Here is a 72,089-nt window from a genome sequence, read left to right as displayed (position 1 = left end):
ATTACACCTTCAATTTCGTCAACCCCACACACACACAAAATCAAATCACACAAAGCACCCGCAATAAAGAATAAAAATCGAATTTGTTCAAAGTCCATAAAAGCAAATATCCACATGTGACACACTCACGCAATTCGTACGACCACCGCCAGTGGGGGACTATGCCTGCATATGATAAGCCTGATCCCAGGGCAATTGAAGACGGAGGAAGCACAGTGAAGATGAAAAGCAGCACCATTTGCCACTGGGGACACTCCAAGAGTTAACAACGTATCGACGACACAAAACAACCGCGATGACACTCGGCTACAGTTAGGCGTTTGGGGATGTGGTGGGCACACGTGTGTTCGTACGGGGCGTCGGACTTGCTGTGTTGTGGTCGCGTACGGACTTTCTATGCATAGAAGATGAGCTTGGATGCTGCCAGTCTACGGTCCGGTGGAGGTGGGTATTCCCCAGGGGATGTCACGTCCTCACGACCAGTGCGAGGTAGTGGAATGTTGTGGAATGTGTGTGTGGAAAAGAAATCAAACAGAACTGGTACCATTGAATGGCGGGAAAATCGATGAAACTCTATTTACCCATTCGAAATCCGGTCATCTTTGGCCCAGTAAAGATCCAATTCAATTGAATGGTAATGAGTTTGAAAAGTTCATTTAAATTGTAACTTTTGGTATTTTAGCAAGCATAGCTATACAATATCGAAGAAAATAGGACATAGGTTTAAGAACGGCTTAGGCCTCCGAGACCCTATTCCAAGCACAAGGATTTTATTTCAAGAAAATTAGTCGGGAACTTCTGCAAAGGATGCTCTAAGATGTGATAGGGTAGTGCGCTACATCGTCGTAATCGCTGATCTACCAGGAACCAACAATAATATCAAAGATTTCACTGTCCACAAACCAATAATAGGTTTTTTGTCGATGTAATTGTACATAAGCTGTAAAACAAAGCCTATACGAGTGCGTTGTATGAATATTTACGCTATTGTTTGTTTGTTTTTTTGATTAAAGGGTGATACGGTCAAAATTTGGTCAAGGGAAAACGCGTGTAAATCGGTGAAATCGTTTATTTAAAAAATCAAATTAAATTTCTTTTTCAAGTTCAATTAGTATAAAATTCAGGAAAAATATTCAGTTAGGCTTCCGCTTTTCCAAATCCGAATTGCCGGGCCTAACGCTTGACCCCTGCCATCAGATTTTGTACAGCCACCTTGTCCACCTTCTTCGCCGCAGAAAGCCAGTTTGCCTTGAACTGCTGCTCGCCCTTAGCAGTTTTTTGGTCTTCTTTAGGTTCCGCTTGACAATCGCCCAGTATTTCTCAATTGGGCGGAGCTCTGGCGTGTTGCGAGGGTTCTTGTCCTTGGGAACCACCTGCACGTTGTTGGCGGCGTACCACTCCATGGCCTTTTTACCGTAATGGCAAGATGCCAAATCCGGCCAAAACAGTACGGAACAACCGTGTTTCTTCAGGAAAGGCAGCAGACGTTTATTCAAACACTCTTTCACGTAAATTTCTTGGTTGACAGTCCCGGAAGCTATGAAAATGCTGCTTTTCAAGCCACAGGTACAGATGGCTTGCCAAACCAGATATTTCTTTGCGAACTTTGACAGTTTCATGTGCTTGAAAACATCTGCTACCTTTCCCCTTCCTTTTGCCGTATAAAACTCCTGTCCCGGAAGCTGCTTGTAGTCGGCTTTGACGTAGGTTTCGTCGTCCATTACCACGCAGTCAAACTTCGTCAGCATCGTCGTGTACAGCCTCCGGGATCGCGCTTTGGCCGTCGTATTTTGTTTATCATCGCGATTTGGAGTCACTACCTTCTTGTAAGTCGATAGTCCGGCTCGTTTTTTGGCTCGATGCACGGTTGTAGACGATACACCCAGCTTATTTGCGGCATCTCGGAGAGAGAGGTTAGGGTTTCGCTTGAAACTACCGGCAACTCTCTTTGTCGTCTCAGCGGCTTCCGGTTTTCGATTTCCCCCCGATCCAGACTTCCTGGCTGTCGACAAACGTTCCCCAAACACTTTAATTACATTTGTAACGGTTGATTTGGCAACTTTTAGCGATTTTGCCAACTTTGCGTGCGAGTAGCTCGGATTTTCGCGATGCGCGAGCAAAATTTTGATACGCTGCTCCTCTTGCTTGGACGGCATTTTGACAACTGAAGAGTGAATCCCAAAATCAAAATAGGAGCACAGAGATGCCAGATTGTTTTCTATGCAATTCCGTAGACTTATACAAATCTACGGATTTCTACGGATTTTTTTTTAGCCGAAGGAGATATTTTTTTTTTAGTTCTATGGTGATATTTTACGTTACATGATAAATCGATGAAAATACTTTTGAAAAACTACTAGGGACAGCCCTCTGGGGTTGTACGCAATGGTGACGTCGGACTTCGTGGTCTTATTTAATAAATGTTATTTGTTAACTACAGCAGGACTTGTGTTTTGTGTAGGAATAGGAATTTAAGCAGGGTTCTCTCTGTTTATACTCTTTAGTATGACTATGATTGCCCTGAAAAGAAGCTTTGATATGAATTTTAGTTGGGACATGTTCAGAAATTTAACTCTTTCGGAAAAGCTTGGTGGCCCTGAAAAGGGCATGAATACCATGATACTGTTGCACCTGTAGTTTTTGGCATACTTTCACTGATTGCTTCCCGGGGATCCTTGTTCAGCCATAGCAAGATGTGTGCGTGAGGACTTCCACGGTGCTTTAAACTCAATCGTATCAACCAGCTTGTTCAAGTACACACAGAACGTGACTGGATCATCATTGACCAGAGTTGCTCTTTGTAGTGCAGTCAATTCCTGGATAGGATCTGTTAAGTCATTGCCATTGTGTCCTTCTGACAATGTAGGAGATTCAACAAATGGGGCCACTTCATCTCATTTGCACTAAGTGTGAGGAACATCGTAGGCTTTCTTAATTGTCGCATCATGGTGAACAAATTTATCTTCCTTTGTTACCAATACTGTACTCAATTCGGTATTGATTTGAGGAAGGATAGATTTCGCTCAAAAGTGCATTGCAAGCCTTCGGAAACTCTAAGGCGTAGAACTTTCATTTTCATGTACAACGAATGTTGTGGTTTGCCCACACGCCTGTCTTGACGACGAGTTTCACTACATACCATCATGAAATATGTCATCCGAATCCCTGGCTTGAATTTCCGTAGATGGTCAAAACATATGGCAGGAAAAGCTATCTCTTCGCCGTGCTCGTCATATATTAATAACAGATGAACCCTGTTTTGCGCGGGTGTGATCTCCAGGCATTTGTTCTTATTCCAAAGGAGCGTTTCCTGTTGCCCAAGCAGCAATTCTGTCTCATTATCCACGGCAATGGTTTGCAGCTCAATGTGAGGATCCACTGCAGGGATTTCAAGACCATCTATGGCGATCTGATCAATTGTGATCCCGTAGCGGCGATATAGTGGTGTCCTAATCTAATAAGAAAGCCACGTTTTAACCGTAGTTTCCTAGAACAACATTCGAGCAAAAAGAAATTTATCAAATAACTTTCATATGACACATGTGATTTCGTTCTGATTCCTCAATTTGGTGTCAATTAAACCATTTCTGATCAGAAATGTTATAACTAGGACATCGTTGCTTGCTATTTTCAGAATTCACACAAGCACACATCAGCAGCTCTTATTATGAGAAAAACACAAATACATACATTCGTTACGGCCTTCGGTGACAGTGTCGTATGACAGGGCCTGTCGTATAACAATGGTACTGTTACTTGAAAGCTTGTTTTGCAAGTGTCGGAAGCAAAGGCAGTCGATTATCACAGAAAATGTGTCGACTACGGTCGACCGACACGACTTTGATTCGCCTTCACACGGCACCGTCAAAAATTTTTCTCTTCCAGCAAAGATTTACAGTATATTATGGGAACTTTCTCCGGAGTGAAGAGTTTCACGCACAGTCTGACGTTTGCTTACCGGATATTTCATAGGAGATAAAAGCTACAGAGTCGCCGTCAACGCCAATTCTATCAAAAAGCGGATAAGTGAGCAAGAAAACGGTGGTATATTACTTTATGCTTCTTTCCCTTCAGAATCAGATTATACTCTAGATTGTAAAATTCGATTCTGAAGGGAGACGGATACTGAAGAAAAAATCCGTAGAAACTGTACCGAATTCCGTAGATTTTGCCTACGGATCCGTATTTCCGTAAAAAATTGTAAAATCCGTAGATCTACGGAGATTTCCGTAGATCTGGCATCTCTGTGGAGCAACATTCTACACACACACACCTTCAAAATGAGGGGTGTTCAGGTTTTTTAAATGCAAAATTGAAAGAAATACGTCAAGTTGATATTGACCAAATATTGACCGTATCACTCTTTATTGTCCAGTAGCGAAAGATACATATCTTTTCAAATTACTACCTCCGGTTTAGCAATGGATACAAATATCAAAATTATTACTAATTAAATTAATCATTACTACCTAGCCTATTCAATTTATAAAACTCTCTAATTCATTTGGGACTTTAAATTGATGCAGCCACTCTTGAAAATTGCTTCCGAAGAAGAGCGCTTTACTGCGGGTGGTAACGAGTTGTAGTTTACCACACCTCAGTTCTCTCAGAAAAATGCAGGAAGCAGCTTGCACTAGGACGGATATGTAGAACATCGCCGAACAAGAAATGTGGTAGGATCAAGGATTTGAAGAGTTTCAATCTGGTCTCAGTCGGCACGGTGGAGGTACAGCAGTATAGCGAGCAAAGACAAGCATAGATCTTTCCACACTGTTGCGTTATCAGGCCATCCCACTGCAGATCACTTTGGAAGATGAACCATAGGTTGCACGCACTTTCCGACCATCCGATGCTTTGACCGTCCATCACAATTCCCGGTACTGGTGGAACAAAGCCGCTGGCTCTGCGGCGCCGACTTGAGATGAACATCGCCTTACTCTTTGCTGGATTCACGTGAAGGTCGTTTCGCCGCGACCAATCCGCAACTCGTTCGAGATCTGCATTCACCATCCTGACGAGCACAAGGACCGAGCCGGCTGACGTAAAGTTCCACATCATCGGCAAAAATCTGAATAGAACAGAACTGCAGTAGAGGACCAAGGACTGAGCCTTGAGGTACGCCGGACGGCACTTCGGCGCTGCTGGAGCAGCGATCACCTCCATCAGGTTTACAGCACCAAAGGAAAAGTTGAACTGTACTTCCAGCTTTGCTAATAGTTTGCTATGAGGGATAGTATCGAAAGCCTTGGAGAAGTCCAGAAGTAGCAGTATACCAGCACCTTTTTTTATCAACGATGGCTCCTAAGTCGTCGGGCACTCGAAGAACCGCAGTTTTGATACTCTGGCCTCCATGGTAACCAGCCCGACAGTCAGTCAGCAGGTTGTTACCTTCGATGTACAAGGACATTGGCTGTTTGAGAAGCTTCTCAAAAGCCTTCGACAACGCGCAATGTATGCTGATTTGGGAGCAGATTGGTAATATCGTTTAAATGCGCTTTTTTTTCAGAGGCTTTTTTTTTGCGTGCTTCCAGCAATCGGGAAAAGTAGATGTTTCTATGAACATGTTGAACAGATGAGTAATGTGTTGCAGGACAAACGGTAGGATGATCTTAACGAAGGTAATCGGTAAACCATCCATCCCAATAGCGTTTGATTTAATATCTCAGATAGCATTGACAACTTCCCAGTACCGCACAGGTTGGAAAGAGAAACTATACGGTGAAGGAGGTACTGATCTCGAAGCTCTTGCTACTCGGGTGCTGTTTGTAAAGTTGGCTGCGAAAGTTTGATTCACTTCGTCCGGATCAAACTCACATGGAGGTGACGATTTATCCTTGCCGACTCCAAGGCTCTTTACCCGTTTCCAAAGAGTTTTCGACGGGGTTCTGCTGTCCAAGAAACGGTCTAAATACTGCTGTTTGGCTTGAACAATTTTCATGTTAGCACGGTTCCTCCGCACCTTATACCGCTGTCGCTGTACGTCCTTAAATTGCGTTGTAGCTTGCAACCAGCCCTTGTACGCCAAGTCTCGTTCGAGCAGGGACTGACGTACGGGTTATGCCGCCGGTGATTGGTACTGCTACTGAAGAATTCCATAGAGTCACTCGGGTTTTCAATCTCGTAAAAGTGGTTCCATGGAATAGACAGTAAAGCATTTTCCAGAGCATGCGGATCGTAATTCACATAGTCACGATAAGTGCATCGGCTGGAGGGCCGTGAGATGTCGAGATCTACCGACGCAAAGATAAGATCATGATGGGACAACCCAGGAGAACTGACCTGACCGAACCGCATAACTTTTTCGTTACTATTTGTTAGGAAGAGATCAAGTTGTGAACATCCGCCTCCATGGAAAAATGTTGTTTCTTCACTTACGGATGACAACGAATGGCTGCGGAGCATCGATTCAAATTGCGTGCGCTTGTAGCTAGGGCGGAGCATGTCAGTATTAAAGTCTCCCACAAGAAAGATGTGTTCATAGTGAACAGCGAAATAGGTCATCTTCTCTGCCAAGAAAGATGAGCAGTCGTTATCGGGAGGGTTGTAGATGGTCATCTGCAGAATCTTTCTGCCGTCCACTCGAAACTCTAACGCCAAACATTCAGTTTTGTCCGTCGATTCTGCTGTAAGTACCGTGCCGAAAACCTTGGAGCAGGCAAGATGTTCCTTGAGTAAACAGCGATTCCTCCGCCGCGTCTACACGCCCTGTCGTTCCTTACAAAAGAGTATTATTATTATTTAACTTTATTAATGAGGCTTTCAGCCTTGGGCTGGTTCGCCTCCAGTTACAACAGAGTAGCCGGAGATGCCGATGCTGCGATCATTGTTCTTCGAAGTTAGCCATGATTCGGTGAAACACGCTACCTCGACCTTGGAGTCCGACAAGACGTTCCGAACTTCATCGAGCTTAATGGAATTACGAGCGCAAAGACTCTGGGCATTTCCGTGGCAGATATTAAGCTTTCCAGCGAAAAGGACAGCATTCAGCACTGCTCCTGGAATGTTCGTAGAGGTATGGTTATGTGTCGGAAGCATTAAGTATAGTGGGGGAGCAATTTCTAGAGGGCTGCATTTTTACGGAGGAAAATAAAACAAATATCTCTGTCACACAATCTTCAACACAAAAATACATAAATTGAAACACTACTACATAGACATAACTTCGAAAGTGAACGAAAAACATAGCTACGAATATTTGTCCAGCTCATCTCCAGCCTGTAACATGATTGCTACAGGCTTCACATGGACGACTCCTTGCTTGCTGTACACCGATGCCAGCTTACCCGCCTTCTTCAGGTGTAGTGCCGTCGACTTCAATTTCCGCGCTTCGATGGTCAGGCTTTCGTTGATGTACACCCGGCGGTCAGAATCCAATCCGATGTGTCTCAGCTTGAGGTCTCACTTTCGTAAATATGCACTGTACAACTCGTCTCGCGTTGTCTTCAGTGCAAACTCCACAACGATAAGGCCGTCATTGTCCGAGTTGCTACTGGATTTTATCCGTCTGGTTTTTGCCATCGAGGTGGTCGTGTCCTTCACGGATAGGTGCCTTCCGATTGCCTTGAGCGTTGAGCTCGTTCCGGTTTTGTAGGGCCCCGATTTTCTGGGACACACTGTCCACTCTCTCATTCAGCGAGTCCAAGGCGGCGTCGTGATGTTGAAATATCGCTGCACATTCGTCTTTAACCGATTTGATGTCATTCTTCAACTCGGTTTTAACGGAATCAATTTTGTTCTTGACATCTTTGATTTCGCTCCGCACTGTATCAGTCAGCTGCCTGATTTCCGTGAACTGCTGCATCATCGTCTTCATGATACCTCCCAGCGTGATCGAATTCACACTCGCATCACTTTCCGCCGAATCCGTCTTATGCTCGTCCTGGTCATCGATCCGCAGTCGCTTGTTCGAGCTGGTGGAGCGCGCTGCAAGTTCGGAATAATCGGCACAGACCTACGCGACGAAATAAGGACTACGATTGGAAACTCGGAACATGGAACTGCAAATCGCTAAGCTTCCCGGGTTGCGATAGGTTAATCTATGACGAACTTCAACCACGCAACTTCGAGTAATCGGTAATCTCGGTAAACTGCAGGAACTTTGCTGGACGGGAAAAAAGGTATGGAAAAGCGGGAATCGAGCGGCTACTTTCTACCAGAGCTGTGGCACCACCAACGAGCTGGGAACCGGCTTTGTAGTGCTGGGTAAGATGCGCCAACGCGTGATTGGTTGGCAGCCGATCAACGCGAGGATGTGCAAGTTGAGGATTAAGGGCCGTTTCTTCAACTTCAGTATCATCAACATGCACTGCCCACACGAAGGGAGACCCGACGACGAGAAAGAAGCGTTCTATGCACAACTGGAGCAGGTGTACGACGCAACGCTCAGGTAGGACGGGAGGCAATGTATAGACCGGCAATCGGGCCAAACAGCCTGCATGCCGTATCGAACGACAACGGCCAACGATGCGTGAACTTTACAGCCTCTCGGGGTATGGTAGTTCGAAGTACCTTTTTCCCCGCAAGGAGATTGATCGGTCGGCTGAAGAACAACAAAGCAACTGGTGTAGATCTACTACCAAGTGAGCTATTAAAATACGGTGGTGAAGCACTGGCTAATTGCCAAGATTTGGGAGGAGGAGATATTACCGGAGGAGTGGATGGAAGGTGTCGTATGCCCAATCTACAAAAAGGGCGACAAATTGGATTGCAGCAACTACCGCGCGATCACACTGCTGAGCGCCGCCTACAAGGTACTCTCCCAAATTCTATGCCACCGCCTGTCACCATTTGCAAGAGAGTTCGTGGGCCAATACCAGGCGGGATTCAAAGGTGCCAACGCTACCACGGACCAAATTTTCGCGATTCGGCAGGTTCTGCAGAAATGCCGCGAATACAATGTGCCCACACATCATTTGTTCATCGATTTCAAATCCACATACGACCCAATCGATCGAGATCAGCTATGGCAGATTATGCTCGAGTACGAATTTCCGTATAAACTGACGCGATTGGTCAATGCGGCGATGGATCGAGTGATGTGCGTTGTTCGAGTATCGGGGACACTCTCGAGTCCCTTTGAATCTCGAAGGGGGTTACTGCAAGGTGATGGACTTTCGTGTCTGCTGTTCAACATCGCGTCAGAAGGTCTGATCAGAAGAGCTGGGATAGACATGAGTGGCACGATATTCAGGAAGTCCATCCAGCTCCTTGGCTTCGCCGATGACATTGACATTATGGCACGGAACTTTGAGATGATGGCAGAAATGTACATCAGACTGAAGGCTGAAGCTAGACGGATTGGACTTGCTATCAATGCATCAAAGACAAAATACATGAAAGGAAGAGGTTCTGTTATTCTCCCACCTCGAGTTCAGATTGACGGTGACGAAATCGAGGTGGTCGATGAGTTCGTGTATTTGGACTCACTAGTGACCGCCAAAAATGATACCAGCAGAGAAATTCAAAGTCGCATTATGGCAGGGAATCGTGCCTACTTTGGACTCCGGAGGACGCTCCGGTCGAATAAAATTCGCCGCCGCACGAAGTTGACTGTCTACAAGACGCTGATTAGACCGGTGGTCCTCTACAGCCACGAGACCTGGACTATGCTCGTGGAGGACCCTTGGTGTTTTCGAACGGAAGGTGTTGCGTACCATCTACGAATTGCACCAGCTGCTGGGAGCAGGGCTTCTGTCTGTCCTTTTTTTCATGCGCAGTCAACATAACCATTCATTCAATTTCATGTAGTCTTTTGTGTGCGGTACTTCGTATACCATCCGTTGCTCCACGCTACTTTTCGCATTCATTCTTCCAAATGCACAGCTTTACGAATAGGTAGAAAAATCAGTTTTTGCATTTATATATTTTGGATATCGCTGTTTGTCTTCATTATTTTTGACGCGTATAACGGAAACTTTTACAATATTCCGAAGTAGTGCTTCACTCTACAACCTTGTTTCTAAGAGCATTCGTTCTTAAGCTATGTTTTCTTATAGCAAGTGATGTTCTGAAAACCTCGAAAAGTTGAACTGTAATTCGCTGAGATAAACTCTATTTTTTCCTTCCATCTAATATAAACTCTACCCAAGGGCAACATTTTATTAAATTTGGATACTCTGATACCCTTTAGCCCACTCGCAAATAAAATAAACGTAACATTTCCCTAACCACCCGTTATTAGGACAAACCTGTAAGATAATAAAGAAATGACCCCAGTTCGAATGCTTTACCGTTTTTTCCCTAAAATTCGATACATTTTTTACGCTAGAGATTGCTAGGTTGCTAAAACAACAGGCTGAAAAAGTTCATAAATTATCTTTAGCATATCCATGACTAACCTCTATACAAGGGTGTTTAAAAATATAGATTTTGCTCTACCCTGCTCAATCGATTATAATTTCTGACTATTCTCCAGAAATTTTAACCCATTTGGTTGCGATCTTATACTGCTCTTTGATTTTTATAAGGAAATTATTACGAGAAAATTTGAGAAAGTTCTTTCAAAAAGTGGTCTCCAAATTTTACATAAGAAAAGATAGTAGGCATACCCGTATATCATTTTGGAAAAAGGCTAAAACGAAGAAAATAAAACAAAATATTTTTTTTCCCTTGTAATTGCCATTTAAACCTCGAAAGGCTATTGTGGTATGAAATAACAAGCAAATTACAACTCAAACGCAAAAGAATAATCTGGACGGACCTACTTTGGCGGAGGTGGAGCAAAATCTGAAAAATCATTGCAGGGGTTTCTTTCCAAACACTTCTATGGCCACTAGAGGCGCTACGGGAACCAACTCCGGGACAATCCATCGGATGATCACAAAATTATGATAAACAGTCTCCTGCTGTAAATTCATGAATTTTGATACCCATATTGTAGGGGTTTCTTCCAAAACTCTTCCATGGCCATTAGAGGCCCTACGGGAACCTGCGCCGGAATGGCCGTTCCGGGGAGAAACCTTAAACTGGTCCTCAAGTAAGCTGAAATTGTTTCTTGAAGGAGATTCTACTTTGATATCGATTCCTTCAATATTCTAGCGAGAGGCAAGAAAATGCTTACTTATGGAACATTATACAAGAAATCCGGATTTCTGGGAACCAGACTATTTCGAATGGACATTGTTGGCAATGTCCAGAAAGAAGACAAGTTTCTGAATCCTATGGTGCCAAAAGATTCAAAATCGATCAAATTTGGCCGTAGTAGCAAGTATTTCAATTTGTGGAAGTACCTTGTCGAGCTCCTAAAGGTGTTTTTTTTTGTCGATCACATAACGGTTAATTACTTGGCTACAAAACCGTTGCTGATAATACCTTCTTTTATCAAACTGTGATTTGAAAATAGCTGGAAATTAATATTTATGGCCATGCAAAGATAAAATCGACAAAGAGAATCTGTCAATGTTACAAAGGATCTGATTCATTGTTCGGCTCGGTAGGAAGAAAGAAGTCGATTTCATTTTTGTACGTAAAAAGTATTAACCAGAGACTTCAAATATTAAAAAATTAGATCGATTGGTTTGAAAACAGCCGAGTTATAGCGGTGAATATAACATATTTCCTACCGCGTTTATCGGGAGACTCGTACAGCATAGCTCACCATTGGAAAAGAGAAATGAAAACAAAATACGCAGAGTACTCCCGGTCATTCTGCAGCTTCAACTTTCAACATGCACGATAAGCGGGAGAATGAATGAATTGAAAAATCGGCTTCCACCGAGTTGCTGCGGCAAACACCACACAAGCAATCGAGAAAAGGCAGAACGACTGCGCCATTTTGCCAGTCAAACCGACGTGCTTGCTTCGCACATTGAATGCAGAAAACGTACGCGATCACGCAGTCACAGTCGATATGCGATCCCCTTTCAAGCCCTGGCCTGGGAGAACCATCCGTCGTCCACATTGCAAAAATTGGGCGACTACGGTGGGCTGGGCACGTCGTAAGAATGCCGTACGACGACCAAGTGAAAATTGTTCCAGAAAGTGACCCAACAGGAACAAGAAGAAGAGGCACGCAGCGGGCAAGGTGGATCGACCAAGTACAAGGTGACCTGCGGACCCTTCGCAGACTACAAGGCTGGTGAACTGTGGCCATGGATCGAGTAGAGTGGAGACGACTTATTTGGACAGCAGAGGACAACAAGGCCGTAGCCTGATTGGTAAGAAGTAAGGATAACGCGAGTTAGCACCGAAGCCACCCGGCTGGAATGCTGATGCTGAACATGCACTTTGGAACTTGGCAACGACGGCACACCGGACGGGCAGCTACGAATATGCAAGGCAAGGCAAATTGATCGACGATGGCAACGGACGGAATTTGGACGATGGCACCAGCGGAGGAAATGCAGAGTAGGCAATATGAACTGTAGTTAGGTTTAATTGAAAAATAAAGAGGAGTTCGTTTTAGGCTAGCGTGTAGTTAAGTTGTATTTTTTAAAAAGGTTATCACGTCCGTGAAATCTTAACTGGAGGCTCCGGCGAGATCCTCTCAGACGGGAACTGTATAAAGTGATAGTGAAAGAGTAAAACTCGTAGTAAAAAGTGCAACAAAAATCTTTAAAAAAAAGTGAAAGTGGTTGGTTCAAAGAGCCAAGTTGTAGTGGTTCTGGTTCAACGAGCCAGGCCTTCATATCACAAAGCGAGCTGCGAGACACTGAGGACATCGACACCCGATCGGCACCGCTGGCCCGGAGTAGCTGCAGCAAAACGGACAATCCAAAAGTGCCTGCTCGTAGATCCCCCGTTTCGAGAGGACAGCCACCAAAAGACCAACGATCGATGTTGGCCGTACCCAGGACACGGTCCTTTATGTAAGTAAGCAGTAATTTTTTCCCCTATTAAGTTCTAAGTAACAAAAGTGAAAAAGTGAATAAGTTCTAAGCAAAAAATTGAAAAAGTAAATAATAAGTGTAGTAACAGCTACCAGGCGAAACAAAATTTCACACAAAAAAAGCAGACTAAATTTTTACTTTGGTAGGATTATGGCAAACCCTAATCCCGAGCCAGAGGTTGCACCTCTAACGATGCAACAATTCATAGAACTGGGAAGGTTACCGGATTTTATCCGGGACGTCCAACAATACGACGGCAAACCGACCGAGCTTTTAGCCTGGTTAACTGATGTAGAGGGAATTTTCCACATGTATAAGGAAGCAGGAGCGACAGAGGCGCAAATTGCATTAATCGAACGTTGCATACGTAGGAAAATAAGAGGCGAAGCCGCCGATATTCTAAATGCCAACAACGTGATACACGATTGGGCGAAAATTAAACAAACCTTGCTTATCTATTATAGGGATAAGCGTGATCTGAAAACTCTGGATTATGAGTTAACATCAATTAAAAAATCCACCAACGAGAGCTTTGGGAGCTATTATTCCAGAGTTAACGAATTACTGTCCTCAATGATAGCACAGATACAAACGGAGGAAAAATATGCATTGCACGTCGATTCTCATATCGACTATTTCAGAGACAAAGCGGTGGATGCTTTTATCCGGGGTCTAGAAAAACCTCTATGCCAACTTCTAAGAACGTATAATCCGAAGACTCTTAACCACGCTTACCAATTTTGTCTGGACTACTACAACATGGATGCAAGATCAGCACAATTTCGTAGTGAGCACTCAATACAAAATCATAAACCTAGAGATCTCGAAATTTCTAGGAACCCTCCAAGACCACTACCTAGAAAATTTCCTCCTCCTCCAACCCCAGTACCAAGAAATTTTTTCTCACAGCAACCTCTTTTTCATAGACCACAATTTCTACAAAATAACTTTCCGCAAAATAGGCAACAATTTCAGCCAAATCCTTTCGCCCAAAACCAATTTCAACCGCCTCCAAGACCTTTTTTCCCAAAACCCCAACCGAGACCAGAACCCATGGATATCGATCCAAGTATTCGTTCCCGCATCGTTAATTACGGTAACCGACCTCAGATGGACCTTAAAAGGCCAGCCCCACTTTCATCCCAAGTACCTCAATTTAAAAGACATGCGCATCCGATCGATACTTTCGACGAAGAAACAGATGATTTTTACGAATATGACTACAACCATTCGTCTGATCCTTACCAAAATTTCGAAAATTATCAACATTTTCAACCAAATGAACAACCAGAAGAATTAGAAATTCCCACAAATTCGCCACCTGAGATACAAAAGGACGAGCAGCTACCTTCAACATCTAGTGCCACTAATTTTTTAGATTGGAGCCCAAGTTGGTGAAGCCAGTTTTGCCTTACATCAACCTGAAGACAACAAATGGTTTTTATCCTTTTTTAATTGACACCGGGGCAAATATTAATTTAATTAACCCCAAACTTGCTTGGTCCTACAAAAATTCCAAACCATATAATTTTAACGCCCGTAGCATAACTAGTGCCAACGGAAGCTTCGATGCAACCTCCGCTATTGACATAAATTTTTTTTATCCTAAAATAAATCACACCGCCAAATTCTTGTTACATAAGTTCCATCCATTCTTCCACGGAATAATTGGAACAGGGATACTGAACGCATTAAATGCAACAATAAATTTTTCCAACAAAACGCTGTCATTGTATTCTGGCAATGAAATGCTCGTTATTCCCCTTTATGAATATTTTCAAACGGATCGTTCGTCAAATAGCGTTTTTCGAACATCCCACCTTTCTGAAGAGGAACAAATCCAATTGAAATCTGTACTTGACGATGTTAAGGAAGTGTTCCATGAACCTAGTGAGAAATTAACGTGTTCAACCAATGTTGAGTGTACTATCAACACTACGGACGATATTCCTGTGCATCAAAAAGTGTATCCGTACCCAGCTGCATACACAGATGAAGTTAGGAAGCAGATTAATAAATTACTAGAAGATGGCATCATTAGACCTTCTCGCTCAGCATGGACAGCACCGGTCTGGATCGTACCGAAGAAAACCGATGCTTCCGGAGAGAAGAAGTTCCGAATGGTCATAGACTATAGGAAAATTAATGAAAAAACGATTGCGGACAAATATCCTATGCCCGAGATTGGGTACGTTTTAGACCAACTCAAAGGGCAAAAATACTTCACGACCCTCGATTTAGCGTCTGGTTTCCACCAGATAAAAATGAGGGAAAAAGATATCGAAAAAACAGCCTTTGCGATCAATAATGGGAAGTACGAATTTACTCGAATGCCATTCGGGTTAAAAAACGCCCCTGCGATCTTTCAAAGAGCGATCGATGACGTACTAAGAGATCATATAGGCAAAATTTGTTATGTCTATATAGACGACGTCATTGTTTTTGGGAGAACTTTAGCCGAGCACTTGAAAAATCTGAAGATAATTTTGAAAACGTTAAACGATGCCAACCTTAAAATCCAACTCGACAAATGCGAGTTCTTACATTCAGAAATTGAATTTTTAGGATACATCATAAGTGCAGAAGGATTGAAACCTAACACGAAAAAAATTGAAATCATAAACAAATATCCAGAACCCAGAAATTTAAAAGAACTTCGAGGGTTCTTAGGCATGATGGGTTACTATCGCAGATTTGTCAAAGATTTTGCAAAAATTGCAAAACCCCTGACAAATCTTCTAAGGGGGGAGAGAACGCCCTCATCTAACAAGAAAATTTCGTTAAACCATAGAGAACAGCAGTGTTTCCAAAAAATGAAGTCCCTACTCTCATCATCCGACATACTTATCTATCCAGACTTCAGCAAACCTTTCATTCTAACGACCGACGCCTCTGATTTTGCTATCGGTGCGGTCTTATCGCAAGGAGAAATGGGAAAGGATAGACCTATTCATTTCGCCTCTAGAACACTATCTAACAGCGAGGAGAAATGCTCCGTACCAGAAAAAGAAATGTTGGCAATCTACTGGGCACTGCAAACGTTTAGAAATTATCTTTATGGGGCAAAATTTAAAGTTATCACTGACCATCAGCCTCTCACTTTTGCTTTGTCGCCCAAAAATACTAACGCAAAGCTAAAGCGATGGAAGGCTTATTTAGAAGAACACGATTACGAAATCGTGTATAAACCAGGAAAGTCGAATGTCGTAGCCGACGCTTTAAGCCGAGTTGTTTGTTCCATGACAGGAACACAACATTCTGCGGACAACAGCGATGACTTATATATTCAATCCACGCTATCACCCATCAACGTTTTTCGCCACCAAGTTATTATAAAAAAAGGACCTGACAAAATCACAACTGAAACCCCATTTCCAGGCTACCATAGGAACATAATTTATTTAAGTGATATTAACAATGACTCTATTTTTCAGGTACTAAAAACATACTTCAATTGTTCGAAGATTAACGGTTTGCTAACAGACGAAGAAATTATGGGAAAGATCCAAGAGGTCTATAAAAAGAACTTTGGGCAAGGAAAACTGTTAACAATCCGTTTTACTCAGAACATGCTTGAAGACGTTAAGGAAGAGGACAGACAGTGGAACATTATCCACACTGAGCACTATCGAGCACACAGAGGTGCTCAGGAAAATAGACAACAAATATTTAGAAAGTATTTTTTCCCCAAATTAAGCCAGAAAGTGGTAGATTTCATCTTGAACTGTCAAATTTGCAATGAATGCAAATATGACAGGAAACCGATAAAATTTCCCCTTCAGGAAACTCCGATCCCTAACACCCCATTTCAGATAGCCCACATCGATATCATGTTTTTGGAAAGCCTTCACTTCCTTACATATATCGATAAATTTTCAAAATTTGCTCAGGTTGTACCAGTAGAATCTAGAGCAGCCATTGACCTCACACCCGCTATAAAGGATATTTTGCTTAAGTATAAACCACCAGATACACTGGTAATGGATGGAGAAAAATCCTTTATGACAGGAGAGCTCGTCAACTTTTATAATATACACAAAATTACTCCTTACATTACAGCTACCGGCCGGAGTGAAATGAATGGAACTGTTGAACGATTCCATTCAACGCTCCTAGAAATTTACAGAATCACCAAAACCGAGCACCCCAACACACCAGTCCCTGATTTAGTCCAATTATCCGTTCAGAAATACAATTCCACCATCCATTCCTCAACAAAATTTACACCACTGGAAATAATTTTACCTTCTCCTCGAACACCAGAAATTATCGAAAAAGTTTTTCGAAATTTAAAGCAAACACAAGAAAATTCATTGGCTCACCATAACAAGAAAAAGAAATTTACCCCAATGGGAGACAATATCGACGCATTCGAGACAACTCGACAGAGACTGAAACATAAAAAACGATTTAAGAAAATCAAAATTTCTAAAGTAAATAAAAGCACCGTAACGACAGATTGTGGACGACGGATCCATAAGGACGATATTAAAATTAGAAAAATTTAAATATAGCTTTCATATTTATTTTTCAGACTGCTACTGTTCTTACCAATCTTAATACAATCAGGACAGGAGGTGACGATTGACATACGAGACGTAGGACAAAATCCAATCCTGATATTCCATCAGGGCGACGCACGAATAAGACTAGACTACAAGTACTACATTCATCATTTTAATCTCACTAGTATTAAATCGCAAGTAAAAAGCCTCAGATTACAGTTTGAAAATTTTAGTAATAATCAGTTTACCGACTTGATAATTGAAAAATTCAATGAAATAGATTTTTGCTTCAGAAACATAGACCCAATAAGGCGACATAAACGATGGGATAGTTTAGGCACAGGATGGAAATATTTGGCTGGTACACCAGACGCAAACGACTTGAAAGTAATTAATTCTTCCATTAATAATCTAATTATAAATAATAACGAACAGGTAAAAATTAATCGGGAACTGAATTCCCAACTGAAAGAGGCCATTTTCAAAACGAAAAAAGCAATAAGTCTATTCAATGTAGGGTCAGTCGAAATATATTGTACTAAAATTTTGTTTCACCTGAACTATTTGCTAGAAAAATTGAATCAAATATTAGAAACAATCGTCTTAGCAAAGTTAGGGTTAGTAAACATAAAAATTTTAAGTCAAAGAGAGATAGACATTTTGATTGCAGATCTAGCTAGGGAGAATATAACAGTTCATACTGCTATGGAAGCAACGACCTATGCGACGACATCGGTTACATCAAACAACTTGGACATTGCTCTCATCATCAAAATGCCTAAGCTCGATTCAAGGATTTTCAACAAAGTACGCTTGTTCCCCATCATACACGGCAGTAAACAGATCCACATCTCCAACGAATTTTATATAACACACGAGGAAGAAATTTATGCAATCAAGTCAGTAGAACCAGTTATTTTTGGAAAACGAGATATTATTTTGGATAATACAACATGCATACCACGACTACTAAGAGGGAATTCTGCAACATGCAATTTCACTTCCAACCCGACTAAGAACCAAATCATCTATCTAGATGACCACCATTTACTGATAAATTCAAAATCAAGCTTTAAGCTGTCATCCAATTGCGGAATAACGGAGAGAAATCTATCCGGTTCTTTCGTTATTTCCTTCAACAACTGCTACGTAAAAATAAACAACTTTCTATACTCCAGTAGAAGTCAACAACTTCCAGGAAACCCAATTCATCTAACACTTGATGGAATTGCGGTCAAGAAACATCATGAGATCTTGAACATTACCTTGGAGCATCTTCATGAGCTACATCTGGAAACAAGGAAGGAGTTGGACGTCATCCGCTTAACAAGCAATAGCATCCATTGGTCACCATTGGCCATCTTCGGAGGAATCTCATTCACTCCTCTCATAATTGGTTCTATCATTTTAAGCTATTTCTTCTACAGAAAACGGACTGTCAAAGTAAACATCAACAGCCAATCACCAGGAATCCCACTAACTACAACAACAGCTACAGCCAACAAATTTCAAGAGGACATCTTTAGGAACATTTCTCCAGCAGATATGATTCGGACGGAACCGAATCTTAGGAAGGGGACGAGTTAGCACCGAAGCCACCCGGCTGGAATGCTGATGCTGAACATGCACTTTGGAACTTGGCAACGACGGCACACCGGACGGGCAGCTACGAATATGCAAGGCAAGGCAAATTGATCGACGATGGCAACGGACGGAATTTGGACGATGGCACCAGCGGAGGAAATGCAGAGTAGGCAATATGAACTGTAGTTAGGTTTAATTGAAAAATAAAGAGGAGTTCGTTTTAGGCTAGCGTGTAGTTAAGTTGTATTTTTTAAAAAGGTTATCACGTCCGTGAAATCTTAACTCGCGTACGGGATTAACTCGGACACTCCGGGTCGCGATGGAATAGATTTCGGTAGTGAAACTACAGTGAAACTTCACTTTTGGAGCAGTGATCATCCTTGAGAATATATCTCGCGTTATTTTTCAAAAGGACCTAAATAGCAAATGTGAACAAATCGAGTTAAGTGATACAAACTATTGCTCTTCTAACATTGCATGTGATACAAAAATACCCATACAAATATACTTCAATTTATTTAAGATAATCATAGTTCAAAAATTGACCAATGTACAACTGATAGGTACATGATTATTACTTCGGTTGTTCGGACTGCCTAACATGATTGGTGCTCATTTTCTAAAGACTGGGCCAATTTAAAGTTAGGTACTCTACTCTGAAATCTGTGAAAGGGAATCTAGTATCATGTAGAACAAAACGTCCAATGTAACACTCATTGATTATGTCATTGAGCAAAATCGTCCAATGTAACATGTCCGATGCACAACTCGACTAGTCAAAACGTCCTATGTGATTCTATATTGTAGCATAAAATTCATAGTAAAATTGTGATTTTTCTGTTTCTACTGAATTTTTATTGTTATTATTCATTGACTACGATAAAAATAGTATTGAAAAATTTATTGTTTTTAAACAGTTAAAATAATAATCTGTCGAACTTAAACTTCGCTTTTCTAAAAAGGTGGACATCCAGTTAGCAATTCTGAGACTTCTGGAGGAGACTGTAGAAGATATTAATGCAGTGTTTATTGACAGTGGTGTTGACTGCAGAAGATGTTGATGGAGGGTAATCACGGTTGGTATCCAAGCTAGTTTTTTTTTAAATCCAACACTTTGATTTCATCCAAATAGTTGAGTTCTGACATTAAAATATCGACTTACTAGCTACGATGACAGCATTGTGTTTATGACAGGAGTATCAAACATCAATAATAGGTCGCGAACGCTTCCAGGGCAATGTCAATTAATTGAATCTTTCTTATCAATATGTATTGCAACAGTGGAATTGAACGTTTCGCCAAATTTTAATCTATGCCTTTGTTTTTTTGTTTTTAATTCAAGCTGATAACGCCCGCGAGAAGTAAACGATCTCTAGCTGAGCTCAGTGATTGAATAGTCTTTTTCCAATCTGTTCTACGTTGAATGATGCTGTCGAAAATTATATTTAATATTCTTGTATTCTACTTTGTTGGATGTTTGCCAACGGATACTTCCGATGCTGGTCCAACTACTGATCTAACGCCAGACGAAGCATCCCATGTTGCACAATCGTTTCTTGAGGCGGGCTTGTAAGTAAGATTTGTTTTTGAAAAAAATTAAATTTCTACAACCGAATTCCCTCTGCTCGTTTAGGGAAGGATTTACGTTATTGCGGATTCATCACTTTGATGAGGATATTGATTCATGCAACTTGATCAGAACCAGTACCTACGAGGTACAACTACAATCAACGGGAGAAGTGTTTGAAATCAGCAGCGAGAGTAACATTACGAATGCAAGCAATTGTAGACGCAAACATAAACTGATGCAAGCAATAAGCCAAGCAAGAGTAACCCGTGTTCAGTGTTTGGGGAAGATTACGAACGATACATTGAAATGGGAAGAAATGTCGATTGAACAGTTTCAGGAGGAAATGTCAACGATTGTTCAGTAAGTGTTGTGATCCTTGTATTTATGATCGATTGTTAATTTTTTTTTTTCTATTTTAAGGGAAGACTTCCGCATAGTTACTGCAAAACATTCTTATAGATTTGCTGAAGAAAATGGTGCTGAATTTGATACAGAACTAATTGAATTACTGGTGCAAATCATAAACTCTGGCAAAGAATATTTGGTGAACATTGAAGGGAAGCTTGACTTTGATGGACAGGTAATCCCCAGAACATATCGATACCCTCCAAAAGTTCTGCTCTCATTGCTTGGTGGAGGGAGATTTTCCAAAATTAAGCGGAAGAGTTGAAACGATGCAATGAATTCCATGCTTCCAGAGACGTCAACAGCTGATCATTGATATTCTTCAAGTTGCTAGCTTCCCATCCATCCATTTACAGTAAATGGTTTACGTCGTAGCTAAGCCTGATTATCCTATTGAAAACATATAAATTCCACTTTTCTACTCTATCAATCTCCACCTTTCTTCTCTATCCATTGTCCATATTCGGTCCAAACAAGATGGATTCTTTCCTTTGGGATCCTTTTGTTACACCCCAGAAAATACTGGATAGATTGGTTGGTTCAGCTCCGCTCAATATACCTATGCCCCTTTCTCCATGTTCTCTTTATTTGGTCTCCACCATTCAAATATCCGGTCTGCCATCCGTTTCGAAGAATATGCAGTGCTTTCTGACCTGACTGCCGGGCATCCCAAACCACATCCCCACACACATATACACATTTTCTATTAATTTTACAAGAAAAATATTCAACCCTCCGCTTCCCGTTTGATCTACAAGGAAATACCTTTTTCCACAATCCCCATCCAATTTCATTTTTTTTTTCACATTGCTTTCTTTTACTTTCCGAACCTTGGGGTGGGATGGCCAGCTCTTCCATTCTTATATGTGTATAAATTTATCAAATCGTGTGGTGAAAAGGATGTCCAAAAGGACGGAATTGTGTTTTTGTTGTAGGTATTTCTCTTTTCTTTTTTTCTTTCTTGATGGGGGATGAAAACTTTTGCCCGTTTAGTTTGTAAGGGTGGACTGAGCAGCATCCTGAATCGGTAGGCTGAATATGAAATATGTTCCACAGAATGTATGTTTATATTTTTCCACATTCGCCTTTGAACGGGGGGAAGTTATAACAGCTTTCGCAATATTAGCAGTTGTTTTGCCATACATTTGTCCAGCATTTATTTAGCAGCAATGGCCAAAATTTACCATAAACTATGATTCTCCTGCTCCTAGTGGAATATTACATTTAATGCTTCTTAACATCAATTGTAATAAGGCTATTAAATTAATTAATACAAATAAACTAGCGGGCAAAAGTCAATTTCAATAAAGTCCTGAACCTGTTTCTTGTTCATCATGTTTTTCACTTATTATTGAGATTTAAAAGGTAACTGATTCAGGATATCCCTCCGCTTTCATGTTACTTATGACGGGTACTTTAATATAAGGAATTTGGGTCCAATATCTCGCGATCCTTACCATATAGAGTGTTGCTATCATGAGCAAAGCTCTTCAGGTGACCAATTCCATTCGGATGGTGCTCATATTAGTTCAGAACTCTCTTACTACGTGGCGCCAGTGTACAAGCAAACTTCCTGCATATGGTATGTCTACAAGGCTGCCACGGCACTTCGTCAGCTCCCATAATCTCGGACAAAACATCGTCAGCCCTCACAACCTCCATCAGAATCCTAATATGTTTCCCGAGGAATCCGAGATTATGGCTGACGAGCTGTTGGCCTATATCAAATCATCTAAGAACCCAGGTTTTGACAACATCCTGAATCTGGAACTCAAACACTTGAGTTCCACATTCTACAACCATCTGGCACTCACTAGCGTGTTAAGGAGGGGCCATTTTTTTTTCTATGGTGCATTTAATCTGGGGATGGGGAGTACTCCAAAGTGCGTGGTGGATGGTGCTGTCCACCCACCACTGTTTCCCTACTGTTCAATTAAGCTAATTTTATTTATTTGTTGCTCCGGTCGTGGTTCATCTTCTTCAATGCAAACTGCTTTCAGACAGCCAATGGAAATTGGCAATTCAATCCCATCGACGATGTCGATGATGATCGGTTCGTCAAATGGTTGCGATAGTAGGGCTTTAACCGAAATGATACATTTGCTGCAATGTTGTTGCCTTGGTGGTTGGATTCAGCTGAAGTCACATCAGATGGTGGTGATAGCACCGATAAACCAACATCGTATTCTCCTTTCGCATGCACACTGCGTCGACAAGTACAAGGTTCAAACAGTGCGCATAGCAGTGAACAAACAGTATATTGCTCTAGATCAATCCAATCTTGATCAGTGGTGTTGAGTACTTGGCACTGATTAAGTCTGCAAGTAGTAGATGAAATTCGCGTTTCTGTCAAAAGATAAGCAATAATAACGGAATTAAAAGGAAATTAACCAACACACTCAAAGCTGTTCATAAAGGGATTCCGTTAAGAGGTTCGACAAATTTAAGGGATTGAGAAAATCAAATTTTGAGTGAAATTCCAAAGGGATTCTAAGCTAAATTTCAAGCGAATTCCTAGGATAATTTCTAGCTTATTCCAGGAAAAATTTCTGAAACTCTAAAGGAATTTCAGTTCCCAGGTTTTCTGAGAAAAAATCATGAAGGGTTCTAAATATAATTCCAGTGGACTTCTGAGAAGAATTTCAAAAGCTTAGGAGAGTTCTAAAAAAATCCGAGAAGAACCTCAAGGCTATTGAATTCCGAGGACACTTCCAAAGGATTTCTGGGGAGAATTCCAAGAAAATTCTGCGAATAATTTCTTGTACATCCTGCAGATAGTTGCAAGATGATTTCGAAAAGAATACCGAATTTTTTTCATTTGGAACTGTCCTCAGAATTCAATACCCTTGAGGTTCTTATCGGAAGTCAAGTTTAAGTTGTCCGTCCATTCACCAAAACGTTGTAGTTTTTCTTCCAGAAATGTTCAATAAACCTTGCCCCTCCATTCACCAGAACTGTGCAATTTTTACATCAAGAATTTTAAATTCAGCTTGCCTCTCCATGCAGCAGATTGTTGCAAATCTTACACCAGAAATTTACAATACAATTTTGCCCCCAGAAAAATTTCCACCAGGAAATTTTAATTGACCAGAACGATGCAAATGTTCCACTGTTAACGTTCAATAAAAATTGCTTCTCCAATCTTGTGAATGGTGCAGATTTCCTTTTTCCATTTTCCAACAGACATTTTCAATATAGCTTGGAATACAGCAATATGGATATCATCAGAATGTTGCAGGTTTTCCATCAAATAAAGCATGCCCCTATTTTCAGATTTTTCATGATAAATTTTCAGTAAAGCCGCTTCCCTCCAATAATAAGAATGGTGCAAATTTTACACCAGAGATTATGATTAAAGTTTGTTTCTCTATTCAACAGAAGGATGCAAATTTAAGACCAAAATTTTTCCCAAAAGCTTGCCCATCCGTTCACCAGAACGGGGCAGATTTTCCACCAGAAATTTTCAATATAGCTTAATTTTAAATAAAGCTTGTGCCTTCATTTACCAGACCAGTATAAATTTTCCACCAGAAATTTTCTGTTCATTTCATTTATCAGAGCGATGCAAATTTTGCACCAGAAATTTTCAATAAAGCATGCTCCTCCATTCACCGACCGTCCACCAGCTGACTCGAGTAACAAACATTCTCAGACGAAACAAGTCTGTGTCGAAAACATCTGCCATGGCGTTGTTGGACGTTGAAAAAGCGTTCATGGTGTTCAAATTTCAGCAGTACGGTCTTCCAATCTTCCTAGTGACTAATAAATAACTATGAATCGGACAGGACGTTCTGAGTTTCTCTGAATGGCATCACATCGAATGCTTTCAACATCGGTTCTGGGGTTCCACAAAGAAACATACTTGGCCCCATTGTATTCAACCTGTTCACCTCCGATATCTATCGATCTGCCTCAACGGCACAGTGGTGGAATGGTCGCAAGAGGTAGTCTACCTCGGTTTAACACTAGACAGCATGCTGATTTTCAGGGAACACGTTGATAAAACGAAAACCAAGTGTAACATCCTGATAAGATCCCTGTATCCACTCATCAACAGGAGGCCTACCCTATCCCTGAAAAATAAGCTTGCTGTCTACAAACAAATCACCCTTCCCGTAATCGAGTACGGTATGCCAATCAGGGAGAGTTGCGCCAAATGCCATCACCTCAAAATTCAAAGGATCCCGAACAAGATCCTTAGGATGATCCTAAACAGTCCCCCGTGAACTAGAAATTCTGAGATCCACCTCCTGGCTGGAATTCAGACATTAGAAAAACGGAGAGTGTTTATCCTGGAAAGGTTCAGAATCACCTGTCTGAGATCAGCTCATCAGATCATACATGATCTAGCACGTTAGGCTAAGTTATACTCGTAGTTAGGTAGGTTATCACTTTTTTCAATTCAAACATAATACACCCCCCAAGGGGTATTCTATAGACTAGTCGAAAAACGTGAATACGTAAATTAGAATAACAAATGAAACAAAAATGAAGAGCCTGGATAGGCTAATCAATTGAAATGTTAAAACAATGTAAAATCATAATTAACACAAATAAATGTAATTTTACTACTAACTGGTATGTCTCAAAAACCTGCCCTAAAGGGTGTCCACGGTTAAGTTGCATCACTTTCAACATTTTGCATCACTGCAACATTTTGCCCTTTGGGATAATATATTGAAATTGTGGGTGAGATAGCCTCAGCATGTACATATTGTTTACACTGCGTGAGTTTCATAGTGAAATTTCTAATAGTTTTGAAAATGAAGTCGAAGGAACAGCGCGTACGTGAGAAAATTTTGTACACTCACCTCAACAACCCACATCCTTCGCACCGAGCCATCGGAAAGATGTTGGGAATCTAACAATCGACTGTTTCTCGTGTCATAAAACGTTTCGGTTAACGTTTAACTGTCAATCGGAAGCAAGTGAGTACAAGAAAAAGTGTTCTGTACTGCGTTGAAGATCACAAGTGACTGATTGCTGCCTTCAAACGCTAACCCAACCTAGGTGTACACACAAATGTTGACAAAACCACACTGCTATATCATGAACGATGAAACATACATAAAAGCGGACTTCAAACCAATTCCGGGAAACCAGTATGTGACTGCGAAAGACAAGTTCGATGTTTCAGGACTCTGGAAACAGCAAGTGTCGAAGTTCCCCAAGAAAATCATGATTTGAAAAACGGAGCAAGCCTTTCGTAACAACTACAACCTTAAGGTGATACGCTAAGGAAGCCTTAGCGTGAAACTTTAAAGGCACAAATGTCAGCTTCCACAAAACATACAAATGTGAAATTGCTACTCCTTGTTTGCTGTGCTACTACAAACAGAGAGTAGCAATTTCAAATTTGTATGTTTTGTGGAAGCTTACATTTGTGTCTTTGAAGTTTCACGCTAAGGCTTCCTTAGAGTATCACCTTAAATGGCCAAGTCTACATGAATGAGTGCCCGAAGAGATGACAGTTTCCGTTTCTCAAAAAACACAATGTTACTACAATTTTTTGGCCGGAGCTAGCCTCTTGCCACTATTCCAAGGATGTTCTGGAGTGGTACAAGATAAATGAGGAAAAATTTCATGCCGAAGGATCGAAGTTGTCACTACGGAGCAGGAAATGTTTAGATCATGGTTGAAAGGAGAAAAGAATGTCGATTCAACCGTTGTACAAACAAAACCTTATGGGTGTATTTAAGATGAAAGTTCGGGCATTTGGATTTGGTGAATAAAAAGAGTGAGATTTGTTTGCTGAGATTCAGCTTAGCATTATCCGAGACTCAGCAATCAAATGTCACTTTTGCTGAGATCTCAGTGAAACTTATTTTCACCGAGATTTGCACAGCTGAGCTCGGTAGAAGAAAAAACTAAGTGTGTAGAAACCAAATTGGTAATGATTTGTAAAACGCCAGAGGTATTCTGAGTAAAACGCATAAAGCATATTTATGTATCTTTATTTTTTTTGTTTTTTTGATTTTATCTATCATCATATCCATAATCTTCCCCCTATATAGCCTAGTACTTTTGACTTAAGAAGGGAGCCTCGTAGAAACAACGACAAACATACTGCGAAGGTTTTGATTTGATAACATACTGGTAGTTTTGGGAACTTTGTTATGCCCACGAATGTTTAGGAAAATTTAAGAAATTGTTCTAGTTTTTTCCTGAAATTAGGAAAAAGTCAAGTATGATATGAAATGAATAAGAAAACACAAATTATGCTGCTTGGAAAATGTTGACGGAACTTTTGGAAACTAATCATAATTTCTAGAAGAAAGGATAAAGGGACTTTGTAAATATTCATGGAACATTAAAGTGATTTTCCACCCTTCGGGTTTTTGTTGTATAGCAAATACCACCTTCGCCACCTGTAGAGTACCGTGCTGCTCGATGAAGTGCAAATGTTTTGCAACGTACCATATAAACTAGATAATACACATGTGGCGAACGCATCTTTATTTTAGACAGATTTATATTTTAAGGGCGCTGGTAAATATTAGGTTCGACTACTTAGCACAAATTTCAGGAACAAGGCACTGCACAGCATGCAAGAGGAAGGAACTGGAAACGACGGAAGACTAGGAACTCGAACAACCGAACGATGCAGGTTTCACCCACACCCCAAATTGGCCAGCAGATGAAGTGGACACTTTCAGTTCATCAATTCAACGGATCTTCGGCTACCATGAACGCAACTGCCACCACCTTCATCATAACAAGCAACACCGATTCTAGCTGCATCGGTGATTTCTCACCTTCCCTCCCATGTTATTTCTAGGATCCAAAATAGCGAAAAACATATTCACCGCCTCTGGAGCAATCTTCAAAGTTTTCTCCACAACTAGTGCCGCTTTCACATCGCTTTCTCGCTTTGGAACAGGAAGTTCACTGATTCACTCTTCCTTCAAGGATTACGGCCAGCTTGATGAACTCCACCAGCATTTTCTGACGAAACGGCTCAGCTGCATGCAAAAACAAACAAATGAAGTTAAAGCAGCGTAATGCCAGTTCACGCACTGTATTCACGATAATGTTGTCCTTTTTGGAAAGCAATATTACACCATATTTTCGACACGATTGATATTAAAATAATTTTTTTGCTGTGCACTAATAATCAACACACAATTCTAGACGAACCTGAGCTCTCAGTAGGGATAAGCAGGCTTCCCAAGCAACACAGAAAACATCTTCAATTTTTGATTTTTTTTTTTATTTACGTTGCCCATATATCCCTTAAATGGTACAAGAAATACATCGTGATATGAAACTGTTTCAAGTTTGTTGCTTGATTTACTTTAGGTCTCAATAATGGAACTGAACTGTTTCAATATACTGCTTGGATGACTTCTCAAATCATGCATAAAATGGGAGGAGCAAGCATGTTACACTCAAATTGGCATGAAGTTATATGCTACGTGATATTGTATGAAACACTTGAGCAACAAACCTAACTTGCGTTGTATTTGTTGCATAAAAGTTCCATAAAACATTATAGGGGGAGGTAGCTCATCGATTCTTCCGGTTCGCCTCCTAGCATCGTGCTATAAGGTACCAGGCGATAACCAGGATAGTTGATCGATAGCTCGATGACGTCATTTCGTTGGCGTCTGCAATGGGAAATTCTCATAGCAGGCGTTGACGATGGGACGTTGTCGAGTTGTTGAATAGCAACTATCGTGGTAACTCACCGATTACCTGTCGATCTGCCAAATTTGGAAAGACGTCTGCATTGAATTGTTTCATATAATAATATTCCGCCCACTATATCACAAGAAATTGCGAGTAGCTGAGTGGAAAGGAGATAAGTTAAGCATTGGGTACAGGACCAAGTCTCCCCTAGGTGGTGCAAGAAGATGAGCGCAATAGAATCATCAAGTTGCCATAAGGCACGGAATGAGACTATTGCATGGCTGGGTAGTCAAAGTCTTCCATACGTTAGTCATTTCAGGTGGATTAGAACAGGTTTGGGTTTAGGGTGGGCGTTGGCCAGATTTGGATTTTTCAGAAATAATCCTAAATAGGACCTAGATTATTTAATACACTAGTAACCTCAACTTCTAAAATAGTAGTAGTTACAGTGCCGCATTATCTAACTACCACTGCCTGCAACTAATGTTGGAGGGGTCAGCAGGGCTGATTACGGATCAAAACTAACATAACTCTAACACTGAAATAAGCCCGAAACTAACGCTCATTCATTGCACTTTGAGTCATAAAGTAGTTTTATTTATTTTCCTACTAATCTATCTACACACTTAGTTTTTTCTACCGAACTCGGCTGTGCGGGTCTCTGCGGGGAGGGGGTTTCGCTGAGATCTCGGCGGGAGTGACATTTGATTGCCGAGTCTCGGATAATGCCTTTTCTAATAATCTGCCTACGTTTCTTTTATTTGTTATCTACTTCATCCCTTTTTTATTTGTCTGCTCTTCTTTCCTATTCTCTTCTTTTGTTTTGTTTGTTTACATATAACTAATACTAATACCTCCTTGCTTTCTCTCTAATTTGTCTACTATGTCCCACCATCACGATGAGAGATGAGCTACCGTACATGGTACACGCTCATATACACTCCCAAAATAGTATGCCGCAAGTAAGTATATCACAGAGGCAACTAAAGATCCAGAAACGAAAACCGATAACGCTGAAGATAATGAGCTGTGGTGATTTATATGACTAAATAGTATTATTTATTTATACTAACCTAAACACAACGTGGGGTGACCCAAATCCAAACGATCACTAACCAAAATAATAGACTTATATTTTTTCAGCAGCACTACACCAGCCAGCAAAGTTCAACAATCCATCGTTGCTTATGCCTTTGTTGTCGTTTAGAACCAGTTTTGCGAGGTAGGCGACGATTGTGCGTATTTCTCGCGTAACTTTTGAAAAGAGCCTATTTATAGCCTGAACAATACGTAAAGAGCAAATTGAAACATTGTACGTCGCGTGAAAGTGGAACTTAATGAGGGCCTAAGTACTTTTTCGTAGTTTTTAGTTTTCGGATTTGAAAGATCGTCGGTTACAGTGTCCTGCTTACTGAGCAGAAAAACGCGGTCCCAGGTCCTTACATATCAAAGAGATTTATGGTAAAATCGCTTGTGTATCGTGTATTTTGCGAAACTCGTTGTTGTCGTTGGTTCCGGGTTTGAATGGATACAAAAATTTGAGCAACGGTATTATGTGATATGAGGGGCTCGGTGGCCTTAGAGCAACCGATTTTGCTTACTGAGCGGAGCATCATGAGTCTAATCTCAGGCCCATCCACATTCAAGATTCGTCAATCGTTTTATTTGTTAATATGACTACATGGTAATAACAGCGACTCGGTGATTAAAAAGGTGCTCGTCTGCCTAGTGGCAAACGTTTTTGCTTACTGAGCAGAAGACCGTGGGTTTAGTCCCAAGCTCCTTCGCGTTATATGATCGTTAGGACATCAATTCAGCTTATCGTTTACCAAAACGAACCCTGCTGCAAACCCAACCCTCTTATCCAACATCCCAGTGATTCCTCGTGGAAGTGCAGAGGTGTTCTCGGCTTCCATCAAAGCGAGTGTCATGTATTGCCTAATTTAAGATCACCAGTTTTTACACATTGAGGATGATTGCTAGTCCCAAGCATCGTCTATTGGTTCTCTGTGTAATTACAGCTGATCTGGCAATAACAGAGTAGCAACCGTGGGCGGTCAATCAAGCTCAAGCTCAAGCTCATAAAAGTTCCATAAAACATTATATTTCTTGAAACTTGGGTGCAATGATATGTTTTTTGTATCTGTTGAGCAACTTTTTAGAAATGTTCCTAAAAAGTTTACGAACCAAGATGTGTTGATGAACCTATTTGCAATCTTGTTCCAATTAAGCGTTATGAATCTATAAGTTTTCAAATATTTCATGTAATTGTGATGTTGTAAAACACTTTTGGACTACATTGGCAAAAGTGGAGAAATCGTAATGCATGTGCTAACATCTGCATAGTAAATAAATCTAACAAATAACCCAGGTGAGGAAGACTACGACGAGGACGATAGGATTACGGACGACGGAGGACGATGGTGACTAACGACGATGCGAACTTAGACAAAAATGATAGCCACAGAAGCAAAGTCGAAATTTATTTGAGCCCCAATAATAAAGAATCTTTTCAATCCGGGTCTGAGTGACATAGTTTCAACCCCTCCAGTTCCTATGCAAAATACCAGCGTCTCCGTTGGGCATTCCGAATAGATCCCCGATTGCAGCTATAAGATTTGCACCAGCAGAAATGCGGCAGGTCCCCCGCTAGCAGCATCCTAATCAGCGGAAAAGTTGAACGCAGGCGGAGATGATGTTACAGCGGCTCCGACAATTTTTCCGCCAACAACGGCTGGCGTGGCCATAGTCAGTTGAGAGGGTGTTCCAAAGCGCCAAAAAGAACGGTGAGAATCTTGAGACGACGTTGGATCGATTGCTGCTGGAGCTGTTGTAAATTTTGATGCCGATTTCGAGCTGATACCAGAACTATTGGCTCCTAATGCCAAAACGATGCCGCTACAACTCGATGCCGCATTACTACTGTCAAGTGACGTTTAAAGCACGCACATACTCAACTTATTCTATGCTTGTTCAAACTACGCATTTGCTACTTATTTTCAACATTACTGGAACATGGATATCATCGATAATATCCAATGGTGCAGATATGTTAACAAACCGTTGCAGTGTTGTTGCCTTTTAATGAGAATATTTAATTTCCACTCATCTGTAACGTAAAAAGTACTTGATGTTAACCTTTCATGATGTCTTGAAAAATAGCTACATTGTTGTAACGTACTATTTAACATTTTTGCAACAGTTCAGTGAGTTGGATTATATCTGGATGAAACGTACACTACCGGCCAAACTTATGTTGCTATAATGTTGAATGTTAATGTGTGGAATATTTATGAACATAAATATTCCAAACATTGAAATAATAAATCAATTAAGAATTATGCACTAGACAATGATTATATGAGAGCGTTATGATTTGTTATAGGTGCAGGATATTAAAGAACTCAAAGAAGTCAACTCTATTTGCTTATGGTATAATGTTGTTCAAATGAAGGCTTTGATTTGTACTTTATAGGAATTTCGATTCAAAGCTTTGCATTATAAGCACACGCTATTTTTTCAAGATGAGTGAGTGATGGCTTGAAATCTTGAGGTTTGTGTAATCGACAGATTTACACTTCCACAGCTGGTGTCACTCAGTCTGATCAAAAATTATAAATTTAGTTTATGTAAAGCTACTATATTTGGTCAGCCAGAGCGGTATAAACTAGAAGTTTGAATCCTGGAGGTTTGAAGTTACACTAATTATTGGATAGTGTGTGCACCTGTTTGTTATATTATGATCGATCAAAGGGTCAAAAATCATGCATTTGTGTAGTAACCGGAAGTTGATGCTACACAGCAGATAGCTGGTATCTTTATTTGGAATTAAATTGTTGTTTCATATTTCTGGCAGTCATACGAGTCCTTCGAAATCCGAATTTTAAGGTAGGTGTACTGGCTCACCCACCGTAGGTCCATAAAATACTTCTTCAAATTCGATTTTCACAAGGGACTGGTACGCCAACATCTTTTCGCAGGCAGCATAAAAAAGTTAAAACGAATCAATCAAAGCTAGGCGCGGTTATGCTCCCTATTGTTAATAGTAGATAGAAAGATGCCACTTCCCTGGTTTTTCAGCAGTTTTGCGTTCAATATGCTTCCAATCAGCTCAAAATGAAAATTAAAATGAAATTTTGGTCCTGAATAAAAAAAGCTTAATTGAAAAGCTGGTTTAAAAAAAAGCTACACAAGCACTTTAGCCCTTATGTATTGCTTGGAAAGTATTTATTTTAAATTTGATGTGTTGATTAGAATTTAGGTTTCTGGCTTATGGTTGGAATAGAGTGCTGGTAGGTTTTTTTGGGCACCCACTGATATAACGACGGTGTGGTTTCTACCAGCCTGTCAGAACATCTTTTCGGTGATCGTCTCACAACAGTGAGAACCTCACATTAGAGCGCCGAAAAAGCACCTGGGCACATTATGTAGAGTGAGCACTGACCATCCCATTGATGATTAAATTTGTTTTGATCATAATTTTAAGTTTTAAGAACGCATCTTCTTGCTAAAGTCTAACCGATCGGAATCGAATGAAACCAAAAATTAATCACAGACACAAACACACCCACATCTAGAGAGAAATACTATTGTACTGAAAATTCTGACCCGCAATGTACATAATCAGTATGCTGTTGGTAAGACTGACAGCCATATGCAATCCTCCGGAAATAAATATAATGAATTTATTTTTCAATTTATTCATGTTTCACACCATATTAACATAACAATATGAAATACTTATTACAGCTGATTTTTTTTAATAGTATGAATTCAATTGGTTTTGCGAAAATTACTTTTTTTATTTTAACACTACAGATTTGCGACATCAATTTTTTTAATTTTCAGAAGGCGCGTATATTTATTCGAAGTAAATTGTTTCGTTTCACCATAAAACTTGAAGCGTTTGAAAAAAACGGAATAGACATCAATTCTTTGAAGTCATTAATTTCATATGTTTATTCTAATTACTTTTTTCTACGATTGTCATCTACGATTTTTCAGTCCAAATAAAAGCATCACTATTTTTTCCCGCAACCACACCAAAATATCCAATACATATATATGGTTAACTAAAATGTCGTTCATATGTATTCAAAAACATCACTGTACTGTTTAAATGATGTCAGTTAAACATTACAGTTAAGTCAGTGTTGCTTGGGAATTGCTTCTACTCACTTGCTATAAAAACATGATTTTCTGAATTTTGAAATCATTAGATGTTATAATCATATTTTGTACTTGTTAGATACAAGCAGAGGGTGAAAGGCAAGTGTTTGACACATGAAACCTGTCAAATTTTCTTTCAGATAGTCACAATCAGCGATTTTACGACTCATAAGATCGCTGATTGTAACACTCTGGTAGCGAAATTGACAGGTTTTATGAGTCAAACACTTGCCTTTCAACTTCTTCTTGTATCTAACAAGTACAAAATATCATTATAACATCTAATGATTTCAACATTCAGGAAATCATTTTTTTATAGCAAGTGAGTGGAAGCAATCCCGGATAAGTTTCACAACAATCTGAAAAAGTCAGCTGCAGCTTTGCATGTGGTCCAAGTTCACGATTGCAGGAACAAAAATCACGATTATGGGTTCATGATATCACGAAATAATGATTTTATTTTGTATTTTGCTTAGCGTTACGAAATTGCTAGTTGCACTGAACAGGCGTGAACTATGTTCACGGATTTGAGATTAAGTTCATGGAAATTTGGTTTACTCGATCACGTTTATGGGAACTAAGTCATGAATTGAAAGAAAAAAAACTAGTAGTTCAGCTTATCGTGATGTTTTGTTCACGAAAATCGTTTTTTTTTTGCGTGTACGTTTTTTCACGACGCACGTTTTCTTTCGTTTCACTCTATTTGTCTGTCACATATTTGTCTGTCACCAATTAAAACTATTTATTATCACATAAGTTTAAGCCAAAACGAGCGAAAAAATATGACAGTGAAAAAACAAACACGTTCCCTCGTGGCCAGAGCCTGCTTCGATCTCTGAATTGATTCTTCTGATCGAGGCATTTTTTTCCTTGATTTGTTTTCCGTGGGTCTTGTTTTCTGTGCTGAGCACCAATGCTACCGACGCCAGGAAGACAGCTCCCACATTTGGACCCTACCTATCGACCCATCACAACTCATGAACCGGGGACCAACGGGGGTTTACTTCCCTTCCGAAAGAAGCCGTGATCAGAGATGTTATGCCTCAGAACATCCCGGCGGCGCCGACTGGGATTGAACCCAGGCCTGCTGGGGTGAGAGGTAATCCCGCTTACAACTATTTGATCGAGGCATTAAACTGATAAAAATGTATGCATAATAAATTACCATAGACATAGCAAAACATAAAACATGGACTAGTTCTCATTCTAATTTTTTATTCCGCTGACAATTGTGTGTTTATGCTTTAGTGTAGGTAATAGGAAAATTGCCCTAAAGTGAAAATAAAAGTTATGTTTTTTAAGCATCTTAAGTTTTATTTTTTGAATGTATGATCATAATTTTTAAAAATCTGTGATCTATGTATACTGATAAAGGCTTTGAAAAATCTGTAGAAACACAGATTAATCTGAAGTTTTGGCAACCCTGCAGCCAATACCGCAGGGTGGTATGGATGGAAGTTTCTGTACAAGACGCTAACGACCATTGCGTTACAATTGGTACGCATTGTCCAGCTGTGTACCTGCAATGGTTTTCGATTTCATCTTGAGATGACTCCAAATCCACAGCCTTGCTAAAAACAGATAGCCAACTCTGCTAGCTAATCAATCCTGAATTGTTTGAAATTCATCTAGGCCATTAGGGTCACTTCCAACATAAACAAAGCATTCTCGTCTATAGTTCCCTTTATCAAATTAACTCTATCATCCAGCAAAATCGAGATTCCATCTCGAGTTCCCTGCTCTAGTTGTAAGGTGTATCCTACCGGCGATTTTTCCCTCTTCCAAAATTTACAGAATACAAGGATTCCACCGGATTTGCGAAACGATGGCAACTCGTTTCGATTACCAATGCCACGTAAGAAAGTTGTAGCTCCACCCGCCCCCTGTTCGGCCCACACATGTTGCCACCGCCGCACATTACCATCATCGGCAAACGTCATCATCTTCAGCAGGCCCGGTGATGTCTGACTGGCGGCTGGCTGTCTCTCGAATCAACTCGCCGTCTTTTGTGCTTCCCATCTATTGAATCTTGTACCTACACCGCGACCGGTTACCATAGTAAACATATCTATCCAGCCAATATCCCTTTCGCCAGGCAATGAGACACGGCACATCTGAGCGCTCTTCAGAGGGCCATGGTCGCCAGGATGAATTCGTTTGATTGGAATTGGCATTCGGTTTTTATGTTTCTTATAACATTGGGATTTTGTTGGGCGATATTATGGCGAAGATAGCTAACTTGGCGACCCCTTCTCTCTCGTACACATCTGACCCATACCTCCTCGCCAAGCATTCACCGTATGGATGCTTCGCCTGAATGGACAGTGAGCATATAAATATATATCAAAAGATAAGTACGTGGATTTATTTTTATTATCCCTGGCGTATTTTTCTTCGATTTTTTCCCTCCTGCATACAGTAGCAAAGTCCACCGGTTGTGATTTCCCCTGATGGTGTTACCGCGCCGACGACCGTGCTCATCGGTTTCTTATAACCAAATGTCGTCGTGGAAGTATGGTGGTTGATCCCCTGGCGATACTCGCCACTGCCAAATGCGATGACAACCGGTCCGCCTTCCTTCCGGCAACGATGAGGGGGAGGAATGGAATGGAACCACGGCACGGGTGTTCGATTTCAAAGCGGTAATTTCCAATTCGTGATTGGGTTGCTGACTCGGTCGCTCTCCAGTCAGTCAGCCCCGGAGTTACGGAGTCCTTTTTTATGAAGTTAATATATTTGGGGATTTGGTTTTATCATTCTAATTCAGGCGAGGCTTTTCTTTGGTATTCCTCTTCATGTGGTCGCGCAGAAATGTGTCGCTAGCGTGAAAGTTGTTACAATGAGAGTATGCGGGAAAATGAGGATTCTGCAGCCGATGAAGACAAGTTCGGTACAGGCGAACGTATTAGTTTTCAAATATTGGTGGTCAAACATTTGTCTTTTTGAATAGCTTTGCAGCCCATAACAAGCTAAACAAATAAGGGTGATTTACATAGGAGAGGTGTATAAGGACACTACTGTATGCGCCATATAAAATGTAAAAATTTCATACAAAATGTGTGATGAGTTCGGCACTTGTTTTATGGTGCTTACTATAGTGCTAGCCCATAACTCTAATAATTATCCAATGCCAATGCAATCGAAATCAGAATCATGTAGTAAAAGTCTAGCACAAGACCGAATTGCTAAATTGTAAGTTCACCCGACCAAGGGTTTCGTCTATCTGGCAGTTTAATCTTTCGATATTTACTAACCGAAATCCTTTCTTCTAACTCAAACAAATCCAATTATAATTTATTATGCTAGCAACGTTGATGATAACGCACCGGCTACCATCTCTGGCTTGCTCCCGTATTCAATGATGCTCACCGATTTCACTTCCTTTCTCGCTTGCTCACTCATTTTTCCTGAAGGCAAACATTAGTACTTTGGCTTACCGGCAGGCTATCGCAACCAACGAACGGTAGGCAACTGAGCAATGATACATCTTTGGGTGCCACCTTTCGGCTTGGTGGCTATTAATCTATCTATTCCGGTGTGATACGATTCCTCTCAAAAAGCTTCCGCTCATCCCCCTTTTATCCTGCGAAAGACAACCATCGCGCCAGGATGAGGAGGGTAAATCATGGCCGGTATCCGAAATCACTTCCAACCTTTTCAAAGTCAGCAAACTTTTTCACTCCCACCAACTGACTCAGGCACACCACTGTACGTAGCGGTAAACGTCACCACATCACAAAACCACTCACACACAGACGAGTGCAGGTAGCTACCGGTTAGGAGAAACTTAATTGAATAAAATTAATAATAATAAATTTATTCGTGACTAAACTAACTTGACCGTACTTTAAATTTATCATCGTATTAAGAAATCTTGTGGCATCTTGGACTCCCTACCTTGCAGCATAGGTGAAGGTGACTCTGTGTCCGTTTTGGTGGTTAGTGATTTGGCTCGGAATGAAGATCTAGATGCGATATGATGCTAAGGTTACAGCGAGGCAGACAGTCTATTTAGGAAGCAGAACTATTGCAAGTTTGATTTCGGAATCTTTAGACACATAAAATGTCAATGGATCACATATAAAATTCGAGTCGATTTTAGAGCATGAGCATGAGCATAATTGACAGCCCGAGGATGCAACTCCGTTATTGCCGGATCAGCTGTAATTACACAGAGAAGTTGAAGGGACTAGCAATAATCTTCAATGTATGAATACTGGTGATCTAAAACTAGGCAATACCAGCGCCGGCCACGTCCGAATGCTGATCAAGAAAAGAATGGTAAAGAATATGTTGACGTAATACTCGCTTTAATGAAAGCCGAGAACACCTCTGTACTTCCACGAGAAACCACTGGGTTGTTGGATAAAAGGGTTGGGATTGTAGCTGGATTCGTTTTGGTAAACGATATGCTGAATTGTGTCCTAACGATTCAATATCGCGAAGGAGCTTGGGTTTTAACCCACGGTCTTCTACTCAGCAAGCAAAATCGGTCGCCACTAGGCCACCAAACTCGTTATATCACAAAACAATAAAGATCACGTTTCCGTTCAACTTGTTGTTATAAGGATTCGTTCCCGGCGACGACCTCACCGACGACGACAACAACTGCGGTTGGGAAGGATTTGATGTGGATTTCCGATCATCAGGTTTTTTCGAGAACTCAAATATGCGTTCTCTTACGTACCCGGCCCTCCAACCGAATTTCGTTACGCTTTACATCATATTATGAAAGAAAGTCGATTTAAAGTATAACTCTATAACGTGAAGGAGCTTGGAATTGAACCCACGATTTTCTGCTTGGCAAGCAAAATCGATTGCGACAAGGCCACCTAGATCCTTATTTCACAAAACAATTACGACCAAGTTTCTTTACAACGTTACTACGATACCAGCTACTCTTGAGAAGGATTTTTTCTAGATTTCCGATCAACGCGTTTTTCCTTAAATTCGAACATTATTTCTTTAAGTACTCAATACGCTTTTCTCATATTAAAAATAATTCTGATTCAAACTCTAAAATGTGAAGGAACTTGAGATTTAACCAAAAAAAATTTGCTAAGTAAACAAAATCGGTCGCCACTAGCTCCTTATATCACACAAAAATACGAGCAAGTTTCCATTCAACTTGCTAGTAGTAGATTTTGATCCCGGTGGCGACCAGACAGACGACAACAAAAAATGCTCTTGAGAAAGTTTTTTTTATGATTATTTATTTGGAGGGAAAAGCCCACACTGGTGGGCGTACAACCTCATCATTTCAGTACCAACAGATGACATGGAATCCTACAGATACATTTGCTTAATACACATTAACTTAACTTAATTACACGCTAACTTCCGCTTATTCACCAGGTGAGTCGATCGTACTCACTTTCGTCCGATGTATCGTGTTGCCAAAAATTGAGTAAACGAGAAACGTCAAACTGAGTAAAAGCCACTCAGTCAGCAAAATCCTGGACTTGGAAAAAATGCCAGTCATGTCGGAGGAAACCTCATCGAAAATGTTACTTAAAACCGGCTGAAATTCCTTCAGATAAGTACGAATTGCTTAGGGAAACGGTGTTGAACCATTTTCTGCTCCGGTAGAATGAATCCGGAGCAGGCAATTTCCATTCCCTTGAATGAAAATCAAAACAAAAACCCTCCCCGCAACTGAAAATATCAGCGAGTGGATTTAACTCAGTCTACGTGAGAACGTCGTTTACTCAGAAGTGAGTCAACATAAGGCTACTCAATTTTAAATAGCCCTACTTGCCGCTGAGAGAGTACATTCGACTCAATATTGAGTTGACCAGAACAAGCGTGTATAAAACAGATTCTTAAGCCTAACACGGGAGATATTAAAATCAAAGCAGTTATAACATTTGTTGAAACACTTGCACATGCTAGTTGAAGGCTCATTAGCGCCGAGATTTGGGCGAGAAGCCGGGGTATTGAAAAAATAATAAGAACGTAAATTTACGCGTTTTATATTGACATTCAACTGCTGCAGAAGTGAACCGCAATTAATGTCCGATCGTAGGAGATCAGCGAAGATGGTAGCCTTAGAGACGCCTCGGCGAACACTAATTAATTGTAGGGACATCAAATTACAGCGACTTTCATAACTAGGGAGATTGAAAGGATCACTCCAGGGTAGCCAACGAAGGGCAAAACGTACAAATCTTCACTGAATGACCTCACTACGATTCACCCCGTTGCTGTAAAAAGGAGCCCATACTACGGAACAGTCCCAATTAACATTTTCTGCTACATAAGCCAACTTTTCCAGCGTTGTGCTGTAAAGTAGCTGAAACAAAGCTGCAGATACAGCTATAAGTAGATGCTAGCAAATTAGTTTTGGAGAGCGTTTACTCAACTTTTTCACAATCGTTATTCAATTTGTCAGTCCGGAATAACATCAGCCAATAAACGCTTATGTCACTTCTATGTAAATATTAATCAACTTTCAACTTTTAGCTGAAAAACACTTTGGAAGCTATTTTACAGTAAACTAGGTTTATTTTTAGACGTGTTCAGTTTTACAACTTTTACTCTGCTTCTTTTCACAGCTGAATTAACTAGTTGAGAATAGTGATTCATGTGCACTATTATAAAGCCTCTACTCAGCAATCTTGTAGAAGGAAGGGCATGTAAATTTGTTTATGTCAGCTCAATGTGTTGGCGTAGCGAAGTTGGTAGTATCAAGGTTTACCAATGCGGTCGTCTCGAGTTCGATTCCAGGTTCTCCGGTACAGTGTAATATATTATTTGGTGGTGTGCTTATAACTAATTTCGATTAATTTGATTCTCAGTAAAATAAACTTTATTAATTTCTTCGAACAAAAAAAAAAGCGTGTACAATATTTAACCTGGCGTCAAGAGAAAACTGTGCAGTCATTATTGAATAATCATGTAAATAGGTTGAGTGAGCGCCTTTCATGTTCACACACAATTAAACAGCAGGATAACAGCTGTATAGCAGCGTGAATGGATATGCAATAAGAGCTTGTCCCCAGCGTCCCAATAGCCATAAGTAGCTGACTCGTCAGATTTGCTTGTATAGAGGTTCAGTAAAGGTTTCCTCATATCGTATAACATTTGAATACAGCTTGAGGCTGTATAAATGAAATGAGTAAAGCGTTTACATTGCGAAAATTGTTAGTTGGGGTACCCTAATGTGTAGCGGACTAGCGAACAATAGAGTGTTTTTAAACAGAAAATATCCCTAAAGTCTTTGGCGAAACGCAAAATGAAACCAAGTTGAGAAGATGCCTTAGCGGAAACATAAGCCACATGGTCCTTGAAGGTGAGTTGTGAATCAAGTAGGACACCTATGTCTTTAATGGTAGATGCACGGCACAGCCTGCAGGCTGTAAGCATAACAGATAGGAGAATTTACGTATTCTCGGCAACCTAAGCAGCGATCATCTTTCTATAGCCTTTTTCTCTAAGGAACGCACACATATACAGTATTTGTTTATTTACAATCTTTTGCTGCCAGCTGTTCTAGCAATTTCACTCGAAAGATTTGTCAAAATCTGTTTTGAAATGCTTTTACAAAGCTCCAATCTTCTAAAGGGAGAGCGACTATTATGGGCAACATCTTTTTATTCGGCAGCCTTTCTGTTTGAGCTGCATCTTAAACAGCTGTGCTATCATCGGCAACTAGAAATCAGCAGCATTTTGTGGTGCGTGTGTTTCATTTCCAGAAAACCCCGCTAGATTGCTTTTTCTCAGAGGTAAAAATTTAATCAAATTGAGGCTTCTAAAGAATCGTTTGAATGCATTCAGCGAAGTGTTTTCGTAGGAAAATCCAGTGAAATTAGCGTTTCAATTTGGGTTGCCGAAAATAGTCTGTCATGCCGAAGCCGTCATTTCCCCTAGGTGATTGTTTTCCTGGAAAACGTTATAATGGCACATGTAGACCCATGCTTGGCATACACAGTTTTGGTCACGAACGGCTCATTTGCTAATAACTTTGAACACAGTTGATGAAACATAGTTATTTTTGAAGCAGTAGATAGAATAGAGTTGAAGCTTGATATGTATACGTAAAGAAAAAGTAGATTTTAATTCTAGTAATAAACTGTATTTGTTTTTGTGTTGTAAAAATGAAGTGAGAAATGCTCGCTGCACATCTCGGACTATAAGTGTAAAAAATCATTGGCGTTGCTTCAAATGTTAAGATTTACCTGCTCTTTGCATATCTATAGTAAACTATGATCCTAATCTATCAATTACATTAAATAAAAACAAATTTCAACAACTGAGTGAAGAGTTTTTAACAAATGAGCAGTTGGTGTGTACAACTGTGCATGTGCATGCCAAGCAAGCATTTAATACCATCCTGTTCTTGTTACACCAAACAGTAAAAACGTCCAGCTGCTGCTGAAGAAACAATGCATCACTTCGATCTTTGATGACAAAGTATAGTTTGAAATCATCAGCATAAAAACCTTAGGCAACCGATCGAAAAGTGAACGTCATTCAGATACAATAAAAATACGAACGGTCCCAGATGACTGCCTTGAGGTACACCAGAAGAGCGAACGGTTGAGAAAAATGATCTTCAATCTTTACTGACATAATGTCGACCGGTGAGGTATGAGCGAAGCCAATCAAGAAGGGAACCGTGAAAATCAAGTCGCTCTAGTTGGGCCACTGCAATCTCGTGATTGATTTGATCAAAAGCAGCAGAAAGATCGGTGTAGATAGCATCCACTTGATGGTCCCTTTCCATCTCGCGTATGATTGATGATGTGTATTGAACGAGATTTGTAGCGGTCGACCTCTTCGGCATAAATCCGTGTTGTTCGGTCTCGATGTAACTAGAGCATGTGTGTTTTAAATAATCTAGCACCAATAGTTCAAAAAGTTTTGAGACTGCACATAAAGCAGCTGCTTATTGCTTATTGCCTTTTTTGAAGACAGGGAAAACAAAAGAATCTTTCCAGCAGTCGGGAAAGATGCCAGAATCCAAAGAGAGGTTGAAGATGGATGCTAAAGGTGCAGTCAGTACTCCAATACAGTTCTTAATAACCGCGGAAGGGATTCCGCCAGGGCCAATGCTGAAAGAATTTTTCAAACGAAGGCCTGCTCTACGAAAATCATTAATCGAGATAGGCGGATGCGGCCCGACAGTAGAAAGGGCTCGTTAGGTAAATTTTCTTTGACGAAGACACTGCAGAATTGTGACATGAACAGGTCAGCGATTCCGTCCGTATCTGATTCTTCATGATCCGTATTGTACATTGTAGAAGGTAAGCCTGATTCCTTCCGTTGATCGTTCACATGATTCCAGAAGCTCTTGGAATTTGCTTTGGGTTTAGTTTGTAGATGGCTGGTGGGTTTGATAAAGCTGTTTGTTGAGCTGCTAATACTGTTTGTTAACGAGGTTGTACTTCCTTTTCGATGCATCCGTTCGAAGTTTACAAAATGTCTTCAAGGCAGCTCGTTTTGATGATTTCAGTCGCTTGAGTCGGTGGTTAGTCCAAGAAGGGTTACTAGATATGGGTGGAGTTGTCATGAGTACAAACTGGCCGATCGCATACACGACAATATTCGAGAAAATAGGAAGAGGCAGCATTCGCGTCACGATCTCGGAGTTCATCGTATCAGCTGATGTTTTCGAAAAAGGTTGCCATTCCCTCGAAGTCAGTCCTGACAAACTATGAGCATGAGCATTCTCCAGTGACCAACAGTTCTGATAAAAGGCTATTTGAGGCTTAAGCAGCATGGTTGAAGCTGGTCTATAGAATTCTAAGCAGCCCCATTTTTAAGTCGTTATAAGAAATTATAAGTTCCGGTATCATAATTGAACAGCATTTTAAGCAGCTTCTAGCGGAACTTGAACGGAACTTTAAAAAAAAAAAATAAGTTTAAAAGGGTTTTGGTAATCAATACCAACTTTATAGTTAGTAAGCACTTTAATGAAAATCAATTCTAAAGTCAGATCTTAATGAAAGAAATTTCTGAAGCCAGATATGAAACGAGTATTGATTTATCAGCATTAGTAGTATTAGAGCTGAAATTAAACCCAGTCATCTGCGTGAGAGCCCCAGCACGAACCACTACGCCATCTGAAATATATTAAAGTGAGCTGTTGTCCTGCCTGCTGTTGGAGTTTTAAGTGCCAGCTGACTGACTTAACACGAAACACAACACCATGATGAATTTTAAATTGGTGTTTGCCCGCATGGTATTCCAACACACTTGAGATGCAGTGGTTAGCGTTCGTAGATCGTATGCCGAGTACACGGGATCGAATTCAGGAAATTTCTCTTTAATTTAATTTTCTTAATGTTTGGAGAGAATATTGATGCACTTTGATGCACTGATGATTTCATATTTACATACGTACATGAAATATTGTTACTAAAAAAAGACTTATGTGGATTGTTTCATGTGGGCTTTGATGGGTCTTTATAGAAACTTTCAAAGTTCTGCAGGGAATTTTTAAGAAACTTTAAAGTTGCTAAGAAGTTCCACTGGGAACTTGCTCTGAACTTTATTGCGGTCATATTTTCAGCCTTTCCTGAAGTTTCTAAGAAATATTTAGGATTGCTTTTTGGAACTTTGTTTGAGCTTCAAGTTGCTAAGAGTACGCATCGGAACTTTTTGGAGCCTGAAGCTCCTCGTGTGCTTTCTATAGCTTCTAAAGAAGCCAGGAAGTTCTGTTGGAACTTTATATGCACTTTATTGAACTTGAATGTGGATTATATCGTGGAATGCGGAACATTTGGTTGTTCGGGAAGAAAGTTCTGTGATAAATTTTTTCGAACTTTATGAAACTTGAAAGTTCTGTCAGAACTTTATTCGAACTTTATGGAACTTGAAGGTTCTGTCAGAAATTTATTTGAATTTATGGAACTTGAAAGTTGGTTTATCGTTGATTGCAGAAATTTAGGTTTCATGGGTAATTTGTATGTTAATTTATGAGCAAATTCATAATCACACTAGCATAATTTTCTCAGCTACAACTTAGGTTTTAGATGTGCTCATAATTTATTATACAAATAAGGCTCGTGTTTATAGTTTGTCTTACAAGTTTATCTGTGGCATTAGTTATTGATTAAGTAAGAAGATGGCGTTATTCTGACATGTAACATGCACTTGCCGCAAAGAATAGCTCAAAAAACCAAGCTACTATGCCATAAGGGCAAGATGCAGTGTTGCCCTGAAATCAGTCGATTAATATTACCAGAAAGTTATCGGCTTCGAAATCAATTTATAACTAATAACCCTGAAATCTAAGCAAAAAGATGTCTTCAGCAAATATATATACCTACAGCGAAGGGCTAGAATGTTCACTTTTTCCATGATAATTCTGATATAAACTTCAAAGGGCCAGTGCAATGTGAGCCCCCAATCCCTCTGACCCAGTCCTGCCATCTGCCGCCTCCGATCTTCATAGTCGTTCCGGGCCTGTGGTTGGATGTGGAGAAGGGGTCTTCCAACCTACTCACTACGGCGAGTATCCACTTGAGATTGTTCATGTCCATTTGCCACCTGATGTTTCCATGACTTCCAGGGAAAACGCCTTACCTCGTGCGACCACCGACCGTAGTAAACACGACGTCATTTTCTACTAGCAAAACGTAGGCGGAATGAATTCTGATGTTCTTGACTACCACCTAGCTGTATCGGACCGGTGCTACGATGTCATCGTTTTTGTCGAGACTTGGCTCGATTCTCGAACGCTTTCCATCCAGGTGTTCGGATCCGTATACGAGGTTTTCCGCTGTGACAGAAATCCGAAAAACAGTCGGAAATCTACTGGAGGTGGTGTTCTCGTGGCAGTTCGTTCCAGGTTAAAGGCGAGAGCTATTGAAAACGTCTTGTGGAACTGTGTGGAACAAGTTTGGGTGGCCGTAGAACTGAGCGATCGCACACTGTACCTATGTGCGGTGTATATTGCACCTGACCGGGTTCGTGACAACGAACTTATATTTCATACAGGATCAGTTAGCCTTCTCGACTGCTATAGTACACCAACACTATCTCAAATAAACCACGTAGTCAACGAAAACAACCGTAGCCTGGACCTCTGCTTCGTTAGCGTTCAGGACACCGCTCATTTCATCTCCACGGCACCTTCTCCACTAGTAAAGCAAGTACATCATCACCCTCCCTTGGTTGTCACTGTTGCTGACAATCACGATCGGGTCTTTGACGACATTTCCACGACCGTGTCATACGATTTCCGGAAAGCCGATCACCGTAGTATCGTCAACTTGCTATCTAGTATAGATTGGGAGAGCATCCTCGATCCTGATAATGTTGAAACCGCTGCGACAACATTTTCACATGTCTTGGCTTATGTCATTGACAGGCACGTTCCGAAAAGAGTTCACCGTAAAATTTCTCATCCTCCCATGGCAGACGAGTGAGCTGCGTAGTTTGAAGTCGACCAAGAGAGCCGCATTAAGAAAATTCACTAAGTATCGTACGCTTTCGCTGAAACGTCACTACGTTAGGCTCAATTATGAGTTCAAGCGAGTTAGCCGTCGATGCTATTCGCGATATCAACGAGGGATTCAGAGAAAACTCAAGTCGCACCCGAAGTCATTCTGGAATTACGTAAATGAGCAGCGCAAGGAATCCGGCCTACCTTCTTCAATGGTGTTGAATGGAGCAGTTGCTTCCACTCCTCAGCAGATCTGTCGCTTGTTTTCTGAGAAGTTCGCCAGTGTTTTCACGAATGAGAGATTAACTAACGAACACGTTACCCTAGCAGCTAGTAATGTTCCACTGTACGATCAAACACTGGGTGCGATGGATGTCAACGTCGAGATGATTTCCACTGCCGCATCACAACTCAAGTCGTCCTTCAATCCAGGACCCGATAACGTTCCATCCGTATTCCTGAAAAAGCATATCGCCAGCTTACTGATGCCCATGCTTCACCTATTTCGATTGTCCATCTCGAGTGGTACATTTCCATCTTGTTGGAAATTCGCACATATGTTTCCTATCCACAAAAAGGGCAGCAAACGGGATGTGGACAATTATCGTGGAATTACGTCGTTGAGTGCAGTTTCGAAGTTATTCGAGTTAGTCATCATGGAGCCTCTACTCTCTCATTGTAAGCAGTATCTAAGTGGTGATCAACACGGCTTCACTTCCGGTCGTTCTACTTCCACAAATCTGCTGTGTTTGACATCGTATCTTACGGAAAGCATGGCAGAGAGGACTCAAACAGACGTCATATACACCGACTTGTCAGCTGCCTTCGATAAGCTAAACCATGCCATCGCGATTGCCAAGTTGCATAGACTTGGGGTCAGTGGCAACCTCCTGCGATGGTTTCGTTCATATCTCACTGATCGGCAACTGATGGTTGACATTGGTGATAACCGGTCCGATATCTATCTAGCTACGTCAGGAATACCTCAAGGAAGTCACCTGGGACCGTTGATTTTCTTACTCTACTTCAATGACGTGAACTTGGTCATCGAAGGCCCACGACTATCGTATGCAGACGATCTTAAAATCTACCTACGAATCCGCTCGATTGATGACTGTCACTTCCTTCAACTCAACGTCAGTTCGAAGCCTTTGCCAGCTGGTGTAATTTGAACCGAATGGTGGTTTACCCCACTAAGTGTTCAGTGATCACTTTTACTCGGAAGAAAGAACCAATCACATTTGAATACAAACTTATCGGCACTGTAATCGACCGTGTGAACCATGTGAAAGATCTGGGTGTTATTCTGGATTCTCAACTTACTTACAAGCAGCACATCTCGTACGTTGTCGACAAGGCGTCTAGGACATTGGGATTTATCTTCAGGATAGCAAAGAATTTCTCCGATATCTACTGTTTGTTCTGTTCCTTAGTGCGATCCATTCTGGAATATTGTTCTGTGGTCTGGAGTCCAAACTACAACAATGGTGCTGAGAGAGTTGAGTCCGTTCAACGCCGTTTTTTTCGATTCGCTCTGCGGAAGCTGCCTTGGAGGGACCCATTTCATCTGCCCAGCTATGAAAGTCGTTGCCAGCTGATTGATCTGGAGCCTCTCCGAACTAGAAGAGACACCTCTAGGGCCCTGTTCATTGCGGAAACTTTACAAGGTAGAATTGATTTCAGTGCAATCTTTGGGCAAGTCAACATTAACGTCCAACCCCGTGCGCTACGCTGCAACGAGTGTTCAATCGAGTCTTGGGCATCTTCGATTTCCATATGCCTCGACAGCTGCTACGAAGATACTTCTCATCGTTCTTTTCTGGCACAGTTAACCGTGAATGATTGTGTGTTTTATTTATGTATTTTATTCTTAGTTTTTATTTTTTGAATTACCTATATAAGTTACTTAAATCATCACAGCCTGTTGATGAAGACAAATAAATAAATATTAAATAAATATTATACATCGAAATGAACTAAAATTTGGAGAGAATTTTCAGAACCTGAGTTGCACTGGTTGACAATTAATAATCAGAGTTGGTTGGAAATGCTAACATGAAGCTTTAGTGTGATGATTTATTAGCTAGAGAATGATCTTTAGAAGAGTTTAGGTGGATAGTTCCGTTAGAGTACGGCAGTATGAAAATTGAATAGAAGTTGAAAATGAGCGAAGGGCCATTAAAGCGACAGTTTTCAAGATAGACGCACATTTTTGCCTAGCCCGTACGATGTACGCGGGGACTTGAAGTATGTCTCCAAGTCCACAGGCAAAAATGTGCGTCCCTCTTGTTGCTCATAAACTGACTGCGGCTGTGGAATAGTTCTAGCGACGTTTTCATCACTACCTAAAGCCCCACGTCGCGAGAGCATTTCCAGTCGATGGTGTGTTATAATGCAGTTCTTCTTTACCCAACTATTGTGTTGCTCTATATGTGCGTCTATCTTGAAAACTGTCGCTTTAATGGCCCTTCGCTCATTTTCAACTTCTATTCAATTTTCATACTGCCGTACTCTAACGGAACTATCCACCTAAACTCTTCTAAAGATCATTCTCTAGCTAATAAATCATCACACTAAAGCTTCATGTTAGCATTTCCAACCAACTCTGAAAATCGTTAACTTCGCGTATGAAGTAACATAAAAAACACTTTGAATTAATAATCACTCACTCACATATCCTCAGCACCAGAAGTGGTTCATAGGGCCAACGTGAAGGATTTGCATCGTGGGTGGCTAAGGCTTGTACTCGAAAAAAATGCATTTATCCGTGGGTAAAAATTGATGAACATCTGGGTATAACTAGTTTGGAGTGAATTGTTTACATGTGCAAAACTTCATAACAATCGGTTCAGTGGTTATTCAGATGTCATCGAAACAAGAAGAAAATCGCCGGAGAATTTTGCGCGCCGTCATGGAAAATCCGACTGCGACCATGAGATTGATCGGAAGACAACTGGGAGTCACCCATACAACTGTGTCTCGGGTGGTAAAATCGTTTAAGGAGTCCCAGACGACCGAGAGGTGGGCTGGAAGTGGAAGAAAATCGAAGACAGCTGACCCTGTGAAGGCCCGGAAGGTGTTGGATTATTTCAAGCGTAATCCGAACCTTTCGATTCGCGACGCGGCAAAGTGTTCCGCCTGGTTCGTTCAGCAAACCATGAAATGAGCTGGGCTTCGTGTATTCAAGGTCCAGAAGGCACCGAACCGGCGTGATTAACAAAACACGGCGGCCAAATCCCACGCAAGGAAGCTGTATCGAGAGTGGTTAACGAAACCGATGTGTGTGGTTATGGATGACGAAACCTACATCAAGGCAGACGCAAAGCAGATACCGGGGCTGGAGTTCTACGTTGCCAAATCACGGTTTGATGTTCCGGAAGACATAAGGTAGAAGAAAGTGGACAACTTCGCCAAAAAATACTTGCTCTGGCGGGCCATATGCCAATGCGGTAAACTGAGTAAACCGTACATCACAATGGGTACCATCAACAGCGAAATTTACCGCACCGAGTGCCTTCAGAAGCGTCTTTTGCCCTTTCTGCGGTCCCACGGAGGCAAGACATTATTTTTGGCCGCACCTGGCATCATGCCATTATCGCCAAAACCGCCAACCCCCCAAATTCACCAGAGATTCGTCCGGTGGAAAGATTTTGGGCCATAATGAAGGCTGAAGTTCGAAAATCGTCCAAGGTGTTTAAGAACGAGCTGGAGTTGAGAAGAAAGAATGGATGAAAGTGACCAAAAAGGTCGGCTCCACCATTGTACAAAATGTAATGAGGGGTCTTAAGGGAAAGGTGCGGGCTTTCAGCGATGGAAAGGAAATTGAATAAAGTAATTATGATGAAACATAATCCATATGTATTAGTTAATTCCCTGAAAGTTTCAAGAAAATCCGACTTAAAATAAATTTTTGGCGAACACTTTTGTCTGGTGCATTTTTTTTTCAAGTACATGCCTTGCTTGCTTTTTTCCTTTATTCCCAGGAATTCCTTCACGAAGCTCCACCACCCGATGAAGCTCCACGAGCCTCTTGGGCACAAGGTTTCAAATACTTATTCCAGCAACAAGTAAAAAAGGTTTTTCGTATCTCCAGGCTCTCTGCAACATTCAATTTCCATGTTGTAGATGCGGAACCGTGATGTCCTCTGTTGTCAGTTTATGATCCTAGGTGTACTGCAATATTTTAATTGAAATCATATCTAATGCCTTTTCCCTCTTGCTTTTGGCCTTATTAACCTCTGCTAGCATATAGAGTCGCAATAACAAATTTTATCAATCATCACTCATTCACTGACTCAGCGATTAAAAAATCGTTGATTGCGACTCTTAGAAAGAAAAATTATCAGCTTTTATGTATCAAACACATACTGTACAACCTCTTTTTGGAGCTTAGCAGTAAAACATGTGATCATAATGCTGCAGACTTGCATGACCATCTATGAACAAGAGCATTATTTGTATAATAAATTGTAAGCAAATCCAAAAACTACACAAGTATGACCATGGATGATAATTGATTATACAAATAATGCTCATCCTCATAGTTGGTCATACAAGTGTTTCTGCGGCATAACATCTTCTGATTTCATTAACGAAATACGTGTTTTCACACATTGGATCTGCGGTGATTGAGATATCTTTAAGAGCGACTTGAAATTAGGGCTTACGAAAACTTAAGACTTATGATCACTTCGTGTATTGAAAATATTTTTCACAACATTAAAGAATTTCACTCAGTTTTAAATCTTTTCCAGTAATCTTAAAGCATGCATGCGCCCTGTGACTAAAATTCAAATGATTCTCTCTTAACAGTGCTGCTACCATCCATAACATCACAGCAGGATCGGATAACGACAGATGTGCATGTCATATTGATTGGTTATTGATTTGCGTACGCCACATACCGAGTTGCATCCCTCGAGCTTAGCGAAACGGACGGGAGAAAAGAATAGTGAACTGGAAAAGGGTTCCATAATTATTTAATTTTACTCGTCCGCAGTCTTCCCAGGCAGTGTGTGACGCGTTGAAAAGGTTAGAGCGGATGCATGCATAAATCGAATTATCCTAGGTAAGTGTTATTTTTACGCGAAATATGCCTAAAAAAGTAAAGGGATCCGCAACCGCTTGAGCGTCATCATCGAGGGAAAGGATTAAAATTTTCCGTTGTGTCGAACAGCTGATGACCTTATTCGGGATGTGTGAATATACAGCAGCTGTTTGTTAGTTGATGTACGTTTCAACATAAGTATAAATATTCAATTTATTTTTCAGCAACTCTATATGGTTTGTAAAATTTCGCTACACGTCACTTATTGCAAATAATGAACTTCCTATTCATTTCACCATTCAACCAAGCAGAACTTCGGCACATAATAAATGTCACCTACATCGTACTCAAAGATGTCTCCTTCCCACTTCCATAAATCCCTTCTCATTTCGGCCTGAGACGTGTCTCTGAATGTGAATAATGTCCTACTTATGAGATCGGCCTAAGAAAACGCTGCCCCATCTGACCCTCGCACGATAAAAGACCGGCCCTAAATCAAAGCCAGCTTCCCTGGTCATCACGCTTTCTTATAAATCATAGCCAAGGAACGAACGAGGGTCGATTTACATACAATAAGAAGCCGTAGAAGCCAGGGCAGTAGGGGAAGGAGAAAATAGTTTCCTCAATAGTGTCCTTTGTCCTTCTAGAATCCTCTTCGATGCAAAGACGAGGATGAAAGAGCTTGTTGAACCCCGTTAAAAGTCTCGGTCATCTACATTTCCCCATCGCCTTACGACGATTGAACTCTTTACACATTTTTGAATACGAAATTGGGCTACTTATACGCAGGATGTGCTCGGGGTTTGACAAGCCGTCCAAGACGAGTGAAAAGGATTTGCTGATCTTTCTCCAACCCTCTTGACACTGATCTGCGGTGCGGTAGAGAAGAGCACCCGGGTTGACATGGTCGAAAAATCAGAGCAATTAATATTCCTGATGCTTAAATCCTTTGCCCTATTTCGGAGACAGTATGGGGAGCGTACATATTTAAGACTTCAAGTGATGCCCCTCCGGAAGGGATTTGGAATCTTTCATCCTTGTGACAGCGGTGAACGTAGCTTCAGCTAACTGGTGTGAATTTTGGCTTTGTGTATTTTGTGAAGAAGCATGATTGCTAGTGAAGAAAGTAGAAAGATGTTGATCGGTGAATAAATGAATTAAATTTCGTCGGTTCACAAGTAAAAAATAATTTTGATATCACATCAAAGTGAATGTACTTCAATCGTGTCAAAAGTATGGTGTAATATTACTTTCCAAAAAGGAAAAAAAAATCATTAATACAGTGCATGAACTGACATTTCGCTGCATTTACTGCATTTGTTTATTGTTGGGGTCTTAAAAATTACATTAGATTTTCGACATGTTCGAAGTGCATCCTCTTGGATGTAATATTAAAATTTATTTTTTGTTGTGCTATGTTTAATCTTAGATTTTTGTATCATATCATATGAGTTGAGTTTCGAAACATGTTTTCATCTTCTTTCTTTAAAACCGATTTCAATGCTGTGCAAAAGGTGTTTAATTTTCTCTTCTTTTTTTTTCCTTGATTTGTTTTCCGTCGATCTTGTTTTCCGTGCTAAGCACCAATTTCACCGACGCCAGGGAGGCAGCTTCCACACCTGGACCCTACCTATCGACCCATCAACTCATGAACCGGGGACCAACGGCTTTACTTCCCGGTGATCAGAGATGTTATGCCTCAGAACATCCCGGCGGCGCCAACTGAGATTGAACCCAGGCCTGCTGGGGTAAGAGGCAATCACGCTCACAGCTTCTAAATCAAATGTTGTGCAAGTGTCATGGGGTTAGGAGCTGTTCTCATTTAACAAGTTGCAGTGACTCCTAAGGATAAGTGACATTCAATGCACGCACACATACCACCGTGTAAAGTTGTTTAATATTTTCCTCAGGTACTAACCTCGAAATTCATAGAACTCCACTGCCGTTCTACGCATATCCATATTAGTGTTGGTCGTTTTTAACTTTTTTTCATAGATCAGAATAATTTTATTTATACTTTCGATTAAAATTAAGAAAAAAATCAATTTTTTTCATGGCTTACACAAAAATAGCATCAAATCGAAATGTCCCATGTTGAAATTCTACTCGCAAACCAAAAATGTATTGCATTGAATCGAAGACACTAAATCAAGAAGACTGGCAACTCTTCCATTTTCTCATACGAACGCTATGAGACCAGTACAATCGCGTCATCTGCCGCTCAAAGGTAAATGCTCCGAACGAATTTGATAGCAAAGACTACATCCTCAGAAGAAAGATTTTTGTATTTGCTCATTTTAATATGCGTTGCTTCCACCTTCACTCAAGCGCAGCGCTATTGTATCTGTCACTTGGATTCTGGCAAAGGTGCCAGTCTTCTTGATATGATGTCTTCGATTGAATGGTAATTGCATTTCCTATCATCCTCCACAGCGAACATCACACATAGGAGTTCTTTCGGATCTCAAACTATTTTTTAAAGCAGCTTTTTGTTGTTGCAGCTCAAAACTGAAATATAATTTTTATTTAAATTTCATCGTTACCTTTTGTTTCACATTACATACATGAATAGTTTTCACTCCTAGCTATCGCTATTCAAGCTCTTTCTCTTCCTCAACTATCTGCAAACTAAATGCAATTTATGTTAATATTCTTTCTATTTGATATTCAATTTATATTTCACCTTCACTATTTTCTTCAACCCGAATTCAACTGTTGATCACTAATTCTAATTCTATTTTCAGGTTCACCAAGAGCAATTATTCACCGCGTAACCACTATTTTGTCTTTCTCACACTAATGTTTTCGTTTATTATTTTTCTCCATCCTTCGTTTGGCGTTTGCGCGATCAAAGTGATCAGCACAAGGTGATCCGTACAAGGTGGGTGGATCATACGCACGCTAAATTAACATTGCACTGTTTCATTCACGCAGTGTTGCCAAGTGCCGCAACAGCCCCACCCGTAACTCTGGCACATGGTCCTTTATACGAAGCCAGATGTTCCGTCACTGATCTCAGGCACCGCAATCTTCGCCACAGCTCGTTTGTACAGCTTTCAAACTGCTCGAACTACGACTTGTCTAATCCTGCCATCCGCTGCTTTGACAACCTCGTCGATTACGCCTCGAATCCAATTCTTCCTGTTTTCTTCATCTGCATGTACACCAGAGTGCCAACTTTAACAGGACCTTGTTCATCCTGCCACTTCGCCCTCAAGTTTATGGTCGGCAGATACTCCTTCGTCCACCGATTCCACAGTTTATCAGTAAGCAATTAATTAATTTATCTTTATTAGGGAGGCTTTCAGCCTTGGGCTGGTTCGCCTCCATTATCAGTAAGCACTTGTGATCACTCGTACTGATCCCGTAAGGCCTTCGCTTCGTTGCCGGATGGTAGCTTCACCTATCTTCCGCATGATGGATACCCGAGCAGAAAGTGATTCGGAGTCAATGTTTCTGGTTTCGCATTTTCCTTCGACACAAACGTTAAAGGCCTTGAATTGATCATCCCTTCAGCTTCCGCCAGGGCTGTCTCCAATACTTCGTCGGAAAGTGATCGTCCGTCTTCAAGCTCCGTCAACGCCTCTTTCATCGATCGAACTAACCTTTCCCATACTCCTCCCATGTGTGGGGCTGCTGGAGGATTGAAATTCCACATCGTTCTCGCACTCGTGAAGTTCTCCATGCATTCCACGTTGATAGCCTTGACGATTTCCTTGCTAGCTCCAACAAAGTTGGTTCCGTTGTCCGAAAAAAACTCAATCGGAAACCCTCGTTGACACACGAACCGTCAGATTGCCATCAGGCAAGACGCCGTAGACAGACTCCTAGCAACCTCCAGGTGAACTGCTCTCGTCGTGAAGCACGTAAATAACGCTACCCATCGCTTCTCACTTCGCCGACCGACAACAACTGTAATGGGACCGAAAAAGTCCACCCCTGTGTAAGTGAAGGGACGGAGGAACGGTGTAATTCTTTGCACTGGTAGTGGTGCCATCCTGGGTACGGCTGGTTTGCACTTGTACACCTTACACCATACGCAGTTCCGCATTACTTTCGTTACTTCTGCTCTAATTTTCGGAATACAGAACCTCTGCATCAGCTCGCTCACGACAGCCTCCCGATGTCCATGGCCAAGCAGCTGGTGATAATGATCGACCAGCCTCGACGTTATCAAATGTCCCCTAGGCAGAATAACAGGGAAACGCATCTCGAACGGCAGAAATTCAGCTTGTGCTGTTCGACCTTCCACGCGCACTACATTGTTGTCGTCCAAAATCGGTGATAGTTTGTACAGTGGACTCCTTTTTTCGATTTTCGCCTTGCACTCGCCGTTGTCTCGCAGACGCTGCAAAATGCAGATCTCGTCCTCGAACTCTTCTCCTTGCACTTGTAGCCACAATATCACATCCGCTCGCTGGAATTCTTCCCTCTGCAGACACTTCCGAACCGAATGCATCTTCCTCTGGTAGTGATCGTTCGGTAGAGAGCGAAGCGTTTCTATTGGCAGGCCTTTTGCTTTCCTGCGGAGATTTGTCACGAACCGAATTACGCACGCCACAGTTCTTACTAAAATGTTCCACGTTGAGATCCGCGAAACATCTATTAGCTGGGATGTCGTTTTCACTTCATGGTACAAGCACGCTGCACGAAGCTCTTCCGAAACGTTTGCCTCTACACTATCATCACTCGGCCGCTCACAATCGGGCCTGTACAGGAACGCTGGTCCTCCTAGCCACGTACCACTTGTCTCCAGGAACGATCCTCTGGACCACTTCGTCAGCTGGATCTCTCGTACTTCGCTCACTCGCTTCACTGCCTCCTCGACGGTATCAACGCTGTCGAAGTAGTCGTCGACATAATGCTTCTTCGCTACTGCATCTGCTGCTTTGGGATAATCGTTGGCAAACTCTTTTGCGTTCCTGTTCATGACGTAAAGTGCTTGGCTGGGCGAGCACGTCGCTCCAAAAATGGCACAGTCCATCACGTACACTTCTCCATCGAACAGAAAACGTTGCGCTTGACGATCTTCAGGACGGATCCCTACTTGGTGGAACATCTCGCCAATGTCACCTCCGACTCCGATTCTCCGTTCTCTGAACTGACTGATCACTGACGTCAAGGGAACGAGTAAATCTGGGCCCTTCAGCAACGGTGAATTCAGGGAAACGCCTTGAACAGCGGCTGCTGCATCCCAAACCAGGCGTACTTTGCCGGGCTTCTTCGGGTTCAAAGCCACATTCAGCGGTAAATACCACACCTTGTGTCGCTCTGTCGATTGCAGTTCCTCCTGTGTTGCTTTGTGGCAATACCTCTTCTGTATATACTCCATTATCTGTTTCTGTACGTTCTGCTGCAGTTCTGGATTTCTCGCTAGTCGTTTCTCGAGACTCTTCATCCGCTTCTCTGCCATAGCAAAACTGTCGGGAAACCGAGTATCTTCTTCTTTCCACAGCAAACCCGACTGGAAACGCTCTCCGATCCGCTCTGTCGTCTTCTCCAATATCTCCCTGGCTCTACGATCATCCTCCGACTCTGGAACTAGGTCCACCATCACCGCTGAATCTTCCAATACGTAATGTAACTTTAGAAGCCGATAGAGATCTTCGTTGGACACGCCAGCACACGTGTGGTGGCCGACGAATGTGGACTGTGACTGCGACTTCTCCTGAGGACCATACACTGTCCACCCTAGTGTTGATCTCACCGCTATAGGTTCACCCGGGTTTCCAACTCGAGACTCTAGCGGGGCGAACAGGTGTAGATGCTTTAATCCAATCAAGATACATGGTGTTTCCATTGGATAATCAGTTACCGCGAGGCCTTGTAGGTGCTGATAGTTGTTCGCAAATTCAGCAAACCGCATTGTCTGCTTCAGTAGTCCCAGCCAGAGGTGGAAACAGTACATTTTTTGAAAAACCATCGTCCAGAGCGAAACAAAACAGCCAGCACACGGACGACCGTTTATAACTACATTCCAAGCGAACAGCGGAGATAGAGAATAAATAAAATCTCGCAGCCTGATTTTTCCAAACAGTTTATTGTAATGAAATTTTAGCTGCAGGCTTGCGTGTGACAGTAAATTACCAACTCCCTTATTTACGCATAATTTTAACATCAATGCTTATGAGTGGTCAGTCTTCATTCTTATCTTTTAATTCCATGCAATAAACATCAAATAAATGCAGTAATTAGCCAGAAATCAGCAAAATTCTACACGACATAAATTTATGTCGCGCGCACCGCCGGTCTTGTCTGCTTCTTTGTGCGAAAATGTTCTGTCGCTGGCAGAAAACAGTTTAGAAATGTCATGACATTTTTGCCGCTTGCCAGTTTGTTTTTGTGTGTCGTCACAATGGTTATCGCAAAAAGTATCAAATTTTAAGGAAAAAATGTTAAACTCCAGGACTCGTGCCACCACTGGTCCCAGCTCTCTCACTGTATGTACACTCCTCATTTCGGTTTTCTGGGTTGAATCCACACCCGATACAACCAGATCAACTCTTTTCGACTCTCTCTCTCTAGTCTAGTCATCCCGAAAGTGACACACGTAATGGTTTTTCCAAATTTCCAAACCTACGACTAGATGCCTCCCTTCAGATAACGACTTGAGTACGGTACAATCGATAGAACTGTTTCCACACGTCGTAGGAACATCAGCAAATCCGTGATCATCTCTATTTGCGAGTAGTGGCGGGCGGGATACCCCTCACCACCTCTCTCCAACTGGGGATTTTGGTAAAGAGAGATGATCCATCCGAATCGTACCTCCCGAAAAGTTGTCCTTGCTCGCTTTTTATCTCTCTATATACAATTTCCACTGCCGTACTCTAACGGAACTATCAACTCTATACTTTTATCACCTTATCTATCGTATAAAATTACCACTTTAAGTCTGTTATTTGACGCTCAGCATCTTCAACTATGTGAATCCTTAACTTCACGCAGAAGTAATACAAGCAAAATAGTAAAAGTATTATTTTTATCTTTTGCCTGCTTACCGATCAAATCATAACTATTTTATTCGAATTTTTATCCACTTGCACCGCACTTCTGACAGAATGAATTTTTTTAATCGTTGGTAGGATCTGGCCAACACGCTTTACCACTATTTTCACCAGCTTCAACGGTGGAAACTGCGTCGTTCGTAGAATCTTTTCATCCTTTGTTCAACTTGAAAAGAATAGAAGCTCTCTCAAGTAACAATTAGGGTTTTATGCGGGTTCTGTAGACAATGATTTAGACATGTATAATGCTTTAAAACCTCAATAAAACTTGCAATGCTACTTGGGCTTGCCACTTTTTTAGGAATATCTATCGATACAAAAACGTCACGACTGGATTCTTTAAGCAGTGATTACCGTGGTTCCACAGTTGGCGAAATGTATTCAAAAATTGTGGTCACAATAAATGGTTTACCAATGAGGTTACTGATGTGAACGAAGATTTCGAACCAGTTTTGTTGAATTTCAAATCCGCTTTACTAATAGCAAATACAGTACAAAAAATATTGAAATCCTTAAATTGTTGCCAAACAGTTGATCATCCACCAAAATACAATTACATTTTGAAGAAGTCACCCGTGACATGATTGCAGAATGAATCATGTTATAAACATCGATTCGTCGGATGAAGGGCAATATTAAATTGTTCTATTGCTTGATGACTGCGAAGCCAATAAAGTTCCGGTGAAGTTTTGTTTTTTATTGCAATATTTCCGTGCATTAACGACAAAAGGTGATAAAGAGGCTAAAGTAAACTAACAAACTAACTAACCATCGTGCAATGTACAGCAGAAAGCTGACGTTAATTGACGATGCGAGCAGAAGGGTATTGGCGCCCTACCGTACGGAAAGAAACGCGAAAGAAGCTTACGAGTCAAAAGCTTTAACTGAATATCCATCAGTGCTAACAAGATGGGGAACGGCAAAACGGGACAATATTCTCTTGAAATCAATGGAAACGGAACACACCACCCTTATGCCGAATAACAAATCTTCAAAACCGACTCGTGCACCACAGATCATGTTTCTGGGACCGAAGAAGTCAGAAACTGCTCCATAACTTTCGCTTCCACTTCATCTTGCAGTAATCTACCTGACATGCGTCGGTTAGCCGATTTAATTTCATATTAAAATAAATTCAATTTCCCTACGAAGTAGTGACCTTTCCCGTCTCCACCCTCGGTCCAAATTCAGGCATGTCCCGTCGAACAACGTGAAAGAGGATTCCCGAAGACATTGTACCTCCCTCTACTTAAAAACGTATACTTACTCTTTTCCATACACTGGACCGGATCCTATATTGGAAAATCTTTCTTCTACTCGTGTCCTTTTCCTGAGCAAGCTCCTCTAGGAACTCTACCAGTTCTCGGAAAGCTTCATCTCATACACCTATTCCATCGAAACGGGAAATACTGCACTGCACAGCTCAGTAGGATTCAATCGAGTAGTCGCCAGCACACGGCACGAGCGGAAAACGGAGCATCATCCTATGGGTGGGTGAAGTTTTTGGCTTGTTGTTGCTTCAAAGAAACAAGACGGGTTCATTTGTGTGTGGAGAATGGAATTTTATTATAACAAGTTCCTCGTCCTGTCCGCAGGGCTAGATGGTGGTAGCTGAGGCGTACACTGCAGGGATCCTCGAGCCTCGGAAGTTGGACCAATGTTCACAGCGCTTCGTATGTGGAATATGATGAAGGGTAGGTTAGATGATTTCCGGCATGAAAAAAGATGCATGGGTGAGGCAACAGGACATGCCCGAGGAAAGGAACAAGGTTTTACGTTTGCTTCTTCTCTTAGCTGCTCTTCGGTGAAAGGATTTATCTTTGGGAAATTTTCGTATCATAATATGATGCATTGAGGCACAAGAGGATTACGTTTATGAATTGATTAAATCTGCTTACTTCCATACACGCTTGGGAGAAAGAACAGAGTTCGTTGCTCGTGTGTCTTCGTAGAATGTTTTCAATTATTAGAGTATGAAGGAAAATTATGAGACTTGATGCAACTATGGCTAAATAATGTATTACCAAGAACTGATAACTATTGATAGTGTTGTATAAAGAAGATTTAGATTAAACTTCACTGGCAAATAACCAATCATTTTGATTATATTTCCAAGTAAAGATTAATTCAGATATAATGATAAACAGAAGCTTTCCATTAGGATGGCAAAAAAAAACACTTTGTCCGCAAGTCTGGGACTTACCCTCCAACACTATTCCCTCTAGATCAGCTATTGACTCAACAACTATAATGATGTCGTCTGCATAAACTAGGACGATTGATAGCTATACTTGCATTTCCTCATCTACCTTCCTGATTCATCCGAACAGATCCAATTCTTCCTCTACGTTAGACAACACGGTGGTGTAATTTTTTTTTTTTTAAGATGGCTCATGGAGGGTTAAAACAAGAGGGCAAATTTAAGGTTGAAAAAATTAAACTTCGTGGTGGTAAATCAAAGAAAAAGCTTTTTATTGAATATTTCTGGTGTAAAAATATCATCAAGGTGGTGCATGGATGGACTAATCAAACTGAATAACATGGAGAGACTAATCATAATGAATTAATTGAATCACGCTAAAAATCTGGAGCTGCACATTTAACTGAAAATTTCTGGTGGAAAGCTCGCATCGCTCTGATAAATGAAATGAACAGAAAATTTCTGGTGGAAAACTTGCACTGGTCTGGTAAATGAAGGCACAAGCTTTATTTAAAATTAAGCTTAATTGAAAATATCTGGTGGAAAATCTGCACCACAACAATGAGCATCCTCTGCTGAATAGAGAAACATACTTTAATAATAATTTCTGGTGTAAAATTTGCACCATTCTGATGATTGAAGGGAAGCTGCTTAACTGAAAATTTATGATGAAAAATCTAAAAATAGAGGCAAGCTTTATTTGGTGGAAAACCTGCAACATTCTGATGATAGAAGAAGCAAGCTATATTGAGAATTACTGGTGGAAAATGAAAAAAAAGGAAATCTGCACCAATCAGAAGATTGGAGAAGCAATTTTTATTAAACATTAACGGTGGAAAATTTGCATCGTTCTGGTCAAATGAAATTTTCTTGTGTAAAATTTTCTGGGGACAAGTTTGTATTGAAAATTTCTGGTGTAAGATTTGCAACAATCTGCTGCATGGAGAGTCAAGCTGAATTGAAAATTCCTGATGTAAAAATTGCACAGTTCTGGTGAATGGAGGGGCAAGCTTTGTTGAAAATTTCTGGTAGAAAAACTACAACGTTTTGGTGGATGGGCGGACAACTTAAACTTGACTTCCGAGAAGAACCTCAAGGATATTGAATTCTGAGGATTGTTCCAAAAGAAAAGATTTCTGGGGATGATTCCATGAAAATTCTGTGAATGATTTCTAGTGAATCTTACAGATAGTTCCAAGATAATTTCGAAAAGAATACCGAGATAATCAAATTTTGAATGAAACTGGGGAAAATTTCAAGGAAATTTCAAGGATAATTTCAAGCTCATTTTGGGAAGAATTTCTGAAGAACACAGAGGAAATTTTTCTGAAATTGTAGGGGAATTTCTGTTCCAAGGTGTTCTGAGAAAAAAAGGTCTAAAATATTCCGAGAAGAACCTCAAGGATATTGAATTCTTAGGACAGTTCTAAATTATTCCTGGGTAGAGTTCAAAGAAAATTCTGCGGATAATTTGTAGTGCATCCTGCAGATAGTTCCAAAATTATTTCGAAAAGAATACCGAGAAAATCAAATTTGGAGTGAAATTCCAAGAGATTTTACGCAAAATTTAAAGCGAATTCCTAGGATAATCTCAAGCTCATTCCGGGAAAAAAAATTTGAAACTCTAAACGAATTTCAGTTTTAAGGTGTTCCGAGAAAAAACATGAAGAGTTCTAAATATAATTTCAGTGGACTTCTGAGAAGAATTTCAAAAGAGTTCTTAGGAGAGTTCTAAAAAAATCCGAGAAGAACCTTAAGGATATTGAATTCTGAGGACAGTTCCAAAGGATTTCTGGTGAGTATTCCAAGAAAATTCTGCGAATAATTTCTAGTGAATCCTGCAGATTGTTCCAAGTTAATTCCGAAAAGAATACCGAGAAAAATTAGATTTTGAGTGAAATTCCAAAGGGATTTTGAGGAAAATTTCAAGGGAGTACCGACAATTTCTAGCTCATTCCGGGAATAATTTCTGGACAATATTGAGGAAATTCTTCTGAAACTCTAAGGGAATTTCAGTTCCAATGTGTTCTGCGTAAACGTCAAGAAGAGTTCTAAAAATAATTCCAGAGGACTTGTGAAAAGAATTTCAAAAAAGCTCATTGAGTTCTAAAAATTTCGAAGGTATTCTGAGGATGGACTTTTTCGCAACTGTACAAAGGTTGAAGATGCTTTTGGATTCCCTAATTGAAAAGTGGGTATAAGTTTGCTATTTATTAATTTAATCAAGATGAATGCGTCATTGGGACGGTACTAATGGATATTTTTGGTTGCTATTGAAAATTTAGTCGATTGCTGAATTTATCTATGGGCCCGAATTAGGGGCATTTTGACCGACATTACATCCATTTCCCGTATATTGATAATGATCGGCCGACGGAAACATTCGTGGGTGTGAGACGGGTGTTGAAAACAGACGCGACAACCATCTTCAATACCATTGCTGAGGTCCTGACAGCGATGCAGATTTCTTGGGAGCAGGTGATGGCAGTATGTTTTGGCTGGCAGCACTGCTGGAGTACAAGCCAAGTGCAAGGACAAAAACAACCATATACTTTTATGAAGAGCTTTGAGTGTGTTGGTTTATTTCCTTTTAATTCCGTTATAATTGCTTATCTTTTGACAGATACGCGTTTTTCATATACTTCTTGAAGACTTCATCAGTGCCAAGTACTCAACACCGCTGATCAAGATTGGATTGATCAAGAGCAATATACTGTTCGTTCACTGCTATGCGCACTGTTTGAACCTTGTACTTGTCGAAGCAGTGTGCATGCGAAATGAAAATCCGATTCTTATTGGTCATTCATGTCGGTTTGTCGGTGCTATCTCCACCTTCTGACGTGACTTCAGCTGAATCCAACCACCAAGGCAACAACGTTGCAGCAAATGTATCATTTCGGTTAAAGTCCTAATATTGCAACCATTTGACGAACCGATCATCATCGACATCGTCGATGGGATTAAATTGCAAATTTCCATTGGCTGTCCGAAAGCAGTTTGCGTTAAAGAGGATGAACCACCACCGGGGCCAAAAATACATAAATTTAGCTAAATTGAACAGTAGGGAAATAGTGGGAGGTGGACAGTACTACCCACCACATGCTTTGGAGTACTCCCCATCCCCAGATTAAATGCACTGTTGGCCTGCATGGCCAGCGCGCACACCTTCAACACTATGCACCTTGCAACCAACCGACAGCACCGCGCGGCGCACCCCTGTGGCCGTTCCAAACACTGCGAAGTGACAGGTTTGATGCTCTGTCACACTGGTGAGTAGAAAGACAAAACAAGGAAGTATTTGCGTGAGTTGCATTTTTTTGCAAATTCTTAAAATTATATGCCCTTAAAAACTAGAAAATAGTAAAAAAGTGAATTTTGTTAAGTGATCCTAGGTAATATTATTGCTGTTCATGAAATGCTTAAAAATAACTTAAATTTACTAGTTAGCCCCTAAAAACTATAAACCGAGCATTGCACCTATCCACCTAACCTGAAATCTAAAATATAAGCCTAAAACTGGTAAGAATTATGGAAAAACTACAATATTTCTTCTAAAGTTAACACTATTGTACTTATTGCTAGATCCTGCAACTAGAGCCTTGAACAATAGCCGGAAAACTTACATAGGGAGACTAAACGTAAGTAGTTTTGAGCTTATAATCTAGAACTAAACCTAAGATAAGATGCGATCTAGAATGATGGAATGTAGCATTTGTAAAGCTATTCCTCAATGAATACTCGAATTTCCCCTTGCGAACAATTCTTTCTTAAATTATATAAACCCTAACTACATAAAACACTAATGTAAACAATGATTGCTGCTTCCACACCAGGAAAATTATATTCTCCCCAACAACGAATCAAATTGCTTGTTTCATTTCCGTACCGGAGAATAATAGTTTTGGAAACCTCCCGTTGAACTAAATTCAACATGCACCATATAAAAAAATGCCCCTACTGAACAAGATTTCTGTGCACGCTAGTGTGCAAGATGCGCTGGACTACACATACATAGATGATAGGATGTCGATCAGTCGGGTAAGAAGGCTGCTTGCAGCTTCTCAAGCACCCACATAGCGTATATTTTGTAACCCATACTCGAAAAACATATCCAGCGATAATCGGTGGTTAGGTTCCTACACTTAGGAATATGAATTAGAAGATTTTGTATCTAGAACTTCGGAAGCAGGGTTTTTTTCCGTTATGCATCCTGGCCAATAGTCGTTGTACATCAGTCAAAGTCGGTCCACAGGGTAGATCGCGATCATCAACGCCAGGAAAAAAAAAGTAGAAGAATCTGTGCCTAGGGGCACGAACGGAAGCTTGACGTAGGACCGCTAGTGGACGGAACAAATATGTTGATCGATAAACTATTATCTTAACTCTTTCCGTTTTTAAATTGGTGGCTCTTAAAAGGGTCGTTTGTTTTTTGGTTTTTTCCTGGTGTCAATCGAAATGGTTGTTGAAGTTGGAGGGTACGGACCGAATAGGTTCTAATCGCTGTTGCGCTCCTTTTATTTTGGCGCTATTAGTTGATATTGCTATTGTATTTGCTTCAGTGGATGGAGAACTAACACGAAATGCATAAACGTGCTACCAACTGACGTCTGCAGCACGGTTAAGAGATGGATGATTTAAGTAAATTCTCTCAATGACTCAAAGCTGATAGTGATTTTCTGAACACTGCTATTGGCACTGATTGATGATTCTTTGCTGTTATTTCTCTCCATGGTTCAAAAAAATTTCAATTTTGTGAACCTGTTTTACCCCATCTAGAGATGTTAAAAGAAATTCCATAGCGTAGAAATATAGTGGCCCTGAAAAAGGCCATTTGAGATCCAAGAAATTTACATGCTGGTACTTTCGTGATGGCGTGCTTACAATAATGCATAGTGGTTGAAATTTTGCAGATGATCAATGTTGTAGTCAGCCTAACGGAACGACTACAGTGAAACGTCCGAAATATGAAGCTACTCAGAGAGCCTCCGATATCCGCGTCCTTTAGGGTCCTATCAAATTTGTAGTGACCATCTCCGTCGCAAATGAAACTGCCATTTTGGATCGAAGCGAACAAACTGGTGTACTTGGGTATCTCCAGAGATAGCGTAATCAGTTGGCTTTCCTGGCAGCAGCATTAAGCAGGTGATCATTGTAGTCAACTCATTCCGATGTCCGCGTCCACTTTCTAGGTCTTTCAAATTAGTTGTGACGACTGTTTCCACAGCTAATGGAATTGCAACTGATCACGTTCACTGAATTACAGTCTGTTTTATGCTTCCAGAATAGCTTATTAGGCCCATGCCGTTTGGAGTATTTTTCGTCAGAACGGTCCTAGTTGCAAGTATGTGGCAACATTCACACCAGACCAGACGTGCTCCGACCAGCATTGAATTGGATTGTTGTGAAAGAACAACTGGCGCTACTTGACTCTTTCACACCATTGCATGTCTATGCCGGCCCAGTCATGCTGCCTATTGCGTCGTCGTTTTCGTATTGGTGCGATGCGTGCTCATACGTCGTATCCGTCGTTTATCCGTCGTTTATCCGTCCGTTGCTCGAAAGTAAATGACGAAGAAAACTTTCAGTAGTAAAATTATGTTTATTTCTGTTGATTATGAAAGAACATTGATTTTAACATTTTAATTGATTAGTCTACCTGGCTCTTCATCTTTGTTTGATTTGATATTCTAATTTAGTATTTGCCTTTTTCAACTAGTTTACAGAACACCCCTTTGGGGGTGTGTTTTGTTTGAATTGAAAAAAGTGAAAATATACCTAACTACGAGTATAACTTAACCTAACGTGCTAGATCACGTATGATCTGATGATTTGATCTCAGACAGGTATCTCTGAACCTTTCCAGGATGAATACTCTCCGTTCTTCTTATGTCTGAATTCCAACCAGGAGGTGGATCTCAGAATTTCTAGTTCGCGGGGGACTGTTTAGGACCATCCTAAGATCTTTTTCTGGAGTTTAAGGTGATGAAATTTGGCGCATTTCTCCCAGATAGACATCCCGTATTCTATTACGGGAAGCAGTGTTGGCAAAATCATCAATCAAATTATGTTTTTCCGCTCTTATACGCTCTCAATATCACGCGATACATTGGAACAAAATATCACCCAAGTAACATTTTAAGTTTTATGAAGTAATACAAAGCTACTATAAAACAACATTCATAAAACCCTGGTCAAGGCTACTTTGCCATTGATGCATCCACCAAAACCTCATTAAGACTAGAATCTGTCTAGTTGGCCCATCCTGGAGAAGGTTCTGAAGGGTATATTTTCGAAGCTCTTCAAGATTGATTTACTGCAAAAAGGTTGTATGACGAACGTATTGAGAACCATTTGAAATCCGTATTTAAGCTACAATAAAAGCTATTTGGCAACAATAAAAACCATTTTCAAGCCATTTTCCCTAGCCGCTTGCTGAATCCACTAGAAAAATCATCAATCAAGATAGAAAAAGGATTCAAAAGTACCATCCGATCTTACCAATATAATTGATATACAAACTGATCATATAAAAAGCCTATTCAATTTCAAAAATTATTAAAATTGTTCTCATAAAGTGGCCAAGTTAAAGGTGCCATATTAAATCTTATGTGAAATGTACTTGAAAACATCGAAAAAAATAAGTACGCCCTCGAAAAACGTTGATCTCACTTATTATTTTTAATCGAGAAGAAAAATTAATTATTCTTCAGATTGATCATTAAGCTCAGCCGAGGTTTGTTTTTTGATTTTTGTATTTCAAATATCTGCTCATTCCTAAATTGACCAAAATAAAGTTATATCCATGGAAATACACATTGAAAACGAAGTTTGTAGAAGTCAAACTAAATAATTGTAATATGGCGGTGGCTTAAAAGTTGGTTCGCATGGGCCATTTGTGAAAAAGTTGTTTTGCTTTAATGAAATCCCTAACAAATTCATAAGGTTTTAAAATAGCTTTTATGAAGAAAACTTCCTGACTGAATTGTATTTATCTAAAGCCATTTTGCTTGATCCTATCCCGTTCAGATTTATATCAGCATTTATGGAGGCAAAGTTGCCTGCAAAAAGTTAAACGTCAAAATTTGTTTATCTTTCGAGAGTTGCGTTGTTCGATCATTGCAACGAGGTTTTACTTCAGCTGAATTGGAAGCAGTTATTCAGGAAGTGTGCGGAACTGTTTTGCAACATTTCGCATATATCGCAACAACAACATCTGGAAGCTCAATCGTTCCCGTAAAATATCCCCTTCTTGCAGATGATTCCCGAAGTGCACCATCAAACCACAGACAAACAGACGTAACTCTTCATTGTGTATCTTCGTTGATGCATTTAACGGTTAATTTGAATATTATCAGTTCCGCGAACTACTCGCCGCAGCGCTGGCATCGGATCACTTTGACGTTTCTATATATTCTATAGAACTTTTATGCAATATTGTTTACGAGCTAGCGAGCAAGCTTGTTTTTCGCGAGAAGCCAGAGAGATGTCGTTACTGAGGTTATATGTTTTGAGATACTATGTTTTCAAGAACAAGTTTTTCAAAGAGTTACGTCTGTTTGTCTGTGATCAAACGATGCAGTTGAAATTAAGTACGTTTGAATGAAATTTCTAACCTTTCGCTGAATAAAATTACTGCTATGAATTTGAAACCAGCCAATCTCTACTTACTGACAGTTTCATAAAGGAGACGGTCAACACCGGTCAGAACGTAATGCAAACGCCAGTCGTTGCTGAAATTGACTTCCCTTCGTTGTTAAAATCGCTTGAATTTTTCATCCAACTTCGTCTACTCTTCGAGATTTCCTTGTCATAAATATTGCTTTTATTCTCTATGAGGATCCAACTTTTGAGTTCAATTTGGAAACATAGTAATTGGAGATTTTATGGTACACTTTAACAAGTCTAAACAACAACAGTATATGCTTTTTACTCTCATTTAAAACCTAATTGTTTTATGGTTGCTTTGATATTGACAGAACAACTTTAAAGAGTATTTTATCAAGGCATTAATAAACAATAGCTAATAAAGTTTATGATTGATTTACAGAACAGTTTTATGGAGGTATTGAGAGCTGCTTTGAATTTATTTTTTAAACAACTTTCTCGACAGATTATAAAAGGTTTTTAAAATCAGTAATAAGTTGAATTACTAACCAGAAATGTTTTACACTTTGAAATGCTGTACTTAAACTAAATGGATTGTTTATTTCCGTTATAAAACCATCATAAATTAGAGTGGATTCCAAGTAGCTGCTTAATTGTTACTTGGGCATGCTTGATATTGATTTTACAAACTCCTTTTGCGACTATCTATGTATATCCGTTCAGGGTGGCCAGCAAACCGGGAATACCGGGAAATATCCGGGAATTTGAAAAGCTACCGGGAAAACCGGAAAAACCCGGGAATTCGGTGAGAGAATCGGGAAAAATAAATTAATCATACCATATGAACAAATTTTTACACCAGAATTTCAGAATAAACCATTAAAACAGAGTGATCCCTTACCAAATGAATGTTTCCCGTCTTATTGTTTTTAGAATTTAATCACTCTGCAATATTGCGAGACTATTTGGTTTTGTCAACGTGCTCCCTGAAAATCAGATTGCTGTCTAGTGTTAAGCCACTGTGCCGTTCAGGCAGATCTTATTATTCACCGACGGAACAAGTCTGGGAGATTTTGAGTGTGGAAAGATGATACGGATCTTCTAGCCGTTGGTCCCCGGTTCATGAGTTGATGGGTCGATAGGTGGTAGGGTCCAGGTGTGGGAGCTGCCTCCCTGACGTCTGTAGCATTGGTGCTCAGCACGGAAAACAAAATCGACGGAAAACAAATCAAGGAAAAAAAAAGATTTAGATGTGTTAGCTTCCTCGTGGACCAGAAGATCACCAAGCTTTCGTCAATAAGAAAAATGCCTCTATTCGAGATTTGGCCAAAAAACTGAGAACATCGAAGAGTAACGTCCAACGTGCCAAGGCAAGAAACGTGCTGAAAACGTTCAAGAAGTAGAACAAGCCGAAGCGGAGTCAGAAACAAACCATGAAACCGAGGGCTCGGAAGCTAGCCTGCTGTGTGGAAAGTTGACGTGTGTTATCATAGACGATGAAACATAAGCCAAATTTGACTCTAAGACGCTTCCGGGAGACCAATACTACACAATTCGTGATGGTCAGGAAGTTGACGATGCCGATGAGTCAATTTTTACCGAAACATTTGGTAAGAAGGCCATTGTTTGGCAAGTGATTTGTGAGTTTGGCAAGTTGTCATAGCCATTTGTGACGAAGGAGACGATGAACACTGAAATTTACGGTCGGAGGTGTTTGAATCGACGTCAGCGGCCCATGATCCATCAACATGATGGTCCAGTACTATTTTGGTCCGATTAGGTTTCAATGCACTACTCGAAAGACACGGTAGCTTGGTACAAAGCAAACAATGTGCAATACATGCCAAAAGAGATGAATTCTCCGAATTGTCCGGAGGCCCCGTCAATCGAAACTTGTTGAGCCCTTTGCAAGGGATATCTACGGAAACACTTTAAGGCAGCGAATTCAATCGAAGAATTGGAAATGGACTGGACAAAAGTGGCCAACATTATCGCCAAGGAATCTGTTCTGAAGCTTAGGGGCTGATCACTCCGCACAGTGAGCCAAAATCAGATTTGGGCACACATGGGCACACTAATTGACACGGTTTAGCAACCATGGTAAACAGCGTTGCCACGTCATTTTCAAGAAAATCTGTTCCAGTTAGAATATAAAATCTGCAAAAAATCTAGAATGCTCAGAAACATCCAAATACGTAAAAATCCTATTTTGAAATATTGTTGCTACAGTTGCAAACTGGAATAAACCACCAGCGAAAATCGATTTTACTCTTGATCTAAACGTTATATCGGAAGTAGTGCGCCTTATAGCGTATCATTGTGCGATTCAAGCACGCTTCTTCCGACGCTATGTATAACGTTTAGAAAGAGAGTAAAATCGATTTTCGTTAGTGGGTTATTTCAGTTTTCAACTGTAGTGATAGCGGCGCCGGTGGTGTAGTGGTAAGCGTGATTGCCTCTCACCCCAGCAGGCCTGGGTTCAATCCCAGTCGGTGCCGCAGGGATGTTCTGAGGCATAACATCTCTGATCACGCCTTCCTTCGGATGGGAAGTTAAGCCGTTGGTCCCCGGTTCATGAGTTGATGGGTCGATAGGTAGGGTCCAGGTTAGGAAGCTGCCTCCCTGACGTCGGTAGCATTGGTACTCAGCACGGAAAACAAGATCGACGGAAAACAAATCAAAGCTAAGCTAAGAAAATTATTTTCACAATGCGTCCAAAACGTTTGAATATCCGTACAGAGTTTCAACAATGGAGTTTAACCTTATGTCAAAAAATACTTAATGTTTCAACAGTGTTTTTTAACTGTAACCTATTTTAAAATATTAAAAAGCAAAGTATTGATCAAGTTTGAATGGATGGATTTTAAGAGAATTATGACTAATTTTTGGTTTAGTCTTTACTATTTGATGCATCCTTGTACCATATTATGTCTCAAAGATTTGATTTGTTCTTAATAATACTGAAGTTTTGACAACATCTTTCATCAGAGATTACGCAGACTGACAATTTAGAAAAGAATAAATTCAGATAGATATCTACGGCATTTTTTCAAGAATTCCCTTTAAATAATCCTAGAATTTCATAATACGTATTTGCTGAGTTCCCTGAAAATAATCTTGATACTCTCCATATTTTTTTTTTTTTTTTTCAATAACGTTCTAGGCGTGTTCTGCAGACCGCATGAATCCTCTATAGAAATCTCTTAGAAATCACTATACAGTTTCAAAATTTCTTCAAACGTCTCTACGAAATACCCTTGGAATATTCTTCATAATTTCCTTGGTGCACCCTTCTCTGAGGTTCTTCTCTCAGAATTTATTTCAAATTAGTCAACATTTCATTATAATTAATCGTGGAAACATTTGTCAGAATTCCATAATATTCTCAGATGTCCTTACAAATGCTCCCAGCAATTCCTTGAATTAAACATTCCTTAAAAGTAATCTTAAAAAATGTATATAATTTCTCTTTATAATTCTATTCGCTTCCTCCACACAATCTCCTCTCCATACAATTATCATCGGAGTGAGTTACGCTGGAACTCTTCTCAGAATTTCTTGAGATGCTCCTCTGAATTCACATGGTATTCACCACACTTCCCTATCAACTCTTTTCAGAATAAACATAAATTTCAGAAAATCTAAGTTAATCCAGAATTCTAAAGTAATTGAGAATTCTAAGGTAACTCAAAATTCTAAGATACTTAAAAAAATGGTAGGAATGATCAAATGCCTCCTTAAAAAATCCTATGAATTATCCTCAAAAACTTCAAGAACATACTTCAAAGTGCCATGCTCGCCTTGCAAATTTTCCGATGCTGTTTTTTTTTTGTTTTAAGCTCTAAACGATTTTTTGATTTTTCTAAGTTTCAATATTTTAAAAATGTCTCCATGCGTGATTTTATTTTCAAAATCCAGGAATCTGAAAAATAAATTATGAACGACTCTAAATTTATATAAAAAATCCAGGCTTGAATTTTTTTCTAAGTCTATAATATTAGCAAAAATGTCTCCATTTTCATGATTCTGCAAATCATTAAATGTTTTTTTTTTAATGTTAGGCAATTAAATACTGTCAAAATCTCAGCCTTCAAAAAAATATCCAAAAAATTTGGAAAATTTGCGTTGCGATCTTGGAGCTTATCAATTT

At 40.5% G+C, this 72,089-nt stretch overlaps 2 protein-coding genes across 2 annotated transcripts; both read left to right on the top strand.

Annotated features, from left to right (window-relative positions):
* Positions 1-12,774: 12,774 nt before the first annotated feature.
* On the top strand, positions 12,775-18,919 carry LOC135706486 (uncharacterized). The gene is made up of 2 exons (XM_065228107.1): positions 12,775-12,806; positions 17,362-18,919. Exons 1-2 carry the CDS (start codon positions 12,775-12,777, stop codon positions 18,917-18,919), a joined length of 1,590 nt encoding a protein of 529 aa, XP_065084179.1.
* A 1,421-nt stretch (positions 18,920-20,340) lies between these two features.
* On the top strand, positions 20,341-21,317 carry LOC135706501 (uncharacterized). Its single transcript, XM_065228116.1, has 3 exons — positions 20,341-20,485; positions 20,550-20,846; positions 20,907-21,317. The coding sequence occupies exons 1-3, from the start codon at positions 20,343-20,345 to the stop codon at positions 21,154-21,156; spliced, it is 690 nt and encodes a 229-aa protein (XP_065084188.1). The 5' UTR covers positions 20,341-20,342; the 3' UTR covers positions 21,157-21,317.
* The last annotated feature ends 50,772 nt before the right edge of the window (positions 21,318-72,089 follow it).

This window comes from Ochlerotatus camptorhynchus, unplaced genomic scaffold (assembly GCF_037179485.1).
Source record: "Ochlerotatus camptorhynchus isolate MF236.1 unplaced genomic scaffold, CSIRO-AGI_Acam_v1.1 ptg000282l, whole genome shotgun sequence".
NCBI classification, from domain to species: Eukaryota; Metazoa; Arthropoda; class Insecta; order Diptera; family Culicidae; genus Ochlerotatus; species Ochlerotatus camptorhynchus.
The sequence above is the reverse complement of the archived record's forward strand: the minus strand, read 5'-3'. Positions and strand labels throughout refer to the sequence as shown.

Coding starts and splice junctions, on each gene's coding strand:
- LOC135706501 (XM_065228116.1), top strand. CDS start 20,343: ATGCTGTCGAAAATTATATTTAATATTCTTGTATTCTACTTTGTTGGA. Junction 20,486..20,549: donor TCGTTTCTTGAGGCGGGCTT/GTAAGTAAGATT, acceptor CTGCTCGTTTAG/GGAAGGATTTACGTTATTGC. Junction 20,847..20,906: donor GAAATGTCAACGATTGTTCA/GTAAGTGTTGTG, acceptor TTCTATTTTAAG/GGAAGACTTCCGCATAGTTA.
- LOC135706486 (XM_065228107.1), top strand. CDS start 12,775: ATGTTGGCCGTACCCAGGACACGGTCCTTTAT. Junction 12,807..17,361: donor CCCAGGACACGGTCCTTTAT/GTAAGTAAGCAG, acceptor TTTATTTTTCAG/ACTGCTACTGTTCTTACCAA.